The sequence below is a fragment of the Pelophylax lessonae genome, assembly GCF_965119305.1.
Source record: "Pelophylax lessonae genome assembly, chromosome: 5".
NCBI classification, from domain to species: Eukaryota; Metazoa; Chordata; class Amphibia; order Anura; family Ranidae; genus Pelophylax; species Pelophylax lessonae.
The window spans coordinates 54,505,256-54,577,344 of NC_138772.1; the positions used below are offsets into that span (position 1 = coordinate 54,505,256).

Consider the following 72,089-nt stretch of genomic DNA (forward strand, 5'->3'; position numbering starts at 1 on the left):
AGTCTTTGCCATATGCCTGTATGAGCAGGTTCTCCAGATATGAAGAAGGGTCTGCACCTTCTGAGCAGTGGCGGTGCTCAAAATTTTTGGGGGGGGCGCAAAAAAGAAAAATGTAATAGGTATTGCTTCGCGCAAAAAAACGCAGTAAAAAATTGCGTGACTTTGAAGTCATGGTACAGGAGATGGTATAGGCATGGCACAGATATGGTATAGGCATGGCACAGATATGGTATAGGCATGGCACAGGTCATGGTACAGGAGATGGTATATGCCCCCTTTCAATGCAGAGACCAGCGTACATGCCCCCTTTCGATGCAGAGACCAGCGTACATGCCCCCTTTCAATGCAGAGACCAGCGTGCGTGCCCCCTTTAATGCAGAGATCAGCGTGCGTGCCCCCTTCAATGCAATGAACACTGTGCTGTGCCCCCTTCAATGCAATGAACACTGTGCTGTGCCCCCTTCAATGCAATGAACACTGTGTTGTGCCCCCTTCAATGCAATAAACACTGTGCTGTGCCCCCTTCAATGCAATAAACACTGTGCTGTGCCCCCTTCAATGCAATGAACAATGTGCTGTGACCCCTTCAATGCAATAAACACTGTGCTGTGACCCCTTCAATGCAATAAACACTGTGCTGTGACCCCTTCAATGCAATAAACACTGTGCTGTGACCCCTTCAATGCAATAAACACTGTGCTGTGCCCCCTTCAATGCAATGAACACTGTGCTGTGCCCCCACAATGCAGAGTTCAGCGTGCGTGCCCCCTTCAATGCAACTGTGCTGTGCCCCCTTCAATGCAATGAACACTGTTCCGTGCCCCCATCAATGCAGAGTTCAGCGTGCGAGCCCCTTTCAATGCAGAGCGCCACAGCATTGTCCCCAATCACTGCAGAGCGCCACAGCATTGTCCCCAATCACTGCAGAGCGCCACAGCATTGTCCCCAATGATTGCAGAGTGCCACAGCATTGTACCCCAATGATTGCAGAGTGCCCACAGCATTGTACCCCAATGATTGCAGAGTGCCACAGAATTGTACCCCAATGATTGCAGAGTGCCACAGCATTGTACCCCAATGATTGCAGAGTGCCCACAGCATTGTACCCCAGTGATTGCAGAGTGCCACAGAATTGTACCCCAATGATTGCAGAGTGCCACAGCATTGTACCCCAATGATTGCAGAGTGCCCACAGCATTGTACCCCAATGATTGCAGAGTGCCACAGCATTGTACCCCAATGATTGCAGAGTGCCCACAAAATTGTACCCCAATGATTGCAGAGTGCCACAGAATTGTACCCCAATGATTGCAGAGTGCCACAGCATTGTACCCCAATGATTGCAGAGTGCCCACAGCATTGTACCCCAATGATTGCAGAGTGCCACAGCATTGTACCCCAATGATTGCAGAGTGCCCACAGCATTGTACCTCAATGATTGCAGAGTGCCCACAGCATTGTACCCCAATGATTGCAGAGTGCCACAGCATCGTACCCCAATGATTGCAGAGTGCCCACAGCATTGTCCCCCAATCAATGCAGAGACCAGCGTGCATGCTCCCTTCAATTTAATGCACTTACCTGGCGGCGGCGGGTTCTCCCCTCCTCGATCCAGTTCGTCCTCTTCTGCGGGGGGCGGCGGCGGGAAGGTGAGCGGCTTCTCCCTCGTCCTCTGAGCGGCGGTGACGGTGAGTGACTGATGCACGCACCAGCACCGCCCCCATTGTGACGTCAGCAATCGGATGTCCTGGATGATGATTGGTCCAGGCTGGAGACTGGACCAATCACAGCCAGGATATCACGAAGGTGGGGGTGGCCAGGCGCTCTTTCCTGCGCCCAGGTTACGCCCCCAGAAGGCAGCCAATCGGCGCCTTTCTGGGTCGTAAACCCCACCCCCCCCTTTAGCCACCACATAGGCCGGTAAACAGATTTTTTTTTTCTAGAACTTTATTGTTCTTTTTTGTCATTTTTTTTTTCTTTTTTTAAGGCATGGGCCGCCACTGCTTCTGAGCCCTCTGGGAGTCCTATGAACCACAAGTTGCAGCGGCGCAGCCTGTTCTCCATATCATCTTGCTTTTGGAGAATAAGATTCACTTGTTGCTGCATGCTGTCTGAGCAGTTTTGCAAGGGGGGGGGGGGAGTCCTCCACATCACTAATCCTACGTTCAGTCTCAGTGACCCTGTCTCTTAGCTTCTGCATATCTTGCCTTAATAAAGAGATATCAACTTTTACCTCTTCAATTTTTGTTGTCAGCGTTGCCTGGCATGTAGATATTGCCTCCAGCACCCTGGCTGTGTCAGGACCCTCGGGCACCCCCGCCTCCTGGATCGGGTCGGCACCATCTTGGGACGAGGCCTCCTTCTCATGCCGGCGGAACAAGGTCAGCTTTGCGGTGGCATCGGAGCCCTTCTTCGGCGGGGACATGACGGGGTGAGTGCCTGGGACCAGCGGGAGGCAGAGAAAGGATTGCGCCCGCAGGGCTGCAGGATCTGTAACTTAGGAGATCTGTCCGGCGGAGATCCGCTTACCCACGCCCCAATAAGCTCAAGTTTTAAGCATTCCACAATCTCAGAGCAAGGGTACACCTTCCACATAGGAAGCCCATCAATTTCTATTAAAGCAGAAGCTACCTAAAACACAGCAAATGCTGAGCACAGGATAAGGAAAAGCTCCATACAAATTTCTTATCAAGAGCACTGGGGGATGGGTGCATCCTATACATAGAAGGAATGATCGCGAAATAAATGTACCGAGACGAATAGGTCCCTGCGAACAGAAAAAGGCCCTCGGTGCTTTCATGTTTACTTCGGTCCCAAATCTTTTCTTTTTGTTAATTTATTTAAGGCCAGACTAGAGCTTAAGCTTCCCTGGGGTAAGTGTAAGCCACAGTGTTCTCAGGAATAATTCTCATATTCATAACTTCATTGGCATTTCTTGAAGCTGCAGCACCAATGCCAGGTGCCTGTTTGCCAAGCCCTAGCCTCCTGGGATATCATCACCCAATACAGACAGTTTCAAAAATATCTAAAATTTATTTATTGGTCAGGATAGATTTTCCAGGCCAATAAAACTGCTGATTCCTTGTGGCAACACTGACTAGGGTAAAGTCTTCTGTCCCTGGCATATGGGTCTTCTGTCCCTAGCATATGGGTCTTTTTATAGAATACCAGTACCCAGGTCTGTCTGCATGCAAAAAGGAGTTGAAGCAAAAGAGAAACAAAAAAAAAAGGGGAGCGGAAGCAAAAAAAAAGAAAAGAGGAGAGAAAACAAAAGAGAAAAAGCAAAAAAGAGAAAATGAAAGAGAAAAGGGAGAGAAGGAAAGAACGCGAAAGCGAAAAAGTAGACAAAACTGGAAAAAGCAGAGAAAAAAACATAAGAGAAAGCGAAAAAGGAGAGAAAGCGAAAAAGAAGAGAAAATGAAAGAGAAAGTGAAAAAGCAAAAAGAAAACAAAGGAAAAAGAGAGATAGAAAGCAAACAACAAAGAGAAAGCAAACAACAAAGAGAAAGCAAACAAAAAGAGAAAGCAATCTTTCGTGTTTGTTGAGCGAATTCTTCCGTAGCTCCGTTGTCTCCTCTCATTTGCTTTGCTTATTTTCTTCACAAACGGTATATCCATCCATCAAACTGCTCTCTGTTCTGGCAGCCAGAAAAACAGCATGTTTCCCTAACACAGGGTTCACCTAACTACAGCCAGCAGAAGCTGCCTATGGTCTATATAAAGGGGGACTGTGAGGGGGAGACTCTGATGGAGATGTAAGGGTGATCGAGGGGGGGGGGGCGATTATATGGGCACCCTGATTTAAAGGGTAGGGCACTCAAGGAGGGTGGTAGGGTAATGATTCTAATGGGGACCCTGATGTGAGGGGATGAAGAGACAGACTCTGATGTGGACTCTGATGTGTGTTTGAGACCACATTCACATCCAAGCGTAATATTTTCAAGTGCTTTTTTCCAAGCATTTTTTTTTAGCAGAATTGCACATTTTTGCAGCTTTTGTGAGGCGTTTTTCAATTATAAGGTGTGGAGTGTTGCTGAAAAATGGGGCGGAGAGCTGCTGGTTGAGCAGAAAATGCACAACAAACACAACAAAACGCTTGAAAAAAAAACGCACAAAAAAAAATAAATAAATAAAAAAAAAAAAAAGAAGAGCTCATGATGCACTTTTCAGGCGTTTCCATTGAAGTCTATGGGGACAAAAATGCTAAATTCTGCCTGAAAAGTAGCTCGTACTTTTTTGAGTGACAGGCGTTTTGCTACAAGCAACAGGACGCTCAGATGTGAACAAGGACTATTGAAAACAATAGATTTTTGCTTGTTAAGCATATTTGAGCTACAAGCTAAAAAACACTCCAGTGTGAAAGGAGCCAGAGGGTGATTCTCAACAAGAACACAGGTACAGAGGCGCAGAAGTAGACTTGGGCACACCTCTCATATGTGCATACCAAGGTGGTGTATGCCAATAACAGATAACTGTCAATGCATACAACTGACATGCTTGCAAAACTAAGCATAGGGGAATCGTTTTATGAAAATAGCTGGTATGAAACAATTTGATAGAATGATCAGTCCTGACTTACCCTATCTATCTCCGAGTGATTGAGGAGGATCTGCACGATTTCAGCATGGCCACCTCCAGCAGCGAAGTGTAGAGGAGAGCTGAGTTGTCCATTCAGCAAGTTGGGATTACATTTCCCTTTATCTAGCAACATGCTGGTGGCCTCCACCTTCCCGTACCTTGCGAAAAACAAAGATATTGAAGGCCCTTTGAACCTCCTTTAGGGAAAGGGAGCCTTGACTGCTGGAAGCATGGCATCACTGTGGGTGTGAACCTAAAAGAGAAGTTAAGTAGCTCCCTTGGGATTGGCTACAAAGACCTGAGGTGACTGGGTAGAGCCTGAACTCTAGGAAAAGGCTACGCTGGGGCACATCCATTTTCTCTGAGGAGATTCAGCTGTTACAAGTGTTACAATGAGGGCACATCTCCCTACTGGCACCTAGGAAAGGAGTAAAAACCCTACAGGGGTTCAAATCCTCCCCCACTTAATCCAAAAGTAATAAAAACAGTTTTGGCTACCATATACCAGGTGATGCTATAAGTTAAAGCTGAACTCCGGGATAAGCGAATATTGTCTGATTACATTCGTTGTGTATTCTTTCTACAATTTTTGAGTTATTTGTGCATTTCTTCCAGATCTGTGCAGTCATCCAGTGTGACACTTTACCACTGTGCAGGAGCTTCCTGTAATAAAGACCGGACACTGCTGCTCTCTCCCCTTGTGTCGGATGACTGGTCTTGTCTCCGCCCCTTCCTGTAGTTTTCTGCAGGCAGCCTGTGGTGGGTGGAGCCTGTGTGGTCCCTTCCACAGCTCTACTGTCTGCAAAATGAGGAGGTCACTGCTACTTCTAAATAGTAAGATCCAGAGGCGTAACTAGAACCTTTCCGGCCCCGGTGCAAGAAACCATGAAGGGCCCTTCCCTTCAAGCATGGGGCTCTTTACTCTTGTTGCGGGGCCCTTTATTATGGTCCCGCAACGGGACCCTTTCACAAGTTCTGCAGTGGGCCCCCCTTCCTGCCATCTTGGGCCACGGTGGTGGAATGCCAGAGGCCAGTCGCAAGTGTGACCTTTGCGATCCTGGAAGTTCACCCACTGGTGTCAGTAGTTTTTATTTTTTGGTATTCTCTATTGTGACACATCCCCTGCAGCAGCCGGCAGGAGAGGGGAGGGGAGGGAGCACAGTAGGGGGGAACCAGAGACAGTAGAACACAAGTGAACTGGATAGGAGGATTGGCGGGGGCAGCATACAGAGTAACCAATCTCCTCCATTTTCCTCCTGCAGCTACAGGAGGAAAAAGGAGGACAGTGGTTTCTCTACCTACTGCCCCCGCCCCCACACCCCTCCTATCCAGGTGTACAGGGGAGCTGCACAGGCCCCCTGGAGCATGGGTCCCGGTTGCAATTGCAACCCCTGTAGTTACACCCCTGATAAGATCTAAGTTTGCAAAGGAATTTAGTGAACACAAAGTTGATTTATATTCTTTGTAGCTATTTGAGAGTATATATAAAAAACAGTTTTTGCCTGGAGTTCAGCTTTAAATTCAGTTGGAGATAGCAGTTTACATATTTCTATAATGACAAGTTCTCTTTACACTTTTGCCACAGGGAATAATGAGCGTTGTTTAAACTACGCTAAATATTGGGCATGGCTTAAAGGGGTGTGGTTAGAATCTGAGATAAAGGAGGGATGGAGGGAGAGAGAAAAAGGGATGGAGGGAGAGAGAAGGAAATAAATAGGGATGGAGGGAGAGAGAAGGAGGGAAAGAGAGAGGGATGGAGGAAGAAAAAAAGAGGATGAAAGGAGAGAAAAAGAGGGATGGATGGATAGAGAAAGAGAGAAAGCAAGAAAGAAAGAAGGGGAGAGGGAGAGAGAGGGCAAGAAAGAGGGATGGAGGGAGGAAGGGAGGGAGGGGGAGAGAAAGAAAGAAAGAAAGAAAGAAAGAAAGAAAGAAAGAAAGAAAGAAAGAAAGAAAGAAAGAAAGAAAGAAAGAAAGAAAGAAAGAAAGAAAGAAAGAAAGAAAAAAAGAAAGAAAGAGGGATGGAGGGAGAGAGAAGGAAAGAAAGAGGGAGGGAGAGAGAAGGAAAGAATGAAAGAAAGAAAGAGGGATGGAGGGAGGGAGAGAGAAGGAAAGAAAGTGCGAGAGAGAGAGAGGCCCTCCTCCTGCTACCTCCTCAGCCAGTGTCAGGATGGGCTTGCCTGCAGACAAGATGGTTCCCTCAGGCAGCTTCCTGTCCCATGGGTTCCACATAGGATGGTTGCACGGGTGTGCACTAATGTGCGTGCGCATCCGCTCACTCACACCGATACGCGCCGGAATGCAAATTGATGTGTGTGTGCGCGTATTGGTGTGAGTGCACATACACACGCATCCCATGACAAATGATGGCCCATTCCATGACAAAGGATGGCCCCAAATGGACTATTTAAACTGGGTCAGTACTCAGGATTAGTGCTGTCTTGTCTACAGCGTTCCTGTGATTGTCCTGTTTCCTGTTACGCTACATTTGTTTTCAGTTACTGACCCAGGTTGTTCTGACTTCTCCTGCTCTCCGCCTGAATCAACCCTGGCTTGTACTTTAACTCCACTCCTGTCTCTGCATCTGTATCTGTTCTAATCGCATGTGCAAGACCCAGCTTGTCTGACCCTGTTTATGTTCTAGTCCTTACGGAACTACCTAGCTGCAAGCATCTGTTCGTTAGCCACTGGGGCCTGCTCTTCTGCTTACTGCATCCAAGTACCAGCCTGTTCCAGTTCACGGAACATCTGCTGTCATCTGGCATACTGTCCTACCAGAAGCCCAGGAGCTAGCAAGACCACTGGCATTCATGCGACTATGCACTCCTGCCAGTGCTGTATCTTGGCCTAGGCAAACAAGGCCCAGGCCTAGGGTGGCACTTTGCAGGGGGGGGGGGGGGGGCAGCAAACTGCACCCCGCACACAAAAAAAAAACAAAAAAAAAACAGCCTCCTCCCTGCTCCCGCATGAAAAGAGTTCCAGCCGGCTTGTGGTACACCTTTAGTATAGTGCCAGTCTTATGGGGCGAATTGGGCCAGAGGGCAGGGTCCAGGAGGCAAATAAGTCTTGCACCCACAAAAAGCACTACCTGCCAGTATGATAGTACCGGCGGGTGAGGACATTCGGACAGACCGCAGGCCGCCAACCACACTTAATACAACTGGCCCGATGACCCCCAATGCTAATAAGTGTGGCACTGCAGCCTAATGCTCCGCCTACCCTCCTCCGCCCCCAGGTATAGCAGGCATCATGTCAATAATAGAACTGAATTTCTTTAAACATCCTTGTCCTTGAGCGAGAATATCGAATTGCATCATATACAAATAAGACTTTTAAATGTATATGATGGCAATAATATTTTGGACCTGCTCCCCTCATATGTGCTATCGCAATATATCACTGGGCTAGTAAGATTACTCCAATCTTATAAGATATTTGGACTTGTGTTTGCTGCCACTGATTATTTCACTTATTTGTACAATGCCTATGAACTTTCTAGTCATACAAATAAGTGATATATTCCTATAATTACAATCAGTGGCAGCAAACACAAGTCCAAATACCTTAGGCTGCACTAATGGGCACTGATAGGCTGCACTGGTAGCCACTGATGGGGCTGTACTGGTGGCCACTGATGAGGCTACACTGATATACTGCACTGATAAGGTTGCACTGATGGGCAGTAATGAGGCGGCACTGATAAGGCTGCAATGATGGGCACTGATGAGGCTGAACTTATGGGAACTGATGAGGCTATGCTGATGGGCACTGATACACTGTGTGTGGTCTGTCATTTACAGATGACAGAACGGGTCAGAAACAGGAAGGGGTGTGGCCTTTACAGGAAGGGGTGGGCCATATTCAAATCAGGGGGTGCACAAGTTTAGTCGGGTCTAGGGCAGCACAAATCCTAAATACACCACTGACTCCTGCACTACCTGTCTACTTTATCAGGGGCCTCGAATCAGAGGTGTAAGAGGGGCCTTCCTCTGCATATCAGGCTCTTTTACCAGGTACATGACAGCCAGTGGCTGCCTAAAGTTTTCTGTGACATCCCTCCTTCTCACTCCATCACCCAGTTCCAACTACCAGCCCACGCAGCTTACTATGTGGGTGGCCCAGGATGACACATTTGCCGATTTTGACGACTATTTTCCGGGATTCGGGCATAATTGGGACTGTTGGCAACTAAAAGAGTGACAGTGTGATGCTTTGAGACTTTGGAAGGAGTGCAGGTCAGAGTCAACCTACAGATCCAGTGGGACATTCCTTTTGCAAGTGCAGTGGAGCCAGGAGTTGTGCAATACAGCCAGGGGTTGTGCAGTGCAATCAGAGGTTGTGCAATGCAGCCAGAAGTTAAGCAGTCCTCAAATCCCACAGTTTTGCAGCGCTGAGTTCTGGGGAATCCCATGGTTCCCATCTTTATCCATGTTCATCATTCCCCAACAAAGACACAAAAAAACCTACACTGAGCTTTTTAGCCATCAGAAGAATGTGGAAAATGCTGTATGCTTGGCTTTATGTACTTGGAGTTGGGGGTTAATATATTTACCAGCAGCTCCTGTGGGAGTAGTGCTACAATAGTCAGATCTTTCCACTTACTTGTAAGAAGTGCACTGGCTAGGGTCACACTATTGGGGGGTGCTGCTCGCGTTTGTGCAGGCACAGGGGCCCGTTCAGTTGAAATGGCTGCTGTACCTGTGGGAAATACAAGGAAAAAGCACCTGATCCTTTGTTAAAAATGCGGTGCATGCAACCGTATGGAAATATTGATGTGGTTTCATGCACCTGAAAACACATTGTGTTTTCCCATGCATGGGGGTGCCATTAAGAATTAAAGGCACCCCAGTGCATCTGCTAAAAAGCAGTGCCTTATGGTTGCAGGTGCGGGAACGTCTGCAATTTACATGTGGTCCTGCACCCACATATGTGTGAACCTAGGCATAATAAATGTATGGAAAGCAAAGGTAGTTACAGTATAAGTCAAAAACTTTTTTTTTGGATAGTAGGGTTGGAACCCCTGTAGCATTTCTGTATTATGCAAGGCCAATAATAAGGCTAATTTATAAACTTTCCTCTGCCTGAGGCTGTCACATGTCTAATGTATTGCATTCATATAGTTGTGTACAGAACAGACTCAACCGGGGCGTTCACATGTAAATCTTTAGATTGTGATTGGCTTTGTACCAGCGTCATGCAAGCAGTCTTTGTGAGTTGGAGGAAGCGTGTGCATAAGAAGAGCAGGAATGTAATGAAACAGGAGGAACAGAAGTGAACAGATGATGGAGACAGGTCAGGTGCCATACCATCCTCCTCTGAGCTTCCACATTCAGCTATTATAATAGTGAAGTCTGCAAAAAATTCAAGACGTTCAGGCACTTCTATTTTTCCACAATATATTTCACATTGTGGAGAACTGTATGATACTGTATGATACTGCAGCGGCGACGAGGAATTTATTAAAACCGCTATCAAACACAAAAAATCATGGCAACAGCAGGGAACCAGAAATGTATGGGCTGTTCTGGTGAGTACTGAATTTGTTCTAATTTGCAGAAATACACGCAACATGAGAACTTCTTTATGGACACACACAGGGCTCTCCACCCATAGATTTTTTTCAAAAAAAGGTAGATTTTTAAAAAAAATATTTTATTATATCTTTTCATGTGACAACACTGAAGAAATTACACTTTGTTACAATGTAAAGTAGTGAGTGTACAGCTTGTATAACAGTGTAAATGTGCTGTCCCCTCAAAACAACTCAACACACAGCCATTAAAGTGGAGTTCCACCCATTTTTTAAATTTACTTTTACTTTTATCCAAAATTTACTTTCATCCAAATGGCCATCCGCAGTGCATTTTTTTTTTATCAAGAAAGACTTTATTGAACATTCACATAAAAAACATAACAGTAAGACCAAGACCGGTTCACCCCCTCATTGCTTACAAATAATACAGATGTCAATTCCCTCCAACACCCAATCAGCAATTATACATAGTACCATTAATTAGTACCTCTCCCTTTTTTTTTTTTATATTTTTTTGCCGCATCAAATAACAACCCGCAGTGTCGAGACCCACCAGTCTTCTTCCACCATACTGGTTATCAACATCCTCTTTCACTTAGGTTTTCTCCTACATTTGCCCACCACCCACCAGCAGCCTATCAACACCAGGTCCATCGGTGCCAACCTCGGCATAGCTAGCCAGGGGGCCCACAGCTTGTCAAATTTGCCCAGATTTCCCCTATGTTGATGAATGTACTTCTCCTGGGTGGGGGACTGCACCCATATATCCACCCCGCCCTGGGCTCTAACTGCATGCTTAAGCTGCAAATAGTAAAACTTCATGTATATTGGTAGGGGATATGATTCCCTCAGGTCATCAAAGGACCTGAGGGTGCCATTGCAAATGATTTGTTTCAACTCATTGCCACCTAGCCCCGTGGGGCACCTTGGCTAATTCAGAATATCTAGAATTGTTCCAAATTGAGCTGAAACTAGTAAACCCTACCACCTGTTGAAGCTGCCGGGCTTTGTTCCATATTTTCTGGATAAGAGCATACGTGGGAAAGAGTTGCACCTCATTTTTCCTAACTACCAAACCCAGCAGTTGCATATCAAAGACAAAATGTTAAATAATAGTCTATATGAAAAAAATGAAAATAATTGAACCAAAGGTCCACAGAATGGTCAAATCCCCTGAGCTCAAAAAATAGAAAAAATGAGTAAAAGTTCCCATAATGGTTCCACAGCGGTACATGTAAAAAAAAAATAAGAATTCACCACTTCAGCCTGCCTTTTAGTCCACAGTTGTAGATTTGCCTACTTCAACCATCACCCTCAGGTGGAGGTGGACGAGGGCGCAGGAGATGGTCATTACGGTCAATCTAGGTGGAGGCCTCTGTAGGGTTTTCAAAAAAGGGACTCTGGCCCCCTGCAGTAATCCTCAGTTTAGCTGGATATAGCATGGCATATATCACCTGCATTTGCCTCAAGCGTTGTTTAACTGCAGAGAACTTCGCTCTACTCCTTTGGACCTCCGCCGAGAAGTCTGGATAAAATGAAACTCTAACTCCCTTATATTGCACATCACGGTGTTCTCTTGCGAGACACAATACAGTCTCTTTATCATTGTAGTTAAGGAGACATGCAAGCATAGTACGCGGGGGGCGGCCCGGTTGCAGGGGGCGAGAGGGGACCCTGTGAGCCCTCTCAACTGCATATAGAGGGGAAAAAACATTTTTACCAAAGATGTCAGTCAACCAAAGTTCAATGAATGCCGTGGGGTCCCTACCCTCCACCTTTTCTGGGAGACCCACAATCCTGACATTATTTCGCAGAAGGCGATTCTCTATGTCTTCAGCCTTTGCTTCCAGAGCCCTGGTGAGCCGAACAGTGTCCTGAAAATCCTTGTTAAAGGATGTAGCTGATCTTCCAAATCACTTATCCTGCTTTCAGCCGCAGTTGTGCGTTTGCTGACCTTCTGCAGATCCTGACGGATCAAGGAGACTGCTTCAGTCAAGTTACCAAATTGGGCCTGTAAATGATCCACAGAAGCATTGCACTTTTGGATTGCCCAAAATATATCCGCTAGGGTAGGCTGCTCAGTGTCCCCAGGGTCCCCATCCTGCACCCCCACTGCTGTAGTATCAATAGTGGTGTCCATGGGCTCGTTCCCTCCCTGTACTGAGGGCTCCACTAGGCGCAATTCATGCACCGCCCCCGCACTCACCTCCTTCCCCCCCTGTAATGGGGGATTTCTGTGTAAAAAAAACGCATGTCACGTTGCACTTCATTGGAGGTGGATTTAGGCGGCTTACTGACTTTGCTGGAACTCGCAGGCTTGTCTCCTTTGATGGACTTCTGTGATAGACTCAGCATGGCGGCTTCTTGGATTCCTGGCATTGCGGCTTCCTCCCGCTATTTGCGGCGCCGCATCACCCGGTAAATAGACAGGTAAAGACTGCCAGACATCCGCGAGGCTATCGGGTATCGGTGGCTGCAGGGTAACCCGGCTGTGGGAACGGGAAGAGGATCAGTTTGGACGGATGCCGGCGGGAGCTCTGTGAGACACGTCTGTTCACATGCCGCTCTTGGCTACGCCCCCGAAGTACCTCCCGCAGTGCATTACTAAATAGATAATATCTTTTTTTTTTTTTTTTTTTAAATGTCTAAATAACTTTTTTTGATCTGTGGACGCGGTAAGTCTGGTCCCAGCCACCTAGCCGATGTCGTCATAAGGCGATTCAAATGGGCTCCAGGGATATCGGCATCATCTATCCCAGGAGTCCATGGAAATCACCTAATGAAGAAACTGAAAAAGAGAGGGGGTTGGGACTTTAAATGAGGAGCATAACTAATATCAGGCCAGATATGACAAGTGGTCATAGCATTGCATAAGCAACAAAAGAAAATTGTAATAAAAACCAACGTTTAATGGCTACCACAGCATGTAAAACCCTTGAAATACCATGGCAATTAATACATAACATGATGAAAACAGTACATCACTATAGTGAGGTCATAACACATAGATATGAAATTGGGTTGTACAGAGCTGGTTACATATAGATTCTAATAAATGTATAAGGTTGGTAAATATTGGATGATAAATACTATACAAGCCAACTGGGTGAATAAAACATGAAAGTTGCATCCTAAATTGCTCGACGTGTTTCGTAGAAAACTTTCTACTTCTTCAAAAGCAGGTGCACAAGAGATGGTCTATGAAAAATGTATGAAACAAAAAAGTCAAATCTGTAAAGAAAAGTGCACGCAACCTCGGGCAATAACGCTTTAATAAAGGACAATAACACAGTACATTGGAATTGCACTCTGGTGGGACCTGAGGAAGGAGGCTCCGACTCCAAAACGCGTTGTCCGTAGTAACAGCAAAGGCAATGCACCCGTGTCTTGAATCCCCCACCTCGCAGCTCCGTACAACTTGTTGCTCCGGCTTTGGCTGAGGCTCTCCTGAGGCGCCGTAGATCACGTCCGTATAGTGCGCAGGCGCACTAGAACCGGCATCCGGTGACCAGGCAACACAGGAAGTGAAGGAGAGCGGGGATACAGCGGCGGCAGCCGCGGATGAGGAGACCGCAGAGTCACCATCTGGAGGGACGGGAGGAGCGAGTAGCTTCTGTTGGAATGCTGTAAAGCGAATGCCTTAAAGGAAAAGTGTGAGTGCAATTCCAATGTACTGTGTTATTGTCCTTTATTAAAGCGTTATTGCCCGAGGTTGCGTGCGCTTTTCTTTACAGATTTGAATTGTTTTGATCCGCGCGCCCCCCCCCCCCCCCCAGTGGAGTGAGAGAGGAGCAGCAGCAACCAGGACATTTCAGCTAAAAAACATACAAACAAAGGAGGTGAACACATGGACAGCGCCATGGGCTGGTGAAGTACTCCTCTTTGTACTTATTGTATATCAGCATGTGCAGCATCTGTCCTTTTTGAATGAAACAAAAAATGATTGAATAGTTGGCAAAGAGTGTATATTCAATATATACCAAAATATGGGGACAGGAGGGGAAAATAATCCCCACCAGACAAGTGTAAACCCCCCAAAAAAATGTACCTTACAGAGCCGGCTTGGGGTGATATGTAGGTGCTGAAGGTCAAGGGCTGTCTGAAACTTCCAAAACGGGAACTGAGGGAGTAATATCAAGGGCACAAGCATGTGCAAGGACCATAAGTAATACAGATCTCCATTGTAGTGAATGAAGTGAAATAAGGTAAGACAATAGGAATTCTGAGGGTAAAAAACAAAAAAGTAAAAAAAGTAGTGGAAGAGTATATAGATGTTAATATTAATCCATATAGATATATTGCCTTAACGGCATATGGTGAATGGCTGCTAGTTGAATCCCAAAACGCCAAAAGAGAATAGAGAGTGTAATGATTCGCCAACCTCAATCAGGCTCAAAATAGATTTCCGCTGCTGGGTCTAATTATTTGGTACTTGTAGTGCATGCACGAGGAGATCACACTGACACACATTGTTCAGGTAAATGATACTTCCTGTTTATTTCTAATGTACAGCGAGTTAAATAGTTAGTAGGCGGTGTCATATGTTAGTACGTCATAAGCATAATATTAGCATAATACTGATTATTTGCAGTTTTCTGGTTAGTCATGTCCATTATAAGGTAGTCCCCTTCGAGTTTATGAATGTTATCTAGGCACTGTGCCAAGGCTCCATCTTCCTCACAAAATTCCATTTCGATGGAGGGGGTATCTAGTAACGGCCATTTTGAGTAAGGAATTCAGAAAGAAAAGATATGTACATGTACAGAGAAACAGACATAGAAAAATAGACATTTTGCTTAATTCATAGTGTTCATCACATTCCTTCACAAGAGAAGGAGTCCCCATGCTAGTAGTGCATGGAGGTGCCGCTCAAATGTGAGACTGTAATAGAACGAATAGTGCTGAAAACACCCAGTGAAACGACTCAAATAAGATATAGGTTAAGATAGAATAAAAGTAAAAAGTGTGGCCAGAGTGAATAGGAAAATACCTTGAAAATGGATGAAAGTAAATGGCAGCAAAAGTGAAGACGAAGGAAACAAAGTTAGATCAATGAAATGAAAACACCATCACTCAAATTACCTATTGTCACCATGTATGTCCATAGTCCAAAATGTCCGTGAGTCAAAAGAGAGATTGTAAAATAACAAGTATGGTCCTGAAAAGAAGGGGGGGTATAAATATACCCCCACATGATTGGCCCTGATGCCTCCCAGCATCACGCAGGGCGCTCTTCACAGGGGGGAACGTCATCAAAAGAGCGGCTATTGCCGCTCGAGTGTATGGCGCCAAATCCCTCGTGAGTTGGAACGCCGATGGAAACCTTCACGCCGGCATAGGCGCCATAAAGATGATGTCACATCTACGGCGTGGAAGGCGTGGCGCCCATTCGTTGCAGGCAATCCCACCTCCTCCCCCTGGGGGGGGGAGGGCACCCGACCCGGAGCACATCTCAGTTCCCGAAAGTGAATGGCGAACGTGGCAACTCTGGGCATGCACATCCACCCAGAAAAACAACCAAGGGACGTGGGGCTAGCAAAAGTGTCAGTGTTGCTTCGTTCTATTACAGTCTCACATTTGAGCGGCACCTCCGTGCACTACTAGCATGGACTCCTTCTCTCTATTCTCTTTTGGCGTTTTGGGATTCAACTAGCAGCCATTCACCATATGCCGTTAAGTCAATATATATATATGGATTAATATTAACGTGTATATACTCTTCCACTACTTTTTTTTACTTTCTTTGTTTTTTACCCTCAGAATTCCTATTGTCTTACCTTATTCCACTACTTCATTCATTACAATGGAGATCTGTATTACTTATGGTCCTTGCACATGCTTGTGCCCTCGATATTACTCCCTCAGTTCCCGTTTTGAACGTTTTAGACAGCCCTTGACCTTCAGCACCTACATATCACCCCAAGCCGGCTCTGTAAGGTAAATTATTGGAGGGGTTTACACTTGTCTGGTGGGGATTATTTTCCCCTCCTGTCCCTATTCTTTGGTATATATATATTGAATTACATACACTCTTTGCCAACAATTTAATTATTTTGGTTTCATACATTTTTCATAGACCTTCTCTTGTGCACCTGCTTTTGAAGAAGTAGAAAGTGTTCTACGAAATACGCTGAGCAATTTAGAATGCAAGTTTCACGTTTAATTCACCCAGTTGGCTTGTATAGTGTTTATCATCCAATATTTACCAACCTTATACATTTATTAGAATCTATATGTAACCAGCTCTGTACAACCCAGTTTCATATCTATGTGTTATGACCTCACCATTGTGATGTACTGTTTTCATCATATTATGTATTTATTGCCATGGTATTCCAAGGTTTTTACATGCTGTAGTAGCCATTAAATGTTGGTTTTTATTACAATTTTCTTTTGTTGCTTATGCAATGCTATGACCACTTGTCATATCTGGGCTGATATTAGTTATGCTCCTCATTAAAGTCCCATCCCCCTCTCTTTTTCATATAGCCAGGGATGGAGACACATTTTATGTGCCTCATATAAAGTCCCAAAACCCCCCTTTTTTTTATAATGAAGAAACTGTGCCATGTGTCATTACAGCGCAGGTGCGAGATCGGGAGGTGCATGCTGGGTAGCCAGCTGCACCGAATCCCGGAAATAAACACAAGCGGGCTTCAGATGACCACAACCTCAATGGCCCCTGCCTGCTTCCAAGATCAGGTAAGATCTAATTGATTTAAAACAAAGAAGAAGGAACAAATTATTAACATTTTTAAAATCAAAAAGTAGAAGCTATAACGAACCCAGCAAACCATTTAAAAAAAAATTGGGGACTAGAACTCTGCTTTAATGTCTAAACCACTGGCAACAAAAGTGAGTACACCCCTAAGTGGCAATGTCCAAATTGGGCCCAATCATCCCTTTTCCCTCCCCGGTGTCATGTGACTTGTTAGTGTTACAAGGTGTGAATGGGAAGCAGGTATGTTGAATTATATGTTATCGCTCTCACTCTCTCATACTGGTCACTGGAAGTTCAAAATGGCACCTCATGGCAAAGAACTCCCTGAGGATTTGAAAAAAAGAGTTGTTGCTCTACATAAAGATGGCCTAAGCTATAAGAAGATTGCCAAGACCCTGAAACTGAGCTGCAACACCGTGGCCAAGACCACAGTGGTTTACCAGGACAGGATCCACTCAGAACAGGCCTCGCCATTGTCAACCAAAGAAGCTGAGTGCACGAGCTCAGCGTCATATCCAGAGATTGTCTTTGGGAAATAGACATATGAGTGTTGCCAGCATTTCTGCAGAGGTTGAAGGGGTGGGGGGTGACAGTCTGTCAGTGCTCAGACCATACACTGCACACTGCATCAAATTGGTCTGAATGGCTGTCGTCCCAGAAGGAAGCCTCTTCTAAAGATGATGCACAAGAATGCCCGCAAATAGTTTGCTGAAGACAAGCAGACCAAGGACATGGATTACTGGAACTATATATACAAACCCAAATCCAAAAAAGTTGGGACACTGTACAAATTGTGAGTAAAAAAGGAATGGACTAATTTACAAATCTCATAATCTTATATTTTATTCTCAATATAATATAGATAACATATCAAATGTTGAAAGTGAAACATTTTGAAATGACATGCCAAATATTGGCTCATTTTGGATTTCATGAGAGCTACACATTCCAAAAAAGTTGGGACAGGTAACAATAAGAGGCCAGAAAAGTTAAATGTACATATAAGCTGGAAGCTGAGTAAAGGTAGGCTGTCGGGGGCGTGGCAGGAAGATGGTGCCGTGAGGAGGCTCGCTGAGGAGCTCCGTGCTCTCCGCAATGGCGTCCGCCCGTAATCAGCGGTAGCCCGGCATATCCCTCCCCGGAAACCTCGCGAGACTTGCGGCTCACCTCGGAGCTCACACACCGCCTCTGAGCGTGGGGACAGCCGAAGCCGGACGGCGTGCAGCTCCGCAAGCAGGGGTACGAGTGGCGGCGGAGGTACGCTATTGAAGTCACGAGGGCAACCCCGCGCTAGTTCGGATCCTGACTCTGTGTCTGGAGTGGCGAGCGGAGGCGGTGGGGGCCTTACAGAGGATTGAGAGTCGCTTAACCTCCAGCATGCCGAAGGAGTATATAGCTGTGGAGGAGTGAATGGTGGTGGATTTCCCTCAGAGGCGCAAGCAGAGGAGGACAATTGAATAGTGCTCGTGATCAGCTCATGCAAGCTGGAGAAGTGCCCGGTGTGAGGAGCCAAGGCCTGTCGGTCCGGAGCGTGGATATTTCCACATATTTTCTCCGGGGGTCTCGGAGTGGAGGGGTGGAAGAACGCGCTAGTATGGCGCCAAAGCGGCCGGCTGCAAACACCGAGATGGCGGCAAAAAAAGACGCTAAATGCTCAGGTAACAGTAAGGAAATCCAAGAACAACTTATAGGCGGAAAAAGGGATGAGATATCCACAGTTCGTGATGAATGGCCAACAGCACAGTCTCCATCACCTCAAGCCCTGCAAACGCAGCCAGAGAGCTGGAAGGAGATCCTAGCCATGATGCCTACTAAGAAGGACTTGATGGAAATAGCTGCAAACATAGTAAGTTCTTTAACTACTGAAATAACCTCCTTAAAGGGACAGATTAATAATTTGGATGGCAGGATTGTGGTGGTAGAGAATGGTCAAAGTCAGTTAATGCAGAGAGTGGAACATATTGAGGCTGTGCAGAAATCAATGGCTAATAAATTTATCACGCTACAATTACAACAGGATGACGGGGAGAACAGACAACGTCGGAACAATATACGTCTCAGGGGTCTCTCTGAAGATATCTCAAGTACGGAATTAAGGGGTAAGCTCGGTGAAATATTCAATGGCCTACTGGAACGACCCCTTACAGAGGCCATTGAAATAGACAGAGTCCATAGAGTGAGAGCTCCACGTAGTGTGGGGGCGGATTTCCCCCGGGACGTATTAGCAAGGATTCATTTTTTTGCTCAAAAAGAACAAATTATGTTGAAAGCCTGGGATAGGGGCCCCTTTGATTACGAAGGGTCAAAGATCAGGATCCTGCCAGACCTTTCTAAAAAGACACTAAGAATGCGTGCAGCGGTCAAGCCTTTGCTTGAAGAAATTCGGAAAGCAGGGGCAACGTACCATTGGGGACACCCATTCCACATAAGGATAAAGAAGGAGGACTCTATGTTTATTTTGAGATGGCCTGACCAGTTGCAAGGACTTTTTTTCTTTCTTAAAAATACAGCCAATTGAGGTAGCAGACTGGTTAGATGTATTAATACCGTAGAACTAGCTCTCGAGGAATTAAGTAGCAGGAGGGAGAGGGTGGATAGACAGATGGGCCGAAGTCGGGATGTGTTGAATAATTAGCGGGCCAAGTTAATTTAAGTAGATGGGTAGACAGGTATCAGCTATTTGTTAAAGGTAATGGCCGTAATTACGGGGAGGGGGGCTTGCTGGACCATACATACAAGGGGTTGGGGTTAAGGGGTGGAGGGGGGTTGCCATAAGACGGGTCTGGAATTGATAAATCAAGGGGTGTTGTGATATATGATAATGTGGTGAGTTGTGATATAATGTACTATTAATGTGCTGCATGATACCCATTTAGAACCCCCCAAATCCAAACCCACCCGATACAGTTGTGTGAGAAGGGCGGACGCCCGGGGACGCACGGACCCTCGAAGGTCTGTTGTCTTGATTTTTGTCCCTTGTTTTTTTTTTTTTTTTTTTTGTGGATGTCGTGTTATTCGTAAAGGTAGTAAGAAGTCCTCCTCACGGCGCGCATCTTGATTGCCCGCCCAAATAGGACGCGTTGTGGTACGCAAGGTCAAGAGTAGACCAAAGTTAGTCAAACACACTGACACACCGGTAGTGGGGGGAGCGGAAGGCGGAGGGGAACGGGGAAGAGGTTAGGGGGGGGGGGTCACTCCCCCCTATTTTTTTTTTTTCTCTTTCTCTTCCTTTTGCTTTCTCCTGATTTTTTCTTCTCCTGTCCCTTCCCTCTCTCTCTCCTTCCCCCCTCTCCCGCCCTAGTCCCCGCTGTACTATATAAGTGAAGTTTTAGTGGGAAGGGAGTCGTGAGATTCCTGTCGGTTTAAGTAAGATAGGAATAAAAATAAGACAGGGAAGGATCAGGTAAGAAGGTGGTAGAATGCAAGGTACTAAAATTACGTCCTTAAATGTCAGGGGGCTTTCAACCCCCGAAAAAAGATCACGTTTGCTGCTGGACATGAGACGCAGCCGAACACAGATTGCATTTATTCAAGAAACATACTTTAAACATGAAAAAATTCCGAGGCTACATAATAAGAACTTCCCGTGGGCATACCATGCCCCATCTCCAATAGCAAAGTCAAAGGGAGTTAGCATTATTATAGCAAAAGAGGTTGCTTGGACCCATATCGACACGCGCTCAGATCCACAGGGAAGATATTTAATGTTAAAAGGCAAGATTGGGAATAAAATGATCACTCTGGTAAATACATACTTCCCCAACAGTAGCCAGCTGGCTTTTCTATTACTTTTGACACCAATAATCCTTGAATTCCAAGAGGGTTCACTAATTATGGGTGGGGATTTCAATTACGCGGCCGAGCCTATGTTGGATACGTCAGTGGGAACGTCACATTTACCATACGCTCGGTTGAAAAAACTCAGCAGGGAGTTGTCCCTGCTTAGTTTAATTGACCCCTGGAGAATTATGCATCCAGAGGAGAAAGACTATACGTATTTCTCCCCAATACATAATAGATATTCCAGGATTGATCGGATTCTGATTTCACAGACAGAGCTATCCAGAGTAGTGTCGTCCCAGATTGGATCTTTTTCCATGTCGGATCACTCACCTATCCATATCACAATAAATTTTAAAGCAGGCCCAAAAAGGCCACCGACATGGAGATTGAACGAAATCCTAGTACAATCAATAGAAACAAAAACAGAGATTCAGACAGAATTAGAAAGGTATTTCCAGGAAAACACGAGCGAGCAAGCGACGCCATCGAGCATTTGGGAGGCACACAAGTGTGTCATCAGAGGAGTGATGATACGGTTGGGTGCCAAACGCAAACGTGAAAAAGAGAGAGAGATTGCTGAGTTGTTGGCTCAGATAGAGACTTTGAGTTTAGTGCATAAAAAAACAGTAGCGAAGATACAACTGTCGCCCTTAACGAAGGCCAGGGAAAAACTCAATGAATTGCTATATGAGAGAGTTATGAGATCCTTAGTGGCACAAAAAAGACATTTCTATGAATACTCAGACAAACCGGGGGCGATGCTGGCCCGAGCCTTAAGGGGACCGCAGAAACGAACGGTAATAAACCATATACGTGCAAAAGGGGGACAAAAAATATCTGGAATAGAAGAAATTGCAGAGGAATTTAGTAGATTTTATCAAGGATTATATGACATCGCCTCCTCGGAGCCAGCCAGAGTGGGGGGGGGGCTGGCTTCGACGAGGCGATCAAATATATCAAAAATTCGGACATGCGGACATTGGAACCGGACCAGGCGAGCGTGATGGAGGAGAGGATTTCAGAGGAAGAGCTTAAGTTGGCCTTGGCGCAGACAAAACCACACAAAGCCCCCGGTCCAGACGGTTTCTCCTTTGTATATTATAAGCAATTTTTTGAGATCCTGAAAGCTCCTCTACTAGCGCATTTGAATTATATTGGGGAGGGAGGAAGTATGCCAATAGATTCTTTACGGGCGTACATCACCCTTATCCACAAAGATGGGAAGGATGCAACGATATGTGGAAGTTACCGTCCAATCTCCTTGCTGAATTTGGATACCAAGTTATTCGCAAGGATGATTGCGAACCGGATTCTGCCATACATACCGAGCCTAATCCATTATGATCAGGTGGGGTTTGTCCCTACAAGAGAGGCGAGGGACAACACCACCCGAGCAGTGGACCTAGTGTACAATGCGCAACGACGGAAAGTGCCAATGATGCTGTTGGCCGTAGACGCCGAGAAGGCTTTTGACAGGGTGGCCTGGAACTTTATCAGGGCCACCCTGACGCACATTGGCCTAGGAGAAAGAATGTTGACTTACATTATGGCATTGTATTCTAGGGCCTCGGCGGCGGTCAGGGTAAATGGGTGGAATTCTGACTTCTTTCAGATTAAAAACGGCACTCGCCAGGGATGTCCTCTGTCCCCACTGATTTTTATTCTTGCGCTAGAGCCCCTTTTGTGGAATATACGTCAAAATGCGGAAATAGCGGGACTTAATGTGGCAAAGGGACAACACAAGGTGGCAGCGTATGCAGATGATCTACTATTTTTTGTGACAGAACCCGAAAAAACACTCCCACAAATACTAGACGCTATTAGTAAATATGGAGAGGTATCCTTTTTCAAAATAAACATATCTAAATCATCGGCATTAAACGTCTCTATGCCTGCAGGAAAATATAAGAACTTGCGGCAATGTTTTCCTTTTCAGTGGAACAATCAATCAATAGAATACCTAGGAATACATATCACTTCAAAACCTTCGGATTTGTTTGAGGTAAATTTCTCCCCACTTCTGAAGATATTGAGGACTGATGTACAGAAATGGCAGACATTGGTATTGTCATGGTTTGGCCGATGTAGTGCTTTAAAAATGAATGTGCTGCCCCGACTTCTGTACGTTATACAAGCTGTGCCAATTACAATACCAATGGCTTTCTTTGTTCAGGTTAAAAGTTTATTTCGAAATTTTATCTGGGCGAAAAAATCTCCCCGTATAGGGATGCAGATCTTAACCCTCCCGAAGGCAAAGGGAGGGGTGGGATTGCCTGACCTGTTACGGTACTATAGGGCGGCCCAGCTTATGAGGGTGTATGACTGGCACTGCAACCAATCACACAAACAGTGGGCACATATGGAAAGAGAGATTATGAATTCTCCTACACCAGTTGCCCCATGGACTCCCATTCTGAAAACAGACAAAATACTCTCCCATCCGACAATAGGGGCAACGCTACATATAGCAACAAAACTACAAAACCATCAAGCAGTAGCACCCTCGGTCTCACCCTTGACGCCGTTGGTAGGAAACGCCTCTTTTATCCCTGGGAATACCAATGGGAAAATTATAGAGCTAGCCAAGGCGGGTAGAGCACGTCTGAGGGACGTATGGACTCAAGGTGATCCACCAACTACTGAAGAGATAATGACATGGCCCGAAGGGAAGTTGGACATTTTTAGTGCATTCCAAATCAGACACTATTGTAAACAGCTACAAAATAGTGGGTATATCCCAAGGTCATTAACACCATTTGAGTCTTTATGTGAGGGTGGGGAGCGAATTCCGCATGTACTATCTTACATGTACTCGCTCCTAGGGGGTATACAGGACCTACACCGTCCGAGGTTTGTGCAGAAATGGGAGAAAGATCTTGCTGTCTCTTTCAATCAACAACAAGTAAATAAAATCCTGAGACTCGCTCATAAAGCATCAATTGCCAGCAGATATCAGGAGATTAGTTATAAAGTATTAACCAGATGGTATAGGGTGCCGAGGATCCTGCACAAAATGGATCGAAAAAACTCGGACAAATGTTGGCGATGCGGAGAAGAGGGGGGGACTATGATACATATATTTTGGTCATGCCCAGCAATTGGGGAGTTTTGGAACGAGGTGGCCCGAATAATTGAGGAATTAACAACATTTAAGGTAAGAGAAGATCCGGCATTGTGCCTACTACATTGTACGAGTAATTCTATTAAAAGATATAGAAACTCTATTTTGATACATTTATTGAACGCAGCGAAGGCCTGTATACCAGCTATGTGGGGACAGACTCAGAGCCCAACAGTACGTTTGTGGCTCTCCAAAATAAGGGAGATTCAGAGGATGGAATCATTAACTGCAGCACGGTTAAGTATGGAAGAGCGGCATAGGGTACGATGGCAACCCTGGACGTTGTTCACATGCTCAGAGGAATACTTACAGACAGTAGGATAGGGGGGCGGGCGCGGGGGGGAGGGGGGGAGGTGGGTTGGAGAGGGCGGGAGAGAGGCTATTTTTATTCATTATTATTTTTTTTTTTTTTTAATTTTACTGCTTTCAAATTCTTTTTTTTTTTTTCCTTTCTTCTGCGATCTTCTGTCTTGCTCTCTCTATACCGGGTGTGACAGTGGAGGAGATAGATAGGTGAGGTTTGACAATTAGGCGGGTTATCCGGAATATATGTTGTGTATGTCTTGTCTGGGTAGGGGATTTTTCTCCCCCCATCCCCCCTTTTTTTTTTTTCTTCTTCTTCTTCCCTCCCGCTGTCAAGGACAGGGGGAGAGGAAAGGGGAGGACTTTCTTCCTTATGCCGAAGAGAAATGATTTCTGTGTCGGCGCTTGTGGGGTTTTTTTCTTTTTTTTTTTTTTTTTCTTTTTCTCACGGATGAGTTTGGATTTGTGAGGGCTGGCGAAATGGGGGGTTAATTAACGTGTTTTGGTGTGTGGTCTCACGAATTGAGTGAAATGCTCACGGTATATGACATGGGGGGAGTAGGGAAGGGTTCCACCTCCCCTCCTCTTATGTTTTTGTTGTTTATGTTTGTGTGTTATATTATGTTCCTATTCACGGGTGGGAGAGTACAAACTTCCTTCTCCCTGTCGGGTCGAAGGTCAAAGTGCACTAATGGATATTAAAGAAGGTATAAAGAAGTGTTTTTTTTTTTTTTTTGTTTGTTGTGCAGAAGGCATAAGGGAATCACATGGTGTGTATCCTCCAAGGAAGGAGGTTTTTTTTTTTTTTTTTTTTCTTTTTTTGTTTGTTGTGCAGAAGGCATAAGGGAATCACATGGTGTGTATCCTCCAAGGAAGGAGGTTTTTTTTTTTTTTTTTTTTTTTTTTTTTTTCTTTTTTTTTTTGTGTTTTATCGTGTGTTTTGATTATTTATTGCCGGGATGGGGGGAGGCTGGGTGAAGTGGCGATGTAAATGTTATCGATATATTGTAGATAAGTATGTAATGTATTTGAAAACAATAAAATGCTGAGTTAAAAAAAATGTACATATAAGGAAAAGCTGGAGGACCAATTTGCAACATATTAGGTCAATTGGCAACATGATTGGGTATAAAAAGAGTCTCTCAGAGTAGCAGTGTCTCTCAGAAGTCAAGATGGGCAGAGGATCACCAATTCCCCCAATGCTGCGGCGAAAAATAGTGGAGCAATATCAGAAAGGAGTTTCTCAGAGAAAAATTTAAAAGAGTTTTAAATTATCATCATCTACAGTACATAATATCATCCAAAGATTCAGAGAATCTGGAACAATCTCTGTGCGTAAGGGTCAAGGTCGGAAAACCATACTGGATGCCCGTGATCTTCGGGCCCTTAGACGGCACTGCATCACATACAGGAATGCTACTGTAATGGAAATCACAACATGGGCTCAGGAATACTTCCAGAAAACATTGTCGGTGAACACAATCCACCATGCCATTCGCCGTTGCCGTCTAAAACTCGATAGGCCAAAAAAGAAGCCATATCTAAACATGATCCAGAAGCGCAGGCGTTTTCTCTGGGCCAAGGCTCATTTAAAATGGACTGTGGCAAAGTGGAAAACTGTTGTGTGGTCAGACTAATCAAAATTTGAAGTTCTTTTTGGAAAACTGGGATGCCATGTCATCCGGACTAAAGAGGACAAGGACAACCCAAGTTGTTATCAGCGCTCAGTTCAGAAGCCTGCATCTCTGATGGTATGGGGTTGCATGAGTGCGTGTGGTATGGGCAGCTTACACATCTGGAAAGGCACCATCAACGCTGAAAGATATATCCAAGTTCTAGAACAACATATGCTCCCATCCAGATGTCGTCTCTTTCAGGGAAGACCTTGCATTTTCCAACATGACAATGCCAGACCGCATACTGCATCAATTACAACATCATGGCTGCGTAGAAGAAGGATCCGGGTACTTAAATGGCCAGCCTGCAGTCCAGATCTTTCACCCATAGAAAACATTTGGCGCATCATAAAGAAGAAGATGCGACAAAGAAGACCTAAGACAGTTGAGCAACTAGAAGGTTTTATTAGACAAGAATGGGACAAAATTCCTATTCCTAAACTTGAGCAACTTGTCTCCTCAGTCCCCAGATGTTTGCAGACTGTTATAAAAAGAAGAGGGGAGGCCACACAGTGGTAAACATGGCCTTGTCCCAACTTTTTTTGAGATGTGTTGATGCCATGAAATTTAAAATCAACTTATTTTTCCCTTAAAATGATACATTTTCTCAGTTTAAACATTTTATATGTCATCTATGTGTTGTATTCTGAATAAAATATTGAAATTTGAAATTTCCACATCATTGCATTCTGTTTTTATTCACAATTTGTACAGTGTCCCAACTTTTTTGGAATCGGGTTTGTATATATATATATATATATATATATATATTTACACAGTATATACGAGATCCCTAAAGTTTTGTGCATATTCTTCAAAGTGACTAACATGCTTTTTTGTTGCAGGATCCTGTGTCAACTACCTGACGTCCCCAAAGTTTCTAATTTACCTTGGACACTCTCTGTCGACCTGGGTAAGAATATTTGAAAACCGAAGTTCTTCCTTGTCATTTTGGTCTGCAGAGCTATAAATTGTATATGTCCTATGAACCTGACAAGGGTTACCCATTCTGGACCTGCAATATGAAAACAGCTCCTGACTGTCCCTCATTAGAAAGGACAGCCATGGTTTTGTGGCTAAACCCCTCTGTCCCTCTAAAATATTCTTCATTTAGGTCTAATGCACACTATATGGACAAAAGTTTGCGGAGGTCAGGAGTAAGCATTACACAGAGTAGTGAGGTCACATGGAGATCAGGGATTAGGAGTAAGCAACACCGGCAAGTAATGGCATTTTATCAACCAGATGCATCATCAGAGGAGTAGGGATCGCTCTTCTACCCCATGGCATGTCCACAGCCATGGGGTGGTGCTATGTAAACATTAAACTGTGCAGGTGCCTTGACAATCCCCCAAAATTGTGCTTTTGGACTCTGTAACTAAAAGTTGATCTCCCTCATAAGTATTGCCACACATTCCTTTAGCCACACAATCCTTTACCCCCACCCCCCCCCCACCCCAAACCCCTTCCACCTCTTCTGAACTAATCCTTATAACGGCTTCTTAGTTACCTCTGTAGCAGAGCCGTTTCCTTTTGCAGTGTTTACATCACCTCATTGAGAAGTGCTCTTCAGAACCGACTGTGCCTGAGACCTCATAGACTTTCATGTGGCCATGTGAGCAAATCTGTGATGGGGACTATATACAGTAAAACAGAAGAGTGGGGTTAGAGGGTTTTAGGTTAACTGTACAATTGTTCCTTAAACACACAAATCCCATGTATGTGGTACCAATCCTCTACTGGATAGGCTCAGGTTTTATCCATTATTTTTTCTTTACAGGGGGATCGTATGTGGCATTTTGCTGTGTCTCTCTTCCTAGTAGAGCTGTATGGAAACAGTTTACTTCTGACTGCCATCTATGGGCTCGTGGTAGCCGCCTCTGTTCTCCTGCTTGGAGCCATCATTGGAGCGTGGGTGGACAAAAATCCCAGGCTGAGAGGTAGAAAAAATATGAGTCCAGTGTTTTCATATACCATAACAACACTACAGAGGAAGAATGATCCCCTCTAAGGACAAGAAATTAAATGATGTTAAAGAGAGCCCTGTCATCTGTTAATAAAATGTAAAGTTAACCTGTCCTGAAAGAAATATGGTCTTGATCTTAAGGATCCTGATTCAAATCCTGCTGTAACATCATCTGGAATTCATTGGCTTCAATCTTTAGTGTTCCACAAAAGTGCTCCATTTTGTGGTTTGAATTTATACTTGCCATTGAATGTTCAACAGCCTTGCATTCACATGATATAGTAGATTTGGGTATTTCTGGGAAGTAGTAATACCCAGGGCCAGGAGAAGGGAGGGGCGGCTGCCCTGGGCGCAATGATTTACTGTAGGAATCGGGGTGCCTTCCTTCTGTTACAAGGCTAGGCAGTTTGGCATCTTTGCCCTGGGCACTGGGTGACCTTGGGCCAGCACTGGTAATACCCAACTGTCCTTGCCAGTGCAGTTGCATCCAAGGGCCGCAACCTGGGAGCAGTTCCACAGCAATGTTAATCACCCCTTGTGGGTGCACTGACCATGGCCCTATTTAGGACCCACATTCATCTGGCAATGAGGAAGATCCACTACCATTATGAAATTGTTGGCTTCCTTAAATTGCTAGTTGTCTAGCAGTCAGACAGATCAGGGAAATCGGAAAATAAACAGACACCCTTATCTACATGCTCATTCCAGGACAGTGACTGAAACGTTTAAGGCTAGAGGGTTGGCATGCCTTCCATTATCATAAAATTAATTATCATAAAGAGAGGTCAGTAGTGGTTGCAGGGCTGGATTAAGAATTAGGAAAAATAAGCACATACTTAGGGCACCAAAGGAAAGGGGGACCACAGTTTTTTGCCCCTAGCTAGCATGCCCTTAAAAGATAAGTACACTTTATAATGAAATGCACGTATCCCTATTGCCCCTTTAAAAGGTTTATAAACAATAAATTATACTTTAAGCACCAATTGAGTTGTAATGACTTTTTGGTTAAGCAATACAATGGGCTGATGGTAGCACCATTGTTTGGCTGTGTTTGGGATATCAGTTAACCCAGCCCACGGTAGCAGCTTTAACATTTTGGTAATGATCGATTTACTGTTAAAGCACATTATCTAGTATGCTACATGTAGGGCCTGGCTCAAGGCTGAAAGCTATGAGTAAGACAAATAGGAAGACAATAATCAATATATATAAGGGATGAAGTATGATTTTATATGTACAAGAAGATATCTTACATCTAATACATGAAGTTAAATACAGTGCATTGCGAAAGTATTCGGCCCCCTTGAACTTTTCGACCTTTTGCCACATTTCAGGTTTCAAACATAAAGATATAAAACTGTACTTTTTTTTGAAGAATCAACAACAAGTGGGACACAATCATGAAGTGGAACAAAATTTATTGGATATTTCAAACTTTTTTAACAAATAAAAAACTGAAAAATTGGGCGTGCAAAATTATTCAGCCCCTTTACTTTCAGTGCAGCAAACTCTCTCCAGAAGTTCAGTGAGGATCTCTGAATGATCCAATGTTGACCTAAATGACTAATGATGATAAATAGAATCCACCTGTGTGTAATCAAGTCTCCGTATAAATGCACCTGCACTGTAATAGTCTCAGAGGTCCGTTTAAAGCACAGAGAGCATCATGAAGAACAAGGAACACACCAGGCAGGTCCGAGATACTGTTGTGGAGAAGTTTATAGCCGGATTTGGATACAAAAAGATTTCCCAAGCTTTAAACATCCCAAGGAGCACTGTGCAAGCGATAATATTGAAATGGAAGGAGTATCAGACCACTGCAAATCTACGAAGACCTGGCCGTCCCTCTAAACTTTCAGCTCATACAAGGAGAAGACTGATCAGAGATGCAGCCAAGAGGCCCATGATCACTCTGGATGAACTGCAGAGATCTACAGCTGAGGTGGGAGACTCTGTCCATAGGACAACAATCAGTCATATACTGCACAAATCTGGCCTTTATGGAAGAGTGGCAAGAAGAAAGCCATTTCTTAAAAAAAACCATAAAAAGTGTCGTTTAACCACTTAAGCCCCGGAGGATTTGGCTGCTAAAGGACCAGACCCCTTTTTTCAACTTGGCACTTTGTGACTTTAACTGATAATTGCTCGGTCATGCAATGCTGTACCTAAACGAAATTTACGTCCTTTTTTTCCCACAAACAGAGCTTTCTTTTGGTGGCATTTGATCACCTCTGCGCTTTTTATTTTTAGCGATATTAATAAAAAAAGAGCGAAAATTTTGCAAAAAAATGACATTTTCAACTTTGTCTTTTAAAAAATATCCAATATACTCAATTTATGTCATTTTTTTTGGCCAAAATATATTTAGCTACATGTCTTTGACAAAAAAAAAATCAATGAGCGTATTTTTATTGGTTTGCGCAAAAGTTATAGCGTCTACAAACTATGGTGTAAATACTGAAATTTACGAAGCTTTAATTTCTGACTGCCTATCTCATTTCATGAAGTGCTAAAATGGCGGGGCAGTACAAAACCCCCCCAAACTACCACTTTTTGGAAAGTAGACATCCTAAGGAATGTTCTGAGAGGCATGTTGAGCTCATTGAATATTTTATTTTTTTGTCACAGGTGTTTGAAAAATGACTAAAAAAATTTTTTTTTTTTTTTTTACACAAAGTTGTCATTGAAATGATATATTGCTCACACATGCCATGGGTATATGTGTAATTACACCCCAAAATATATTCTGCTGCTTCTCCTGAGTACAGGGATACCACATATGTGAGACTTTTTGGGAGCGTAGCTGTGTACGGGAGCCGGAAAACAAATCACCACCATCAGAATTTCAAAGGGCGTACATTTTTCATTGCATTTTCTCACTACCTATAACGGTTTAGGAGGCCCTGAAATGTCAAGATACCACAAAACCCCCCCAAATGACCCCATTTTGGAAAGTAGACACCCCAAGCTGTTTGCTGAGAGGCATGGTGAGTCCATGGAATATTTTATATTTTGCCACAAGTTTCGGGAATATTACAATTTTTTTTTTTAATTTTTTTTTTTTACACAACGTTGTCACTAAAAGATAAATTTCTCACACATGACATGGGTATATGTGGAATGACACCCCAAAATACATTCTGCCGCTTCTCCTGAGTATGGGGATGCCCCATGTGTGAGACTTTTTGGGAGCCTAGCTGTGTACAGGACCGCGAAAACCAATCAACACTCTCAGGTTTTCTAATGGCGTAAATTGTTCATGTCACCTCTGCACTACCTGTCGCAGTTTCGGAGGCCCTAAAATTCCAAGATAGCACAAAACCCCCCCAAATGACCCCATTTTGGAAAGTAGACACCCCAAGCTATTTGCTGAGAGGCATGGTGAGTCCATGGAATATTTTATATTTTGCCACAAGTTCCGGGAAATATATATATATATATATTTTTTTTTTTTTTTTTTACACAAAGCTGTCAGTAAATGATATATTGCTCACACATGCCATGGGTATATGTGAAATGACACCCCAAAATACATTCTGCTGCTTCTCCTGAGTACAGGGATACCCCATGTGTGAGACTTTTTTGCAGTCTAGCCGAGTACAGGACCCCGAAAACCAACCTCCACTTTCAGGCTTTCCAAAGGCGTAAATTGTTGATTTCACTCCTGACTACCTATCACAGTTTCGGAGGCCCTAAAATTCCAAGATAGCACAAAACCCCCCCAAATGACCCCATTTTGGAAAGTAGACACCCCAAGCTGTTTGCTGAGAGGCATGGTGAGTCCATGGAATATTTTATATTTTGCCACAAGTTCCGGGAAATATATATATATATATATATATATTTTTTTTTTTTACACAAAGCTGTCAGTAAATGATATATTGCTCACACATGCCATGTGTATATGTGAAATGACACCCCAAAATACATTCTGCTGCTTCTCCTGAGTACAGGGATACCCCATGTGTGAGACTTTTTTGCAGTCTAGCCGAGTACAGGACCCCGAAAACCAACCTCCACTTTCAGGCTTTCCAAAGGCGTAAATTGTTGATTTCACTCCTGACTACCTATCACAGTTTCGGAGGCCCTAAAATTCCAAGATAGCACAAAACCCCCCCAAATGACCCCATTTTGGAAAGTAGACACCCCAAGCTGTTTGCTGAGAGGCATGGTGAGTCCATGGAATATTTTATATTTTGCCACAAGTTCCGGGAAATATATATATATATATATATATTTATTTTTTTTTTACACAAAGCTGTCAGTAAATGATATATTGCTCACACATGCCATGGGTATATGTGAAATGACACCCCAAAATACATTCTGCTGCTTCTCCTGAGTACAGGGATACCCCATGTGTGAGACTTTTTTGCAGTCTAGCCGAGTACAGGACCCCGAAAACCAACCTCCACTTTCAGGCTTTCCAAGGGCGTAAATTGTTGATTTCACTCCTGACTACCTATCACAGTTTCGGAGGCCCTAAAATTCCAAGATAGCACAAAACCCCCCCAAATGACCCCATTTTGGAAAGTAGACACCCTGAGCTATTTGCAGAGAGGCATGTTGAGTGTTTTGCAGATCTCACTTTTTGTCACAAAGTTTTGGAAATTGAAAAAAGAGGAAAAAAAATGCATTTTCCTGTTTTTTCTTCATTTTCCAAAAAAAATGAGAGCTGCAAAATACTCACCATGCCTCTCAGCAAATAGATTGGAGTGTCTACTTTGCAAAATTGGGTCATTTGGGGGGGTTTTGTGCTATCTTGGAATTTTAGGGCCTCCGAAACTGTGATAGGTAGTCAGGAGTGAAATCAACAATTTACGCCCTTGGAAAGCATGAAAGTGGAGGTTGGTTTTCGGGGTCCTGTACTCGGCTAGACTGCAAAAAAGTCTCACACATGGGGTATCCCTGTACTCAGGAGAAGCAGCAGAATGTATTTTGGGGTGTCATTTCACATATACCCATGGCATGCGTGAGCATTATATCATTTACTGACAACTTTGTGTTAAAAAAAAAAAAAAAATTATTTTCCCGAAACTTGTGGCAAAATATAAACTATTCCATGGACTCACCATGCTTCTCAGCCAATAGCTTGGAGTGTCTACTTTGCAAAATGGGGTCATTTGGGGGGGTTTTGTGCTATCTTGAAATTTCAGGGCCTCTGAAACTGTGACAGGTAGTCAGGGGTAAAATCAGCAATTTACGCCATTAGAAAACCTGAAGATGTGGATTGGTTTTCGGGGGCGCGTACACAGCTACGCTGCCAAAAAGTCTCACACATGGGGTATCCCTGTACTCAGGAGAAGCAGCAGAATGTATTTTGGGGTGTCATTTCACATATACACATGGCATGTGTGAGCAATATATCATTTAGTGACAACTTTCTGTAAAAAAACAACAAAAAAAAAAGAAATAATAATTTTCCCGACACTTGTAGCAAAATATAAAATATTCCATGGACTCACCATGCCTCTCAGCAAATAGCTTTGGGTGTCTACTTTTCAAAAAGGGGTCATTTGGGGGGTGTTTGAACTGTCCCGGCATTTTATGCTCAATCTTATCCACACATCACCCACTCTTCTAACCACTTGAAAACCAAGCCTTTTCTGTGCCTTTTTGTTTACATGAAAAAATATTTTTTTTTTACTAGAAAATTACTTTGAACCCCCAAACATTATATATTTCTTTAAAGCAGAGGCCCTATAGAATAAAATGGGGGATGTTGCAAATTTTTTTGTCACACGGTATTTGCGCACAGATTTTCCAAACGCAATTTTTGCGAAAAAAATACATTTTTTTTAAATTTATTGCACAAATACACTATATAATTCCAATTTTTTTGGTAAAATTTAAAAGATGATCTTATGCCGAGTTCATAGACACCTGACATGACATGCTTTAAAAATTGCGCACGCCTGCGCAGCCGCAACAACGTACGTACATTTTTAAAAACTTTAAAAGTCTCTACAGGTTACCACTTTAGACTTACAGAGGAGGTCTACTGCAAAAATTACTGCACTCGATCTGGCGATCGCGGCGATACCTCACATGCATGCTGAAATTGCGGTTTACATATGACACTAGACCAACGCTTGCGTGTGCCATTGCGTGCAAGCACGGGGGGAAAGGGGGGGGCTCAATTTTTTTTTTTTTTTTTGCTTTTTTATGTTATTTTGACACCTTTCCTTTAATTTTTTTTTTTTAAATCATTTTTATTGTTATCACAGTGAATTTAGATATCCCCTATGATAGCAATCGGTAGTGACAGGTACTCTTTTTTAAAAAAATTGGGGTCTTTTATACTCTAGATCTCTCCTCTGACCTTAATGTATCTGACCACGCCAAAATTGGTGTGATAAAATACTTTCCCAATTTCCCAATGGCCCTGTTTATTTCTGGCGAAAAAGAAGTCATGAAATGCTCGTAGCCTCCGGCATCTTAGGCCATAGAGATGATTGGAGCCATTCTAATCTTCAATTAGCTCTATGGTTAGATAACTGAACCACCGGCTGCACTCTCGGGTTAACCGGTGGGACAGGAGAGCCCGAGAAAAACCACGGAAGGCTGCGGAAGGTGGCGGTGGGGGGGGGGGAGACCCCTCCCACTGCATGTAAAAGCAGTCTAGCGGCCAATTACCTGCTAGGATTGCTTTTACATGTTAGCCGACCGCTGGCTGTAAAAAACGATACCAAGATGATGCCTAAATCTGCAGGCATCATCCTGGTACAACCACTCAAAGTCCAGCAACGTACCAGTACATTGCTGGTCCTTGTTTGGCATATAGGTTTTTTTTTTTCATGCAGCCTGTGGGCTGAACGGAAAAAAAGAGAACCTATCAGAAATCAGCACAGGAATAATGCGTAGTATTACTCATCATTAACCGCCCAAACAACCACCCACTGAATTTAATGATGGGTATACACGACACTATCCACGTATACCAAAATAGGATTTTAACTGCAGTGCTGAAATCAGAAAATCACCACAGCTGCTATCAGCAAAGGTATCCATATATGCTGAGCGCAAACACTGTTTGTGTCAGAATATATAAAATCAATGCGTGGTAGCCGACGAGTACCTGCAAGAGAAACAGGTCACAAAAGAATGAAAAAACAAACAAAGTACATTAAAAAAAAGTACATTAGGAAGAGTAGGACATATAAAATGACTGACACAACAAAAGTTTTTGGATTCTCATCATTAACCGCCCAAACAACCACCCACTGAATTTAATGATGGGTATACACGGCGCTATCCACGTATACCAAAATAAGATTTTAACTGCAGTGCTGAAATCAGAAAATCACCACAGCTGCTATCAGCAAAGGTATCCATATATGCTGAGCGCAAACGCTGTTTGTGTCAGAATATATAAAATCAATGCGTGGTAGCCGACAATTACCTGCAAGAGAAACAGGTCACAAAAGAATGAAAAAACAAACAAAGGACATTGAAAAAAGTACAGTAGGAAGGAGTAGAAGGACATATAAAATTACTGACACCACAACAGTTTTTGGATCCTTTTATTTTACTTTCTAACTGTTCCTTTATTTCTTGATTTGGGAGGGAGTGCGATCTTCTGCGATCTTCTCTTCCAGCTTGGGTCTCTCAAAATGTCGATGGACATCCAACATCCTTCGAGACCCTGTGTTTGTGTGCCCTACACTGTGTCGTGCTGTACCCTACACTAATACTCCACTAGTGTATGGTAGCGCTCAAAACATTCCCCGATGCAGAGACCAGGTTGGTCAGGACATTTGGGACAATAATAACGGGTGTCACGCCTAAATCCGCGCCTGCTACAGACACGACATCGTCTTTGGGGTCGTATTTGGGTAGGGGTACTCGGGAGGGCATAAGGAAAATGCCTCTCATGCAGCCGGCTCACTGCATCTGGAAGGGGAAGTTGGGCAGGCATGCCTCCTGGGTACAGGTAGGCAAGGATGACCGCTTCCTGGAATTCCCGGAAGGGTCCAGTTCGTCCTGACGCCCTGTATAGGACAAAGGCGTTCAGCATAGCCAATTGGAAAAGGTAAACAGACACTTTTTTGTACCAGCGTCAGGATTTACGGGCAACTAAATACGGCGCCAAAAGCTGGTCGTTAAGGTCCACCCCTCCCATGTTAAGGTTATATTCGTGGACACAGAGGGGTTTCTCCATAACGCCAGTTGCCGTAGGGATTTGGACTGTCGTGTCTGCGTGAAGGGAGGACAGAACATAAACATCCCGTGTATCCTTCCACTTCACCGCAAGCAATTTGTCCGTTTTCAAGCAGGCTCTCGCCCCCCGACTAAGACGGGAATTTACAAGCCGTTGGGGGAAGCCCCGGCGATTAGGTCGCACGGTGCCACATGCGCCAATTTGTAAATCAAGCAGGTGACTAAATAGTGGCACGCTTGTGTAAAAATTGTCCACGTACAAATGGTACCCCTTTCCGGATAAGGGTGACACCAAGTCCCAAACAATCTTACCGCTGCTCCCTATGTAGTCTGGGCAGTTCGGGGGCTCCACAGTGCTATCTTTTCCCTCATAGACACGGAAATTAACTGTATAGCCTGTGGCCCTGTCACAGAGCTTATACAACTTGACCCCGTATCTGGCACGCTTGCTGGGGAGGTACTGTTTGATAGCAAGACGGCCAGTAAATTTAATCAGGGACTCGTCAATGCAGACAACTTGTTCGGGGGTAAACAAGGCTGCAAACCGCTGATTGAAGTGGTCTATGAGGGGCCGAATTTTGTGGAGCCGATCGTATGCAGGGTCTCCCCGAGGACGACAGATTTCATTGTCGCTGAAATGCATAAATCGCAGAATTTGCTCGTATCTCCCCCTGGACATGGAGGCAGAGTACATGCGCATATGGTGAGCTGGGCTAGTGGACCAATATAGCCGCAATTCACTTTGTTTAGTTATGCCCATGTGGAGGGAAAGGCCCAGAAAGATCTTAAATTCGGAAACCGTTATAGGATTCCAGCCGAATCGTCTGGCAAGGTGCGAATTTGGGTTGGCGGCGATAAATTGTTGAGCATATAAATTTGATTGATCCACAATAGATCTGAAAAGATCTTCCGTGAAGAACAGCTCAAAAAAGTTCAGGGGCGTAAAACCAGCTGTCTCCACGTGGATTCCAGGTTGGGCGGTGAATGGGGGAAGTACTGGCGCTGTAGAATCAGTGGGTTGCCAATTGGGATATGCCAGCGCATCAGGGAGGGCACTATGGGCTCTACGGGCCTGTCTTCGAATACGCGGTGGCTGCGGGCCACTACTTGTGCTAGCCACCGCACCAGCTTCAACTGCACTTAGGGGACTCGCCACGTCACCAGGTCTTACTGCAGTGCTGGTTGTACTAGGTCCAGGTTGTACTAGGCCGCTGGCGCTTGCCAGGTCGCCAGAAGGATGAGCGGCACTAGTACCCACACTCTGCTCCATACGAGCACCCTGCGATTCCTGCATTTCAACAACACCAGAATGGGGTCGGGTACGCCTGGGTCTAACAGGGACCCATCTGTCGTCGGAGCTGTCTGTCAGGGAGCCGCTGCTGTCATCTGGTTCGTATACTGACCCTGATTCTGCCGGTGAGGCTTCCCCATCGCTCTCACCTGACATGGTCATTATACTGTAAATAGCTTCATCACTGTACGAACGTTTAGACATTTTGGTAACTAAATTTACCCGTACAGTGATGCGACTCACAGGTAATAAAAGCACCTGGTTGTCGAAGACTATTTCAAGCGCTACCAAAAAAACTGCTAATGCTAGCAGGGATCAGGCCTGACTCTGCTAACACAGCGGTTTTGTGTCTTGTGTTTTTTGTAAGTGACAGTAATCTATTGATTACTACACTTACCTGGGTGAAAGGGTTAAACGCAGGTGCTGGCCAGAATCAGTGCTGATCGTGCAAACACCGCGTTTTGGGAACCCTAAACTATGGGGGCGCTAGTATAGCTCTGATCAGATCAGATATTGATCTGTTCAAACACTATACTAGAAATGGAAGTGTAGGTGCGTGCGTGCGTGTGTGGTAATCAAGGGGTTACTTCTAAACTATGCGCCGGGGATCTGGGGGGGGGGTGGCGGGGACCCTAAACCTCCTTTGGGAAAGAAACTAGCTAGCTAGCGCAACCTCAAGTCACAATGACACCAATACAAAATACAGTAAAAACAGTATATTATGTGTGTATTAGTGCTAATGTGACAGAGGGTGTAGGGGTTAACGGGATGTGATCAGGGGGGGATCAGGGGTTTAAATCTTTATTGGAAGGGACTGGCGGGTATCCTAAGGATAAAAGGAACGGTGGCAAGCGCTAAACCTGGTCACAAGTCACACTTATACGGGTATATAGAAAATGCTATATACTGTATACAGTGTGCGTTGTTGCAGGGGGTGTAGGGGTGATCAGGGGGGGATCAGGGGATTAAATCTTTATTGGGCGGGTGGCGGGGACCCTAAACCTCCTTGGGACACAAACTTAGTCGCCTGCGCTAATTCTGATCACAATGACACTAATACAAAAATACAAAAACACAGTATATTACGTTTGTATTAGTGCTGATGTGACAGAGGGTGTAGGGGTTAACTAGCGGTGATCAGGGGGGGGTCAGGGGAGATCAGGGGCTCAAATCTTTATTAGGGGGGGGTGGCGGGTAATTCAAGTGGAAAAAAGGGGGTCGCAAGCGCTAGACCTGACCACAAATCACACTTATACGGGTATATAGCAAAATGCTATATACTGTATACGGTGTGTGTTATGGCAGGGGGTGTAGGGGTGATCAGGGGGGGGGTCAGGGGCTTAAATCTTTATTGGGCGGGTGGCGGGGACCCTAAACCTTCTTGGGACAGAAACTTAGTCGCCTGCGCTAATTCTGATCACAATCACACTAATACAAAAATACAATAACACCGTATATTGCGTTTGTATTAGTGCTGATGTGACAGAGGGTGTAGGGGTTAACGGCGGTGATCAGGGGGGGGTCAGGGGAGATCAGTGGGTTAAATCTTTATTAGGGGGGGGTGGGGGGTAATTTGAGTGGAAAAGGGGGGGTCGCAAGGGCTACACCTGTTCACAAATCACACTTATACAGGTATATAGGTATATGCTATATGCTGTATATAGTGTGTGTTGTGTCAGGTGCTGTAGGGGTTAATTGGGGGGGCGATCGGGGGTGAAATGTGCCTATCTAACTGTGTATGTACGTGCTTGGTGCTGTACTTACAATTAGATGTGCTCTCCTCTCACGCTGGATCCAAAAAGACCGTTGGGAGGGGAGGGCACATCTCCTCTAAGCCTGTGTTTACATTTCACAGGCTTAGAGGGAGATCTGATTGGGCAGGACCGATCAACAGGTCCAGACCAAAAATGATTGGCCTGGACCTGATGACTGATCGGTTCTGAACCCAATCGAGTCATCGGCGGGACCGCGGGTGCGCGCGCGCGCACCAGAGCGGCGAAGGCTAGTGACGTACCGCTACGTCACTCTGCCTGGCCGGGGCTGACCGCCGCAGTATATAGTCGTGCGGCGGTCGGCAACCGGTTAAAGTTTGCCACAAGCCACCTGGGAGACACATCAAACATGTGGAAGAAGGTGCTCTGGTCAGATGAAACCAAAATCAAACTTTTTGGCAACAATGCAAAACGTTATGTTTGGCGTAAAAGCAACACAGCTCATCACCCTGAACACGCCATCCCCACTGTCAAACATGGTGGTGGCAGCATCGTGGTTTGGGCTGGTTTGGTTAAAATTGATGGGAAGATGGATGGAGCCAAATACAGGACCATTCTGGAAGAAAACCTGATGGAGTCTGCAAAAGACCTGAGACTGGGACGGAGATTTGTCTTCCAACAAGACAATGATCCAAAACATAAAGCAAAATCTGCAATGGAATGGTTCACAAATAAACATATCCAGGTGTTAGAATGGCCAAGTCAAAGTCCAGACCTGAATCCAATCGAGAATCTGTGGAAAGAACTGAAAACTGTTGTTCACAAACGCTCTCTATCCAACCTCACTGAGCTCGAGCTGTTTTGCAAGGAGGAATGGGCATAAATTTCAGTCTCTCGATGTGCAAAACTGATAGAGACATACCCCAAGTGACTTACAGCTGTAATCGCAGCAAAAGGTGGCACTACAAAGTATTAACTTAAGGGGGCTGAATAATTTTGCACGCCCAATTTTTCAGTTTTTTATTTGTTAAAAAAGTTTGAAATATCCAATAAACTTTGTTCCACTTCATGATTGTGTCCCACTTGTTGATGATTCTTCACAAAAAATTACAGTTTTATATCTTTATGTTTGAAGCCTGAAATGTGGCAAAAGGTTGAAAAGTTCAAGGGGGCTGAATACTTTCACAATGCACTGTATTTATACCAGTTCTAGGGACAACTACCCACATCCACATCCACATCCATAAATTCAATTTTGGACAGTAAGAGCAAAGAAAAGATAGGGGGGAAGTAACCTCTCCCAACAAAATTGGACTTTAAAGGATGTGGGGCGTCACATTGATGGTCCCTGAAGAAGCAATCTATGAACAATATATTCAGTGAAACGCCTTGGACCGCTTAAATAGATTTCATAACAAATGTGCAATCATAGATTATATTGGAGTTGATGTACCTTTTGCTTTTTCTGTTTATGTACATCTTTATGAGAAGTTTTAACTTTGAATATTGAATACATTTGATTCTATATCAAAATTAACACTCGTTGAAGTGCTCATCTATATGTGGTGACCCCACATCCTTTAAAGTCCAATTTTGTTGGGAGGGATATGGGAAGGTTACTTCCTCCCTATCTTTTTTTTGCTCTTACTGTCTAATCTTACATCTCAATATTGTGTTGTATATACTGTAGTTTTACCAATTTGTCTGTTTTTTCTTAACCTTTCACAGTAGCCCAGACTTCACTGGTTGTGCAGAACGTCTCTGTAATCATCTGTGGCATTATTTTGATGGTGGTCTTCCTGTACAAGGCTGAACTGTTATCAATGTATCAAGGATGGCTATTGGTCAGTCTATTTGTTTACATGGCTATATGTATAAAGGAAAAGCCCAGTAAGAGCAATGATGCTATTGGGCTATGTGGAGTTAAAAATGTTTGTTTTTTTTTTGTTTGTTTTTTAATTTATCTTTTTTTAAATTCAGATTTTACTTTTTTTTTTATATAAACACACACACAAAAAACATAAAAAAAATATCACAAGTAATCATATCAAGCCAAAAACATCAAAAGAGAAAAAAAATAAAAAAAAAATATATATATATATATATATATAGATATATATCCACTATTATAACAGTCAACAGTCCTCCCACATTGTAGATGGGACCTATTTTTAACCATACGCCTATATATAAACAGTCCTGAATCCTAGCTCGATACTGAGCTCATGTGTTTTAGCCACGGTGTCCAAATAGAATTGAACCTCTTAGATAAATTCCTCAAAGGAAATGCACCTATTAGGCTTGAATATCCAGTCAGATATAGTCGGAGGATGTGGGGAGGTCCACTCAAGAGCAATTTGTCTCCGAGCCACAAACAGAGCTTGTATGACAGCGATCCGCTTTGGTGGCTTGAGTACTTACCTTTAAAGTGGATGTAAACCCATTCTGTAGCCTTGTACCTATAGGTAAGCCTGTAGGTACTTTTTAATATCTCCTAAACGTTCACGGTTTAGGAGATATTCACACTTCATGCAGTCAGTGTTGTCACCGACGCATGCACTCTGAAGGAACAGTATACCTGTTCTGTCCCTTCAGAGCTCCGTGCCACGGTTCGGGACTTCTGTGTGCATGCGCGGGAGTGACGTCGTCATGCCGTGGCCAATCAGACAGCCAGGGGACGCGAACCTGGAAGGAAGACCGGGTTAAGATGGAAGCATCTGTCAGAGCTCACATCGCAGTGGTGCAGGGCTTTGTTCTAAGGTAAGTATTTCATAATGTGCCAGTATGCCATGCAGACTAGTACAATGTGCCTTTACTTTGAAGGTTTTAAAAAAAAAAAAAAAAAAGAAAGAAAAATTGGCTCGGTTTACTTTTGCTTTAATATCACTTTAATTCCTGCTAAATCACTTCAGACTGGCCCCTTTTGCAGGTATAGCTATGTAAATAAGTGTCTATACAATTTAAAATCCAGTAATCCAATATTTTACCCTGCTCTGCACATGCTCAGTTGCTCTACTTTATTGGCATTTTTTTGGCATTATGCTAAAAATCTGAGCAATGAGAAGCTGATCAGTCGCCTACAGCTTTACTGCTGCTCGGGGGCTTCAGCAAAATGGCAGCCTCAGCAGAAAAAACAGTAACAATTCTGGAGACGATTTAGAACACACACTAATCTTGGAAGCATAATTATTAATGTGGAATGTAAATTCCTTGCTGATGTAGCACCCTACAAGATAGGTGCTAGGCAAAAGTATAGTGGGCCTTGGCTGCCTAACAGCAGGGCCATGATTTTCAGCTAGGCTGTCATGTCTCCCAGGTGTGTCTGCTGAGAGGGGAGTCTCCCCACTGGCTCCATGAGAGGATTCTCATAGGGCAATGGAGGAAACCCAATCAGAGGCACATTCAGGCCTGTATCTACCCCAGAAGGCAGATTCTGCCGCAGAGGATTCTGGGAGTGGGTATAAGTTTGAGGGGAACGCATGACGCAGCATCTGTGGAGGGAAGCAGAGTCCCAGGAGGGAGAGTACGGCTGTCTCTCCTCCTGTCAGAAGGATCGGGTGTCTTGAGTGGCTGCCTGAGAGTACAGAGAGAGCTGAGCTGCAGAGAGGATCCGGTGTGCTGAGGACCAGAGGAGGAAGAGGGGTTCAGTTCCAGGAAAGCATTCCTTTGTGAGTACTGTGAACTGCCCCTGGGGGTCTGCCTAGCTTAGAGGGGACCACTCCAGTGAAGGTCCTGGGGATCCAGGAGCCAGCTAGTGTTAGAGGGGGGCCTAGTCAGAGGACCCTGAAGTGTTAGAGGGGGTGCCTAGTCAGAGGACTCTGAAGTGTAAAGGGGGCGCCAGCAGTTGGGCCCTGAAGAGTTAATGTGTACAGTGTGCAGTGTACAGTGTTGAGAGTTGCAGCAGCACAAGCAGTTACAAGGAGCTACCTCAGTCAGTGAAGGGCTGGATGGAGTTGTTCACTGGACTTTTAAGCTAAACAGAGTGTCAGAAGTCAAATGTATTACAGTCCTGGATCTTCTGAGTTAACCAGAGTGTTAAGGTCGAAGTTCTAGCACAGTTCAGCAAAACAGTATCTTTAAGCACCAAGAAGCGTTGGTCGGCATTCAGCTGGCGTCAAGACAGCGCTAACAGGCATTTTTCTGCAAAGTATCCCAGTTGAACCTAGTTGAGCCAGGGGAGTATCCCACTCATTCCCTTCTCCCATCCTCATTACAAAATAAACAAAACAAACCAAAGATGCCGGAATGGTCATTGTCTCAGCTCTCACACTTGGGTTTTCAACTTAAATGTGTTGGAAGTGTTACCGGTAACAATGGCAGACCCATATAAGGCCCAATGCCTGGAAATATTGCTACACTAAAAAAAACATTATTTTTTATCAGGTTGTAATGGGTAAATTTCTGCTTTAGGTTCCACTTTAAAGCAGTAGAAAGCATTAGATCAGAATATCTCTGCAACCAATAACCAAGTGTTATTTTTCTCTACCTAATGCTTTCACTGCAGGTAGACTTTATTTTAGTATCAGCCAAAGATTGTGGTGACTTTTCAGGTGGATGGTCAGATCTTTCCCTATCTGTAATTTTCGCAGAGAGATCTGCCCCTCTATGGCCACTCAAAGGGCTCCTCACATCAGAATGCATTTTTCTGAGTTTTCACTGTATAGACCTAGTTCTAAAAAGGTAACCATTAAAACCAAGACTGAAGGAGACATTGGCGATAACAACTAAATACTTTTTTTCATCATTCTCTCTTTTATAGATATTGTGCTACGTCCTCGTCATCTCAATAGCAGATGTTGCCAATCTGGCCAGTACAGCCATGTCTATCACCATTCAGAGGGACTGGGTTGTTGTGGTTGCCGGAGTTGACAAAAACCAACTAGCAGGTAAAATCTTTTCTTTTTTCCTTGACACTGTCTGGCACTTTGAAACAGTCAGAGCCCCATTGTTCTACAACATGAACTTGTTTACAGAAGCCAAGAGCACAGGGAAGTGCATTGTGTAGCAGATTTTTTATTGGTCCAATCAGATCCTCTATGGTAGGTTCCTGACCCTGTGGCTCTCCTTAACTGCAGTGGAGGTCAGGGTTGTGTCTTTGCAGTCTGCCCTGGATATCTGAATCTATACATACATGGATGCATTTTAACAGTGTATTTAGATGTTTGCCTGGAACTATGCTTTAATTCCTTTTTCAAAAACTATCATAAGCAAGTGAAAAAGTGGCCTTGCATGACTGGGGTTGATTCAGATTGCCCTTTAGATGAAGTTTGAAGGAGATTCTTCTGATTCTCTGATTTTCTTCTACAATCCAAAAACATATAAGTACTGTATGTGGGGAGGTGCAGCATGGTGCAGTGGCAGTCCACTTAGAGTCCAGTTGCAGAGAACAGAACTTGTATTAACGTTACAGTTCGGAAATTCATAACAAGCCTGGCAGGAAGGCACCCGACCAGGAACATTTAGGCTCCATGTACACGGGACGTTGTTAAAAGTCCCTTTGAATGCTGGAATTTTTAGGACGTTTGAAACGTCCTTTCAGTCGCGTTTGTACCCGCGTTTAGCGGGCGTTTAGCAGCGTTTGCGGGCGTTTGCGTTTAGAAGCGCTCCTAGAGGTCAAAAAAATTATTCCCCTTTAAAATGGAAAAACGCGAACGCTAAACGCGGGTCATCGCGTTTGGACGCGTTCAGACGCGTTTAGACGCGTTCGGACGCGTTTGTGCGTTTGAAACGCCGGGAAACACACGTTCGAACGCAAATAATTGCGTTCTAAAAACAGTCCCTGAACGCAACTGCCTGCAAATGACTGTAAACGACCTGGTGTACATGGACAGATAAGATAAAATGTAGATGGGTTCAGGGGCTTCTGAAAAAAACGCCCAACTGCTCCTAAACGGCCATTTCCAGCGTCCCGTGTACATGGAGCCTTAAAAAGCAAGGCTCAGATATGCTGACAGTGTCTGTCTTGATGGGTGGAATGCAGCCTGGCCGGTCCGTGCCCAAATGGAGAGATCCCCAGAAAGAATGGAATGTCCCTACCCTTTCCCTACTCGTCTTGAGACTCTCCCTGCTGCTAATCACTATCCCTGTCAGATGGGTAACCTGTTCCTACACTATCCACACACAAAATGTGTGCCAAGCCTGGGAGCCAGGGCCTTAAATAGACTCTGCCTGATCCAAGATGTCACATGGGGCGGCAGCATCTAATCAGATAGCTTCCCTAGGAAACCATAGACAAACCATATTCCTCTTGACTTCCCCTCAAACTGCAATGCCGCTGTGGTCAAGCTCCACCTACAGTGGAGAAAATAGAATGCACCTGCCTACAAGAAAGTTGAAAAATGTCCTGCAAACTGACCCCTAATATTGGTGTGTTCATTTGACTGTGGGAGGAAGATTACATTGTCAGCATCCCATACAATAATCTGCATTTATAACTAGGAGTAAGCCATCTTTCAGGCTTTGTGGTTTTGGTTGCAGCTAAAAATACCTGACTTTATTCACATCAGATATGAATGCTAAAATGACACAGATTGACCAGCTGACAAACATCCTGGCTCCCATGGCTGTTGGACAGATTGTAACCTTTGGCTCTTCGGTGATTGGCTGTGCCTTCATTGTTGCGTGGAACTTTGCGTCTATGTGCGTAGAGTACCTGGTGCTATGGAAGGTCTACATGAAGACACCAGCTTTGGCTCATAAGGCGGGAAAGAAGAAGGAACAAGAACTGAAAGAGCTGAATGTCAGTGGCATTGGTAAGGTCTCTTTTAGCTTCATGACTAGAAAACCAGAACATCCTTTAGCTTTGTTCTTTTCTGATTGCTGTGTCATTCCAAACGTCACGTGTCCTATGTGTTAATCATTTCCCCTTCTCATAATGCAATGTAAGGAATATTTGGAGAATGCCCTGTCTGCCACTGCACAACAGGGTGGGAAGATTTCTCTGCTGGGGTCATAGACAGCTTTAAAGAAGTGATGGGGCGGTCATATTCTTTCCTGCTCCATGTAAAGAAAAATCATAAGAAAAAACATTTTGATTGCTCAAACATGGCCTGTACCAAGTTGTTTACATACAGTTGATGATAATGTTAGTTCTCAGTTTCCTACAGGACAAGTCAAATTTAAGAAACCGTTTGTATAAACCATATTGGCACAGGCCATTTTGTTGTATTAAAGGCAGAAATTCCCAACTGGCAATCACCTTTAGAATTTATCCCAAACTTAACAAGAAAATCCACGCTTGGGCAATACTGCAATAACCAGGTAAAGCAGCCAATACCAGATTTGTAATACCAAATACAAAAAAATATATTAATAGTGTCGTGCTAAACCCATAGTTAGAATAAAAAGTATTTAATAAAAAAAATATTACTACAATCAAATTGAATCCTATATACAATATAAATGTTTTATATATATCATGTTTGTGTGTGTGTGTGTGTGTATATATATATATATACACATACAAAGTATATATATATATATATATATTTATTTTAATTTTATTTTTTTAAGCGTTATATACACTATAGTACCAAAAGTATTGGGACTCCTGCCTTTACACGCACACAAACTTTAATGGCATCCCAGTCTTAGTCCATAGGGTTCAATATTGAGTTGGCCCACCCTTTGCAGCTATAACAGCTTCAACTCTCCTGGGAAGGCTGTCCACAAGGTTTAGGAGAGTGTCTATGGGAATTTTTGACCATTCTTTCAGAAGCACATTTGTGAGGTCAGGCACTGATGTTGGATGAGAAGGCCTGGATCACAGTCTCCACTCAAATTCATCCAAAAGGTGTTCTATCGAATTAAGCTCAGGACTCTGTGCAGGCCAGTCAAGTTCCTTCACTGCAAACTCGCTCATCCATGTCTTTATGGACCTTGCTTTGTGCACTGGTCCAAATCATTTGGTAGAGGGGGAATTATGGTGTGGGGTTGTTTTTCAGGGGTTGGGATTGGCCCCTTAGATCCAGTGAAGGGAACTCTTAAGGCGTCAGCATACCAAGACATTTTGGACAATTTCATGCTCAGATCTTTGTGGAAACAGTTTGGGGATGGCCCCTTCCTGTTCCAACATGACTGCTGTAGCAGAGCGTCCCAGAGAGAGCCGGGAAAAGTCCTGTTTGGGGTTTATACATCCCCCAGGCATCTCTCATACACCTTTCGGAATCTCTGATCCATGATCCAGTTTGGATCTTGGTCCTCTTCCCCAGGCCAATTTAAACTCACCTGAAACAGACAGCAGTGCTCTCTCAGCCTGGGAAAACAGACAATGTTTGTCTATGAGCGCAGAAGGTCAGTAAAACTATCAGTTTGTGTCTTTGGAAGCTGACAAGCTGTAGGCTTGCTCAGCCTGTGTTAGTGAGGGCCTGTTTTGTGTGTAGTAAGCGCCGGGACACGGCTAGGCTTTTGTTTTATTATTATTATTCCTGCTTGTTTTCCTCAAAGCACTGTACAGCACCTGTATATAGACTTGTATATAGCACCAATAAACACCGCACTGTTTGTCACTACCTCACTGGATTTGGTATCTGTGCCTGAAGGACTGCTTATCCCAGGGAGCTTTATACCTGCTGCCTGTTCCCCAGCTTACACTGCACACCAGTGCACAAAGCAAGGTCCATAAAGACATGGCTGAGGGAGTTTTGGTTGGAGGAACATGACTGGCATGCACAGAGTCCTGACCTCAACCAGATAGAATGCCTTTGGGATTAATTAAATCGGAGACTGCGAGCCAGGCCTTCTCGTCCAACATCAGTGCCTGACCTCACAAATGCGCTTCTGGAAGAAAGGTCAAACATTCCCATAGACACACTCCTAAACCTTGTGGACAGCCTTCCCAGAAGAGTTGAAGCTGTTATAGCTGAAAAGGGTGGGCCAACTCAATATTGAACCCAAGGGACTAAGACTGGAATGCCATTAAAGTTTGTGTGCGTGTAAAGGCAGGCGTCCCAATACTTTTATTAATAGAGTGTATATATTTTTCGCATTTATCCTCTTTCCCGTTTTTCCCTTTTGAATATAAAAATACAATTTAAATAATAGTTTGCTTTCTTTGGTATTTTTTGCTAAATTACAGATTCAACCTTAAACAAACATGAGAACCCTGCACAAGTTGATCTCCTTATGGCAGAAAAAGCTGGGTCATCAATTGAAATGACTGTAGAACCGGGCTGCTTTGAAAGGATGACAGAACCATTCCGCATAATAAAAGATGGCTGGGTGGCCTACTACAGGCAGCCAGTGTTCTGGGCTGGAATGGGTCTCTCCTTCCTCTACATGACTGTCCTCGGATTTGACAGCATTACGACTGGCTATGCCTACACACAAGGGCTGAGCGCCTTTGTTCTCAGCCTTCTTATGGGAGCATCTGCTGTTTTTGGCATCCTGGGAACTGTGGCCTTCACCTGGTTGAGGCGGATATGTGGCCTGGTTCCTACCGGCATTATATCTGGAATAGCTCATCTTTGCTGCCTTTTTCTTTGTGCAGTATCAGTCTTTATGCCTGGAAGTCCATTTGATCTTAATGTTTCTCCATTTGAAAATCTTGGAACTCATTTATTCGGAGGACAACCAGTTTCCACAGTGTCTTCAGCTGCTGTGCATCAAGAGAACTTCACAAGCACTATACAGAGTCTACTGAGTGACTTCAACACAACTACCTCCCAACCTCATGATGTCTCCATCCCGTTGACCTCTGTTGGTCTGCTCTTTGCTGGGATTATTGCAGGCAGAGTTGGTATGTGCAAGTAAAGATTCCTTTCTCCTTCCTTTTCTTCCTTCCTTCCTGCCTCCCTTCTCTTCTTTCCTTCCTGCCTCCATTTTCTTCCTTCCTTTCTCCCTCCCTCCCCTCCTTCCTTTCTTCCCTCCTTCATTCCTCTCTTCTATTTTCCTTCCATTTCTGTCTTTCTTTCTTCTTTCCCTTTCATTGTTTCCTTGATACCTTCTTTTTCTCCCCTGCTTCCTTCTGTTAGTATTTAGGACCCCTGGTCCCAAATGGTAGTCCCGGACCACCTATGGCTCCTTTGCTCGTATTGTGTCTGGCAGGCCTGGGAGGCTGGTTTCTGGAAATAACACAGACGGAGACAGATGTATAGTGAAACCAAGCTCTCAGTTTATTATAGGCTCGTTGCGGCTTATATAGTAAAGAAAAAGGCATATAATCATAGGTATAGGGCACTTGTTACGTTCTTATTGGTTAAACAGCTTCAGGAGACAAAAGGTCACCTTGGGGAGTAATACCATATAAGACATATCTCGCGTGTGACTAGAATCACCTGACACAGCCTTATCGCGAACTGCAGAAACTTTCCATGGTACGTAGGCACTTTTCATATCTTGTGTAACTAAGGTCACATACACACACAAACACACAGCTTATAAGACATTAATGCATACAAAATGGGGTAGAGACATACAAAATGGAGGACACATAGAATTTGATATCTCCCCATCTCCCACAATCCCCTCTTAAAATCATTAACCCCTTAATTGATTTTCCCTTGTCACCCTGTATATCATTGGAATATATAATTCTTAGGGATATTATCAGGAGTCCTAAACCTCCTAGGAATATAGTACCACGATTGGCAGATTAATTTTCTATATCCCTGCTGCTTGAAAGACCAGATCATATATCATCCTTTAAACAATAAGGTTCTTTTTTTCTTTCTGTTTATACCTCTTAATGTACTCAGTATATTCTTTAGGGTTATTAGTCGAGGGGGTCTGGTAGCCTGGGACTTGGTGGGATAGCATAGAGACATTTTTCACCTTTGGTCGGGAAACTCTAGCAATAATACACATTACGAGTTTGAAGCATGCATATAGGAATAATAAAAAAAGCAAAACCATTACAACAGTCATAGCGATATTTTTCAACCATGAGGATATTCCTCCAAATTCAAAATTCCCACTACCAAAAGGACTCCATGTCTTAGCAATATTCCTAGCTTCCTGTTGCAACTTGTCTACTTCTTTCCGGTGCTGTGCAATAATATCATAATAATCGGGTATCTCAACAGATGTATTGTGTATCCATGTGCAACATTCATAATCCTCCGTAACTTCACATAACCCAGTAAGAGCAGCACTCATGCTTTCTATGGCTAGGTCATGGAGCTCAAGTTGTTTCTTAATTGCCCTCACTTCTATATTTAATTTGGTAATGTCCCCTGAGTTCTTATCTAGGATGTCATCGAGAATTTTAGAGTAATTATTCAACCTTTTCATCATGTCTATTCCCCATCCGGTCCATGAGGGGAACCAGGCCCATACCATATCCTTCTCAAGGAATAATTCCCTTTTATTGCGGTGTTTGAGGGGGTACCTAGGATACATACTAGCTTCGAGGAGATGTCCTCCTTCGTTGTCTCCCACTACACCCATGATGGGAACTAGGGATGCGAGGTAACACCACCCTTGGGGTTCAATGGGGATCCAAGGGTGACAAATCTTTCCACAACAAATATAAGTACTGTTTCCCAAAGCCAGGGGACGTTTGTGAAGTAGTGCCATTAATTGATCATCATAACTGGACCAAGCTAAATTTGACAACAACTGTCCTACTGGGGAAGAGGAAGTAGAACTGGAGTTAAGAAAGTTCATTAGAGTGGCGTTTAGGGCTGGTTCTGAGGTGTGCCAGAAGGAGCTGTCCATCGAGGTCATTGAGAAATTAATCTTAGTTTGCTGGCACACTTCAGCTCCCTTGGTGGAGTTTCCCAACCTAAAACACCAGTCTGGGGAATGACTCCTACCAATAATTTGGAAAGTGAGGGTATCATTTGAGAGTGTTCTCGTGACATTGGTGAGGACAACAGGAGGTGTACCATTTAGGAAAGGGGTGAAGTTTAAAGGTATCGCTATTAGGGGGATTCTAGCGGTGCTAGGATGGAGTTTACTACATATCCAACATTTTTCATATCCGGACTTCTGGGCATATGCATATTTAAATTGCAACAATGACATTTTATCTGTAAGACTTTTTGAGCTTTCATCTCTCTTTTGTCTGTTATGTGCATTACTCTGTGTTGGGGTGTTGGAAGCTCTGCAAATGGCCTGTAGCCCTACCAGGTCTTCTGAATGATAAATACAGCTAGTGGTAACCCATACTACAGAGAAGACTGAAAATGATACGAGTCCTATAAGTAGCCAAAGTTTTCCAGAATCTGGTGCTATCAGGAATGTCATTTTTCTACAGGGTCAGGGCCGCCTGCCTCTGAAAAACCCCCTTTTCTTGACTATCCTGTTCGAGGTCAGAGTCGTCCACTCCCGTTAGTACCTCTCTTGCTTCTGGACCTTCCTGTTCAAGGTCAGGGCCGTCCGCCCCCGTTAGTACCTCTCTTGGGTCTGGATCTGGACTTGCTTCTGGGGGTGGAGCCTCCTTCACCAATTTCACTCGAGTAGCATGGATCCAGGCTTGTTGGTTCTCCACAAGGACAGCGATTCTGGTCACTGCGACTACCTTTGTCTTTTGGTCCAAAACGAAATCCGGCCTTGGTCTTGTGATGCTACTTCATCTCCTTCCTTCAAGTGATGGGTTGATACCTGTGAAAAGAAAAGAAAGGTGCGAGCAACTTTTCCGTTCCACTTGATTCAAAATTCCAATTTACTTTTTCTCAACTCGTCTTTGATTGTCCTATTTATCCTTTCCACTGTACCTGAATTCTGGGCAATGCAAATAGGAGCACTATTACGGGGTATACACGGTTTCCCCTCTTTGCAAATCAATCCTGTTTCAGGATTCCTTTGCAAAACAGGATAACACCAGTCCTCCAATTCCTCAGCAGTGGCTGAGGCCTGTAGATCTGTGATCAACTGGGCATCATCGGGGAGGATGTGGGTTAGGACAGGCATTTGTTTTAGGGCTCCTAAAGGTAACTGTTGTGCGGCTGCTTTTGCTATTTTGTCTGCTAGTGCGTTGCCCTTGGAGATGTCATCAGTACCTCTGGTATGTGCCCTACAGTGAATGATAGCTAACTCTGAGGGTAACAACATAGCCTGAAGAAGGTTGGTGATGAGCTCTTTCATCATGTCTGCACGGGGTGAAGTGACACTTTCAATAGTTTCTAGGCAGTCATGTGGTTCTTGGCCCATATCATCTGCTGAATCCATCTACTATTGACTAAAAGGAACTCTTATTTCTTCCCTGCTTTGGGCCTATATGTAAAAACCTATTTCTAGATGTTCATGTTTGGCCTTATGTGTTTGTTTGTGTTGTTCCTAATACAGGTGATGCACCTAGCAACATATGCTTTCACTAATTTAGGCCTGTAAATGCAAAAAAAAACTTCAGTAATACTTCATATGTTCTTTCCCACCCCCTGTGTCCTATTCCATCATACTAGGCAATAGACAGTGGGGCGCTAGCTGCGGGGATACAAGATCTCCCCTTCTTTTAGAAAAAGGCCACTCTCAACTTTTTCTAAACCATCACCTAATTCCTTAAACCTGTTCTGTAGCATGCGTTTGTAGCTCTAATAATGTGTGATCTTTTGGCCTGACTTTCAGCTCTACAACCAGGAACCATCTACAAAAACATCCTCTTCTCCCTCTATGGCTGTCTAGATATATTATGTCTATACAATCATGTTGTTGTGTAACACACCCTTTAATCCCAGTAACCCATTTAAAACTGGGGCCTACCTAGGGCAAAAGATGTGGCCATCCCTATTACCATCTCACAAGATGCTATGTTTGGAGTCACCTCAGGCATGCCTTAGACCTGGACTGCGACCATCTTTGGACAAAAACTATAGGGCAAAATCCATCACCATACTCCTGGGCAAGTACACCTGTCATGGTCTTACAATTGTCCCTTGCATAAACACAAAACATTTTTCCATAATTTGGGAGGCCCAGTGCAGGCGCTACAACCATAGCATTTTTCAGATACATAAACGCATTCAACATTACTTGTGACATTTCTGGACCTGTGGCTTGTCTCAAAATGTTGTCATAAAATAGGAGCAGTCGGATCCATTGCAATCAATGATCCTGGTTTTGTGGGCGGGCAAGACCCACTGTGGGCTGGCAAGACCCACGTGACTGACTCTCCTTTTCCCCCTCTGTGAGAACAAAACCAAGGTAAACAACACTTTCCTGACACCATTGTCATTATTCCTGTGACACTTTGTGTCCACATACATGTACATTTCTCAATGAACTCACTCGCTCTGACTGGCCTCCACAGAGTGACTACATATGTTATCCACATATTGTAGCGGGACTGACTCATGAGCAGGTGTCCATCCCCTCTTGCGTGGTCTGGAGAACTATAGAGCAGACAACTAAAACTGTCTATTTAGCCCTGAGGCATTTCTACACCAGGTCAGTTACCTGGACTGATTATCAAAACAAGAAACAAAGATGGCTGTGTCTCCTCGTCCACTAGGACGGTAAAAAAAACATTACTTCAACCAATCACTGTAAAGTGGGTAGCATCGGATGGTATGGCTATCAGTAGAGATGGCACATCAGATACCACTTGCATATTACATACTTCAGTCAGATAAAACTAAAACTTTTTGGCTCTGTGCCAATCTTACTAAAAAAAAAAACTTTTTTATTTTTTTTTTTTTTCTTCTGCCAATCTAACAAAAACCTGTCCAGAGGTTCCCCTCCCTCAATAGAGGACTCCCCTAAAATATCACCCAAAAACTGAAATTAGATAAAAAGTTAATCTGATTTGAAACTTTTGGCTCGGTGCCAATAGGGTCCAATGGTCACACTAATTGCGGTAACCCTTTCTGTCCCAAAATAAATTTCATAACTTATAACAGGAATGAAAATATTTAAGTTTGAACCCTTTCTTGGCAAGTAGCCAATTTTCAAAATTTTGCACCAGAGCTCCCTTTTACATTTAGGGACACAAGGGACCCATTTGTAAAATGTAATTTCTCATTATCTATAATTCTATAAAAAATAACCTCAAAATATCTTGCCGACTACGGCGAACTATGTTTTGCCTGATAAAAACTGTATTTGTTCACTATTATTACTCTTCCCAGAGGTTCCTATGCTTTATGCACAAATGTATAAATGGCAAAACTCCAAAAATTCCATAAAAAGATAATTGCATATGTTTGGCAATGCTGGTGGCCGTGAGAAAACCAGGTGCTGCTGTACTGTCTAATGTTTGCCTGACTCCATACATTTTTAAACCTTGATTAAATCTCCAGGACAGTTTCACCTTCTGCTTACAAGCAATTGGACTTTACTCTTAAAAGCCCTAGTTAACTCTTTATTATTCTTATTACTTTTCAGCCTTCTAGTCTTTTCAACTGTTTTATTATTCTACAAGGGGGCATAGGTTAACCATTTTTCATCTCCCCTTATCCCATTGTGGATTACCCGGGAAATATGGGAAAGCTTGTCTATCTTCTAAGCATAATCCTTTAATCATAATACACTTAAAATCTTCAGTATAACTCACATATACAATATACATTAATTCTTAACACTTTAACTTTAGGTAGACAGTTCTTCTACCTTAATTTACTTCCAGGAATATTACTCACCAAATATTCCCGGCCATTTACATAACAAGACAATAAACAAATACCAATATTCTCTCACTCAATAGGACATGTCTCTATGATTTACACATTCACATAATCACTTGTTACCATGGTAACCTTTTATGGTTTCAAAACCCTCCTTCAAGCCACTGATGTATATAAATTAAACCCATATACTTTTGGACTCGGGTGTCCCTTTTAGGACAAAGAGAAAAAAAAAAACCCTTTCCGAGTCTTGACCAATACCTCCCGGGTACAGTGGCTATCAAGAAAGTTTTCCTACCATTATAGACAAACAATACAAATTATCTTATACTTCTATGCGACAGAGAAGGAAAGCTTAAAGATTTTTCAGACACAATACGAGCAAATTGCTAACACTTCTTAAGTCTCCCTGAGACTAGCAAATTTCTAACACTTCTTAAGTCTCCCTGAGACTAAATATTTCCCTGAAATATTTCAATTATAGGTATGTTGCGTGTGTTCCCGGAACACACCAACCCCTGTGGTTCAATTGGATATGAGTCTAGCCAGTGTCCCCCCCGGAGCCGCACTACAATCGGTTACATAGAAAGGAGTTTTCTACTTACCGGGTGAGTGTGGGTGTCCGCGGAGAGTGACTCTCATATCCCGGCATACGAGCCCCCAGCTGTTAGTATTTAGGACCCCTGGTCCCAAATGGTAGTCCCGGACCACCTATGGCTCCTTTGCTCGTATTGTGTCTGGCAGGCCTGGGAGGCTGGTTTCTGGAAATAACACAGACGGAGACAGATGTATAGTGAAACCAAGCTCTCAGTTTATTATAGGCTCGTTGCGGCTTATATAGTAAAGAAAAAGGCATATAATCATAGGTATAGGGCACTTGTTACGTTCTTATTGGTTAAACAGCTTCAGGAGACAAAAGGTCACCTTGGGGAGTAATACCATATAAGACATATCTCGCGTGTGACTAGAATCACCTGACACAGCCTTATCGCGAACTGCAGAAACTTTCCATGGTACGTAGGCACTTTTCATATCTTGTGTAACTAAGGTCACATACACACACAAACACACAGCTTATAAGACATTAATGCATACAAAATGGGGTAGAGACATACAAAATGGAGGACACATAGAATTTGATATCTCCCCATCTCCCACACCTTCCCTCTCTTCCTTCATTTCATCCTTTCTTCTTTTTTTCTAAATTATAGATATGGGTTACTGTACTTTACACACTATTCCATGATTATATCAGTGGGACTCATTATCTTGGTAAAGTATTTTAAATAAATAAAAGAACATTGGCTAGCACTGTGACCTTACAGCATTTGGATACAGTGGATTTCATTTCCAGGGTCACCATCTGCATAGACTTTGCATGGTCTTGCAAAGTTTGTGTGGGTTTGATGGGCTCTCTGATTTTCTTACAGGTATGTAAACCGATTCATGTTAACCCAGTCATAGTGGTAGGTGTCTGAATGACTGTGGTAGAGGTAATACACTTCTTCAGAGGCAGGAATGTGTGTGAACGGGTCTGTCTACAAAAGATTATTATTCAAGATGATGATTGTATATAGAACAAGGACGAATAATAATGCTTTTCCTTTCAGGGCTCTGGTCATTTGACCTCACAGTCACACAACTACTTCAGGAAAATGTGATGGAATCTGAAAGAGGCATCATAAATGGCGTCCAGAACTCCATGAATTACCTGCTGGACCTGCTGCATTTCATTATGGTGATCCTAGGACCCAACCCAGAGGCTTTTGGCCTGCTTGTTCTAATTTCAGTATCCTTCATAGCCATGGGTCATATGATGTATTTTCGATTTGCTTACAAAAACATAGGAAAACAACTGTTCTCTTGCTCTTCCTCTGACCCTAGACCAGTTCCATGCAATCAACAACATACGGATACCTCTGCTGTTTAACCGGCTCTCAACTTTTGGTATTGTACTCTGATGTGTTCTGGAAATTTTTCTATTCACCTCACTTATCCACTCAATGATAAATCTAATAGGTGATTATAACCTTTTTTGTCTATAAAAGAATCTAGCCAATGCTGTTGAGGCTATTACTATTAGAACCAATAATGAATGATAACTGCTAAAAAATAAAGATCTAATTTATTTTACAGAAAATAAACTTTAGATTAATCAATTATTAATATTCAAATATAACGTAAATGATAAACTTTTAAACACAGTGATGTTACAAATACAGTGTTGCCAATGGACAAAGGGATACACACAGCAATACGCAAGACAAAGGATACATTACCCCACACACAGAGAATTTCTACGTTGCCATCATGTGTCTAGTCAGCAATCAATGCAAGAGAGCATGTGGTCCTCGCAAGCCTTTTTATTGGTGAAGACCCCTCCCTTTCAGCATAAAAAGTTAATTTACTATTTATGGTCACATACTTCCTGTTCTCAACCCCCACCTTCCCAATACAGTCCATATACCAAATGGTCAGCATACCTTTAGCTTAAAGAATGTTAATTTGTTTTTTTTTTCTTTGGTTCACCCAGCCCCCAGCCCCCAACTAGGTTTCTTTTAACACTCCTAGTGAAACTGATCCCCCCCTCCCCCTTAGCAACCATATGTTCTCAGTAGAAGAGGAATTTGCACAGCTGTGTATGGCATCCATTTTGTATATGGCAGCCATGGGAAGTACTGGCAAAGTTGCCAGTTGCAGCACAGCCATTTCACTGTTAATGAGTCTATGGCCTGAATCTGTTGCGGCCATTGGAAGTTCTGGCGGAGTTGCCAGTTGCAGCATGGCCGTTTCTCTGACAGTGCCCCCCCCCCCCAAGGGGCAGCCTCCGGATGCCCAACCGGGCCAATCTTTCTGGGAATCTCCTGTGGAATTCCTGTACCAGCCTGGGGGCATGCAGGTTACTAGCGGGTTCCCAGGAATTGTCTTCAGGGGGGTAACCTTTCCATTTAACAAGATACTGTATGAGCTCACCCCTTCTTCGACAATCCAGAATGGTTTCCACTTCATATTCAGGTTCACCCTCTACTGAAACTGGAGGTGGAGGCAATTCTTCCCTCCCTGGGAAGGGGCTAGAAATTGCAGGCTTAAGCAGGGAAACATGGAATACAGGATGGATTTTGTATGAATTAGGTAAAGTTAGTTCGAAAGCCACAGGGTTTATCATCCTTTTGATTCTAAAAGGCCCAATAAACCTTGGTCCCAATTTTTTAGAAGGGCAAGATAGTCGTAGGTTGTTTGAGGAGAGCCACACCTTATCCCCGACCTTATACATAGGATTTTCCTTTTTCTTGCGGTCATAGAATCTCTTGTACTCCTGTTGGGCTTTGGATATGGAGTCCTGTAGCACCCGGTAGTTATCCCTAATAGCCATTATCCGGTCTTGCACTGCAGGAACCGAAGTTTCTGAGAAAGCACTGGGCAAAAAAGAAGGGTGGAACCCGTAATTCACCCAGAACGGGGTCTGGTTGGTTGCAGAATGCAGGGCGTTATTATACGCGAATTCCGCGCACGGAAGTAAAGAGACCCAGTTATCCTGGGAGCAAGTGCAAAAGCAACGTAGGTATTGTTCAAGGGTCTGGTTGGTCCTTTCCGTTTGACCATTACTCTGCGGGTGGTAGGCTGATGATAGGCATATCTTAATGGACAAGGATTTGCAAAGCTCTTTCCAGAATTTGGAAGTGAACTAAACGCCTCTGTCCGATACTATACTGTCCGGGAGACCGTGTAGCCTGACCACCTCTTTAATAAACATGTTAGCTGTTTCCACAGCAGAAGGTGTGCCAATCATAGGCAAAAAGTGCGCCATCTTCGAGAGACGGTCAACCACCACCAGGACAGTAGTGAAACCTTCTGAAGGTGGTAATTCCACTATAAAATCCATGGATAGTTGCTTCCAGGGCTGTACTGGGATGGGCAATGGCCTTAACAGGCCCCAGGACTTGGTCTTAGCCCCCTTGTTACGCTGACATGTAATACAAGAACCCACATAGGATTTACAGTCCCAAACTAAATTGGGCCACCAAAAGTTGCGCTGAATGAGTTCACATGTCTTCCTGACCCCAAAGTGCCCAGCAAGCTTGTGATCATGCAAAGTCTTTAGGACCTGTAGTCTGATTTGTGAAGGAACAAAAATCCTTTTTTGGAACCACAAGAATCCCCCGCGTTTTTCCAAGGAAGAGGTCCCAGCCTCGAGACATTGAACTGAGGCTTGCTTAATTGCTGATTGCAGATCTGTTTGAAAAAGTAAAAAATTTTGAGCCGAGAGGATGGTGTTAGGTTCGGCTGTGTTTGGGGTATCTGGAAACATTCTGGACAAGGCGTCTGCTTTCCCGTTCTTGGACCCTGGCCTGTAAGTCAGATGAAAGTTAAACCGGGAAAAGAACAAGGCCCATCGAGCTTGACGGGGTCTCAGGCGTCTTGCTGTCCTGAGGTATTCCAGGTTTTTGTGGTCTGTAAATATCAAAATGGGATGAGTAGCCCCTTCAAGCAAGTATCTCTCCACTCTTCCAAGGCACATTTGATGGCCAAGAGTTCCCAATCCCCTACGTCATAGTTTCTCTCCGGAGGTGTCATCTTCCGGGAAAAGAAAGCCACAGGGTGCAGAAGAGTCTTCGGGCCTTGTCTTTGAGATAAGATTGCTCCAGTGGCTATTTCTGAAGCATTGTCACGGAACCATGAACCAGACGTACAACAACAGATAAGTGAAAATAAGAAGGCTTTATTGAAAATCAAGCTGTAAAGCAAAAGTCCAAACGGATGGCGAAAACGAAGCAGAGTCCTTGCGAAGCCAGAGGTCAGGAACCAGGAGGGTAGTCAGATGAAGCCGGGATCAGGAACCAGCAGGGTAGTCAGACGAAGCCAGGATCAGGAACCAGCAGGGTAGTCAGACGAAGCCAGGATCAGGAACCAGCAGGGTAGTCAGACGAAGCCAGGATCAGGAACCAGAAGCAGCAGCAGTCTTAGAAGCATGTGAACACAGGGGGACCAAGCAAGGAACTGAAGCCACAGACCTCCTATATATATGAGCTAGGCATCCAGCTCCTCCCAGTGGGAAGGAGGAGCCGCAGGGTGGGAGACTACAAGAAACCCAGAAACCAAGATGGCCGCCAGCACATGTCAAACGAAGGAGAACAGCAAGAAGGTAAGACCATGACAGTACCTCCCCCTCAAGGGCCCCTCCTCCGCGGAGTAAAGAACGGTTTCTGAGGGAAGCGTGCGTGGAAGGCTCGGAGCAAGGCAGGAGCATGGACACCTGCGGAGGGAACCCAGGCACGCTCCTCTGGACCATAACCACGCCAATGAACCAAAAACTGCAACCGACCGCGGACCAGGCGTAAGTCCAGGATATTGCTCACCTCATACTCCTCACGATTGCCCACTTGGACCGGACGAGGCCGAGGAACCGAGGAAGTGAAACGATTACACACCAGTGGCTTCAACAGGGAGACATGAAACACGTTGGAGATCCGCATGCCAGGAGGAAGCGCAAGGGCATAGGCTACCGGGTTTACCCTGCGAAGCACTCGGAAGGGACCAACAAAGCGAGGCGCCAGCTTGGGAGTGGGCACTCGAATGTTGAGGTTGCGGGTGGACAACCATACACGGTCTCCGGCCTGGTAGGAAGGAGCAGGCGCTCGTCTGCGATCAGCCTGGAGTCTCTGGCGCTGCGCAGAGACCTCAAGGGACTTCTGGATCTGTACCCAAGAAGCACGTAGGACGGAAAGGTGATCCTCCACAGCCGGAATATCCTGGGGAGAGAATACCTCCGGTAACACGGCAGGTTGGAACCCATAATTGGCCATGAAGGGAGACGTCCCAGAGGAAGAGTGCACCGCAGTGTTCCTGGCAAACTCAGCCCAAGGCAGGAGGTCAACCCAATTGTCTTGGTGATCGGAGACATAGCAACGAAGGAATTGCTCCAAGGCCTGATTGGATCGTTCTGCGGCCCCATTGGACTGAGGGTGGTAGGCCGAGGAGAAGGAGAGATGGATCCCCAACTGGGAGCAAAAGGCGCGCCAGAACCTGGACACAAACTGACTCCCCCGATCCGACACAATCTCCTTGGGCAAACCGTGCAACCGGAAGGCAAAAATCGTGGCCAACTCCTGTGCAGAGGGTAACTTCTTGAGAGGAACACAGTGGCACATTTTGGAAAACCGATCCACAATCATGAGAATGACCGTATGGCCTCGGGATGCAGGGAGGTCCACAATGAAATCCATCCCTAGGTGTGACCATGGGCGCTCCCCGGTGGCTATGGGTTGCAGAAGGCCCAACGGAAGGTGCCGAGGGGACTTACTCTGGGCACAAACGGAGCATGCCGCTACATATGCGGCGATGTCGGAACGTAGGGAAGGCCACCAGAACAGACGTGAAACAGCCCAGGACAGCTGATTCTTTCCAGGATGCCCCGCGGTCTTGGAGTTATGGTAGGTTCGCAACAACCGAGTGCGCAACTCCTCAGGCACAAAACATCTGCCGTTGGGTCTCCCAGAGGGAGCACCAGATTGAACCGCCAAAATCTGCTCACCCAGGGGAGAGGTCAGGCTGGTGCGAATGGCGGCCAGGATCTGATTCGGAGGTATGACCGAAGTCGGAATTGACTCCTCCCTGGACAGGTCGGAGTACTGCCGTGATAAGGCATCCGCCCTGATGTTCTTGGAACCGGGTAGGTAGGAGACCACGTAATTAAAACGTGACAAGAACAGAGCCCATCTGGCCTGACGTGGTGTCAATCTCTTGGCCTCAGAAAGGTAGGTCAGATTCTTGTGGTCCGTCAGGATGAGGACCGGAACCACCGAACCCTCGAGCAAGTGCCTCCATTCTTTAAGGGCCTGCACGATGGCCAATAACTCCCTGTCACCAATCTGATAGTTGCACTCCGCGGAAGACAGTTTCCGGGAGTAAAACCCACAAGGAAGCAGAGGACCCTCTGGTGTTCTACGCTGAGACAGAAGGGCACCTACTCCCGTCTCAGACACGTCCACCTCGAGGACAAAGGGCAACCCAGGGTTGGGATGCGACAGAATCGGAGCCGACACAAAGGCGGAGTTTAGAGCCTCAAAAGCTCGGATGGCCTCGAGCGGCCAGACCTGGGAATTACTGCCCTTCCTGAACAGATCCGTGAGAGGCTTGGCTAGCATGGAAAAGTCCCTGATGAACTTCCGATAATAATTGGCGAAGCCCAAAAAGCGCGGCAGGGAGCGAAGACCACTGGGCTGGGGCCACTGTAAGACAGCCGAAACCTTCACAGGATCCATGGAGAACCCCTCAGCGGAAATGATGTAACCTAAGAAGGTTACCTGGGATCGGTGAAATTCGCATTTCTCAAGCTTACCGAACAGCTTGTTCTCTCGTAACCGTTGCAACACTCGTCTGACATCCAGAATGTGGGTCTCCATGGATTCAGAATATACCAAGATGTCATCCAAATAGACCACCACACACTGCTGCAACAGGTCACGGAAAACATCGTTGATGAATTCCTGAAAGAATGCGGGCGCATTGCACAACCCAAAGGGCATAACCAAGGATTCATAATGACCGGTCCTGGTGTTAAACGCGGTCTTCCACTCATCGCCCGCCTTGATCCTTACGAGGTTATATGCCGCCCTCAGGTCGAGTTTGGTAAAGACCGTGGCCCCTTTAAGGCGATCGAACAGCTCGGAAATCAAGGGTATCGGGTAAGCGTTCTTGATCGTGATGCGATTGAGACCCCTGTAATCGATGCAAGGCCTCAACTCACCGCCCTTCTTTTTCACAAAGAAAAATCCAGCCCCTGCCGGGGACGAGGATTTGCGAATGTGTCCGCGTGAAAGCGCCTCCTTCACGTACTTCTCCATGGCCTCATTCTCCGCTACCGACAGTGGATAGACTTTGCCACGAGGAGGAACGGCACCAGGTTGTAACTCGATGGCACAATCGTATGGGCGGTGCGGAGGTAGGGCAACCGCGCGCACCTTATCGAATACATCTCGGTACTCCTCGTATTCAGGAGGCAACAGAGAGTCCGAGGAAGTACACAGCAACTTGACAGGCCCATTGATGCAGCTAGCCCCACACTGCGGTGACCACGAGAGGATCTCGGCCGATCTCCAATCGAAAGTCGGATTATGCTTCTGGAGCCAGGGGTACCCCAAGACCACCGAGTAGTGTGGAGACGAAATAACCTGGAAGCAGACCGACTCTCTGTGAACGGCGTCAATGGCTATCCCCACTGGAAAGGTCTCATGAGTCACGTGTGGCGGCAGAAGGGGTCTGCCGTCTATCGCCTCAAGAGCCAGTGGAGAACCTCGAGCCTGCAGAGGAATGGAATTGGCGGCAGCGAACACACTATCAATGAACAAACCACCAGCACCAGAGTCCACCAACGCCTGGGTCATCACCGAGCCCCCGACCCAGGAGAGGACAACAGTGATCAGTGGTTTGTCAACACGGGAAACCGGGGACGAGGAGACTCCACCCAAGATCTGCCCCCGACAGGATCTCAGGTGCGAGCGTTTCCCGGACGGTTCGGACATGCCAACCGAAAATGCCCACCGAGACCACAGTACATGCATCGGCCCTTGCGTCTCCGGAGTCCCCTCTCCCCCTCGGACAGGCGAGCAAACCCCAGCTGCATGGGTTCACCCCCAGCCAAGTCATCCCCAGGAGGCGTGGGAGGAGAGGGAGGCACGGGTGGGACAGCAAAGGTAGGCGCCAATCTGTTAGGAGGCCTCCGCAGACTCTCCTTAAAGGAAGGTCTCTCCCTGAGTCTGGTGTCAATCAAAATCAGGAAAGAAATAAGAGACTCGAGCTCCACTGGTAGGTCCTTAGCTGCAACCTCATCCTTCAAGGCATCCGAGAGACCATGAGAGAAAGCAGCGACCAGAGCCTCATTATTCCAGCCCACCTCTGCTGCCAGGGTACGAAACTCAATGGCGTATTCAGCTACGGATCGTGAACCCTGTCTGATGGACATAAGGAGCTTCGCAGACGAGGCAGCACGAGCCGGCACATCGAATACCCTCCGAAGAGAAGCAACAAAACCGGAAAACTCGGCAACCACCGGATTGTTGTTCTCCCATAAAGGGCTGGCGAAATTAAGAAGCCCACCTTTGATCTCTCAGTAGGAAAGGCATGTGGCAGCAACTCGAAATAAATGCCCACCTGGTTAAGGAAACCTCGGCACTGAGTTGGCTCTCCCCCAAAGCGCTGTGGAAGGGGGGCAGAACCGGTCATACCCCGAAACACCGCAGGCGCAACAACCGGTGTCGGGGTAGACTCTGGCGCAACAACCGGAGCGGCAGTAGGAGCGGGCCCAGGAGCGACAACCGACCCATCGGCAACGGGAGCGAAATGAGCCATGCGTTCAAGCAGGGTTTGCAACGCCACGGCGAACCGACCCAACAGGTAATCCTGCTGATCAAGTCTGGCAACCAGCGTGGGTAGCGAGGATGGCCCTGTACCGTCAGAATTCATGGCTTGGTCCTAATGTCACGGAACCATGAACCAGACGTACAACAACAGATAAGTGAAAATAAGAAGGCTTTATTGAAAATCAAGCTGTAAAGCAAAAGTCCAAACGGATGGCGAAAACGAAGCAGAGTCCTTGCGAAGCCAGAGGTCAGGAACCAGGAGGGTAGTCAGACGAAGCCGGGATCAGGAACCAGCAGGGTAGTCAGACGAAGCCAGGATCAGGAACCAGCAGGGTAGTCAGACGAAGCCAGGATCAGGAACCAGCAGGGTAGTCAGACGAAGCCAGGATCAGGAACCAGAAGCAGCAGCAGTCTTAGAAGCATGTGAACACAGGGGGACCAAGCAAGGAACTGAAGCCACAGACCTCCTATATATATGAGCTAGGCATCCAGCTCCTCCCAGTGGGAAGGAGGAGCCGCAGGGTGGGAGGCTACAAGAAACCCAGAAACCAAGATGGCCGCCAGCACATGTCAAACGAAGGAGAACAGCAAGAAGGTAAGACCATGACAAGCATCCACTTCAAGCACATAAGGTAGGGTTGGATCAGGATGCTGGAGAATAGGTGCTGAGGTGAACAACGTCTTCAGTTTGTCAAAGGCCGTTTGAGCTTCCTGTGACCAATGGAAACGGACCTGTTGGCGGGTCAATTGGGTAATGGGGGAGATAATCATAGAGAACCCCTTCACGAACCTCCGATAGAAGTTAGCAAACCCCACGAAGCGTTGAACTCCCTTCTTATCACAGGGGGCTGGCCAATCGAGAATTGACTGCACTTTCTGTGGATCCATGGAAATGCCGTTTGTTGAGATAGTGAGACCCAGGAATTGAATGGAGTCTTTCTCGAATTCGCATTTCTCTGGTTTCACATAAAGTCCGTGTTTCCTTAAAGTAAATAGTACCTTTTTAACATGGGTCCGGTGGAGTTCCAGAGTGGAGGAAAAAATGAGTATGTCATCTAGATAGACAATCAGAAAGAGATCCAGGAAGTCCCGAAAAATGTCATTAACTAGATGTTGGAAGGTAGCAGGGGCGTTACACAGCCCGAAAGGCATGACCAAGTATTCAAAATGGCCAAACCTCGTTCTGAACGCCGTCTTCCACTCATCTCCTTTCCTAATGCGAACAAGGTTGTAAGCTCCACGGAGATCCAATTTGGTAAAGATCTGAGCTGCCCGGAAACGTTGAAATAGTTCTGGGATAAGAGGTAGAGGATACCGGTTTTTAATAGTAATTTTATTAAGCTCCCGGTAATCTACACAAGGTCTTAGTGTGCCATCCTTTTTTTCGACAAAGAATATCCCGGCCCCTGCTGGTGAGGAGGAGGGGCGGATAAAACCCTTTTCCAAATTTTCGTTAATATAAATCCGTAGGGTTTCCAGCTCCTTCTCAGATAACGGGAATATCCTTCCGAAAGAAATCTCGGCTCCGGGCAGAAGTTCTACAGGGCAATCATAAGGCCTGTGAGGAGGCAAAGCTTCGGCCTTTTTTTTATCAAAGACGTCCATGAATTCCTCATAAACTGCGGGGACATTTTCCGGGGAAATCATGTACTGGTTGGACGGCCAGGCAAGCAGCAGAAGTATCCGATCCGGGTAGGAAACAATGGTTCAGGCAGTAATTAGACGTGAAGGAGATCCTTCTCTTAACCCAGTCAATCTGTGGGTTGTGGGCCTGTAGCCAGGGAAGTCCTAAAATAATGGGAAACATTGGTGAGGAAAGGACATCGAATCGGAGGAATTCCTGGTGAAGAGAATCTGTCATGGTGAAGATGGGGCACCTCTCTTCAGTAACAGGCCCGGAACTGGGCAAAGAACCATCAGCCAGAAGAATATGGAGTCGCTGTTCCTTAGCTTGCATGGGGACACACAGTCTTTGAGCTAAAGAACGGTCCAGAAAGCAACTACATGCCCCGGAATCAACGATCGCCAGAAGCCGAATCTTCTTTTCTGCTACCTGTAGGGAGACAGGGAGAATAAGATGAGTAGGGGATGACCCGGCAACTTGACAGTTCAGCAGAGGCCGTGAATAGGACTTACTGGGTCTCACAGGACAATTGCGTAGGAAGTGGCCAGATTCCCCACAATAAAGGCAGAGGTTAGCTTGCCGGCGACGTTGTCTTTCCTCGGGGGTCAAGGCAGAACGGATTAGACCAATCTGCATGGGTTCTCCTTCTGATCCCCCGGAGACAGAAGGCCCAGGATGGGGTGAAGCAGCAAGTGGGACTTTCGGGAGTACCCAGGTAGGTCGGGCCCCTTGAAGGCGCTCTGAGCGTCTCTCCCGCAGGCGCCTGTCCAGTTGGATTGCCAGTGAGATTAGACCTTCCAAAGACGTAGGGGTTTCTACCCGAGCTAACTCGTCCTTAAGGGCTTCAGACAATCCGTGACGGTACTGGTACTTGAGTGCTGCCTCATTCCAGTCTGTATCCGCGGCCCATCTGCAGGAGTCAATGGTATAGTCCTCTACAGGACGTTTATTTTGTTGTAAAGCATGTAGGGCTGATTCAGCCGTAACAGTCCGTTGGGGGTCCTCATATAACTGGGCCATGGCCTGGAAGAAGGAGTCTACAGAGTTCAATGAGGGGCTCTTTTGCTCAAGGAGGTTATGGGCCCAGGTCTGGGGTTCTTCTGACAACAGAGAAATTATGAATCCTACTTTGACAGTCTCTGAAGAGAAGGTTCTGGGCTGAAGGGCTAAATACAAGAGACATGCATTCTTAAAGGATCTGAACCTTCTCCGTTCCCCACGGAAGCGTTCGGGTGTAGGTACCCTGGGTTCAGGTGGGAAAACCATGGCTGCCTGAGCAGGGCTGGCTGGTCCTTGCTGAGTGGAGGTGCCCCCGGAGCTGGCGGGCGGTTGATTGGGGTCGGAAGGAGAGGGTGCGCCAGCTAGGTTCAACACTCGACCCTCTAATTGAAAATAACCGTCCTGCAGTCTCTGGACTGCCTGTGTTAAGGAGGAGACTTGCTGACAAAGAGCCTCGAGCTGGGAAGCACCTCTGTCGGCCTCTGACATGGCTGGATTGTACTGTTAGATAACTTCTTGGTAGAGGCCGAAATGCTGAGAGGGCTTCCCTTGCAGCTCGGTGCGAATCACCCCTGGAAGTGGGACAGGAGGTGACGCATCCCAAGGAGCACTGGATGCTTGTGGAGTGCAGGTAAAGGTTCACAAGGGTATCCGGACCAACTTGCAGGGCCTCCAGGGAATAAAGCAATGTGCAGGTAAAAGCCAGGCCGAGGGTCATACACAGGTATCAGTCTAAACAGGTCGCCAAGACAAGGGGATTGAGCAGAAGCAAGTCCGTTGAGCAAGCCGGGATCGGTACACTAGAAGTCAGGCAGAGGACAAAAGAGCAAGGATGGTCACACAAGCCGAGGGTCAAACACTGGAGCAGGATCGAAGGGTCAGACGAAGCCGTGGGTCAAAGCCAGGAGAGAGAGCAGACAGGTCAGGAACGAGCCGGGTCAAACTGGAATCCAGGAAGTAACAATGCACAGGAAACAGGAAGAGCTGAAGACAATCCAGCAATCTGATGGGCTGAGCAGAGTCCTTTTATAGGCCAGTGAATTAGTCTATGGCCTGAGTCCATTGCAGCCATGGGAAGTACTGGCAAAGTTGCCAGTTGCAGCACAGCCATTTCACGGATAATGAGTCTATGGCCTGAGTCTGTTGCGGCCATTGGAAGTTCTGGCGGAGTTGCCAGTTGCAGCATGGCCGTTTCTCTGACAGTGAGATTTTCTAACCCCTTCACGAACATGTACTGTAGCTCCAGACTCCCCAATGTGTTCCTGAGTAGGGTTGAGCGAACACGGACTGTATTATTCGTGTTCGTACCGAATAATTGGATTTTTGTTACCCGAACATTTTATTTCCGGGTTTTGTATGCATTGGCGCGCTTTTCATGGCGGGCTTTCAACAGCCAATCAACAAGCGTTTAACTGGTGTGCCTTAAGCCATCCCAGCCATGCCTACAAATGTATTAGTGGCTGTGATTGGCCATCTGAAGCATGTGACCAAGTCTTTATAAGTCCGAGGCAGCGCCGCTGCGTCATTCTGCTGTGTTAGTTCAGGGACAGAGCACACATCATACGTGCTGGCTGCTGATTAGGGACAGACAGGCAAAAACAACCATTTGTGTCCGGATAGAATTGAGGGACAGGTTGGAGTGTGTTAGGCAGGGCGAGTTGTAGGACATTTTAGGGAGAGGCTGCTGATTTTTAGGGTCAGTTTTCTACAATCGATTTTGCAGTGACCGATCTTATCAATCCTTTTAGGGAGAGGCTGCTGATTTTTAGGGTCAGACAGTGTGTTCTACAATCGATATTGCTGGGTGGGGTTTGCAGTGACCGATCTTATCAATCCTTTTAGGGAGAGAGGCTGCTGATTTTTAGGGTCAGACAGTGTGTTCTACAATCGATATTGCTGTGTGGGGGGGTTTGCAGTGACCGATCTTATCAATCCTTTTAGGGAGAGGCTGGAGATAGGCAGGTGTCAGTGGTCCACATCGATTTTGCTGTGTGTGGGGTGCAGTGAACACAATCTTTTTTGCCCACTGAGGAGGAGGGAGAAAAGTCTTTTTCTATCAGTCACTGTGTGCAGCGTTTGTCCTTCAGCTGTGCTGTGCTGACTCTGATCATACACTGCTGTGTTCAGTGTTCAGTTCACATGTGCTTTTATTGAGTGGTTTCAAAAATCATACACTTTTTTCTATTCCACTATTCAATATACCGCCTTGGGTTAAAAAAAATTAAATTGTGGCCTGCAGCAGAGCTGAATGATATAAGACACTGCTGTTCACATCATGTGCTATTGATAAATCACACCAATCTTATATCATATTTTCTATTCCGCTATTCAATAAAAACCTTTGGGTATAAATTAAATTGCGGGATAGTCTGTGTTGGTAGGTGTGAGATAAACCTTTCCAAGTTTTTGGGGTTCATCTCATACTCCTGAAGATTTGAGGGTGCTGCCTGTTCCAAACTCCTCCTACTCCTCATCCTGCCTTTTAGGGGTACAAACAATAGTAATTGGGGCCTAGTGTGGTTCTGTACGTGTGTGATACATACAATTTTTTTGATCATATTTTCTATTCCGCTATTCAATAAAAACCTTTGGGTATCAATTAAATTGCGGGATAGTCTGTGTTGGTAGGTGTGAGATACACCTTTCCAAGTTTTTGGTGTTCATCTCATACTTCTGAAGATTTGAGGGTGCTGCCTGTTCCAAACTCCTCCTACTCCTCATCCTGCCTTTTAGGGGTACAAACAATAGTAATTGGGGCCTAGTGTGGTTGTGTACGTGTGAGATACATACACTTTTTTTGATCATATTTTCTATTCCGCTATTCAATAAAAACCTTTGGGTATCAATTAAATTGCGGGATAGTCTGTGTTGGTAGGTGTGAGATACACCTTTCCAAGTTTTTGGGGTTCATCTCATACTTCTGAAGATTTGAGGGTGCTGCCTGTTCCAAACTCCTCCTACTCCTCATCCTGCCTTTTAGGGGTACAAACAATAGTAATTGGGGCCTAGTGTGGTTGTGTACGTGTGAGATACATGCACTTTTTTTGATCATATTTTCTATTCCGCTATTCAATAAAAACCTTTGGGTATCAATTAAATTGCGGGATAGTCTGTGTTGGTACGTGTGAGATACTCCTTTCCAAGTTTTTGGGGTTCATCTCATACTTCTGAAGATTTGAGGGTGCTGCCTGTTCCAAACTCCTCCTACTCCTCATCCTGCCTTTTAGGGGTACAAACAATAGTAATTGGGGCCTAGTCTGGTTGTGTACGTGTGAGATACATACACTTTTTTTGATCATATTTTCTATTCCGCTATTCAATAAAAACCTTTGGGTATCAATTAAATTGCGGGATAGTCTGTGTTGGTAGGTGTGAGATACACCTTTCCAAGTTTTTGGGGTTCATCTCATACTTCTGAAGATTTGAGGGTGCTGCCTGTTCCAAACTCCTCCTACTCCTCATCCTGCCTTTAGGGGTACAAACAATAGTAATTGGGGCCTAGTCTGGTTGTGTACGTGTGAGATACATACATTTTTTTGATCATATTTTCTATTCCGCTATTCAATAAAAACCTTTGGGTATAAACAATTAAATTGCGGGATAGTCTGTGTTGGTACGTGTGAGATACACCTTTCCAAGTTTTTGGGGTTCATCTCATACTTCTGAAGATTTGAGGGTGCTGCCTGTTCCAAACTCCTCCTACTCCTCATCCTGCCTTTAGGGGTACAAACAATAGTAATTGGGGCCTAGTGTGGTTGTGTACGTGTGAGATACATACACTTTTTTTGATCATATTTTCTATTCCGCTATTCAATAAAAACCTTTGGGTATCAATTAAATTGCGGGATAGTCTGTGTTGGTAGGTGTGAGATACACCTTTCCAAGTTTTTGGGGTTCATCTCATACTTCTGAAGATTTGAGGGTGCTGCCTGTTCCAAACTCCTCCTACTCCTCATCCTGCCTTTAGGGGTACAAACAGTAGTAATTGGGGCCTAGTGTGGTTGTGTACGTGTGAGATACATACACTTTTTTTGATCATATTTTCTATTCCGCTATTCAATAAAAACCTTTGGGTATCAATTAAATTGCGGGATAGTCTGTGTTGGTAGGTGTGAGATACACCTTTCCAAGTTTTTGGGGTTCATCTCATACTTCTGAAGATTTGAGGGTGCTGCCTGTTCCAAACTCCTCCTACTCCTCATCCTGCCTTTAGGGGTACAAACAGTAGTAATTGGGGCCTAGTGTGGTTGTGTACGTGTGAGATACATACACTTTTTTTGATCATATTTTCTATTCCGCTATTCAATAAAAACCTTTGGGTATAAACAATTAAATTGCGGGATAGTCTGTGTTGGTACGTGTGAGATACACCTTTCCAAGTTTTTGGGGTTCATCTCATACTTCTGAAGATTTGAGGGTGCTGCCTGTTCCAAACTCCTCCTACTCCTCATCCTGCCTTTAGGGGTACAAACAATAGTAATTGGGGCCTAGTGTGGTTGTGTACGTGTGAGATACATACACTTTTTTTGATCATATTTTCTATTCCGCTATTCAATAAAAACCTTTGGGTATCAATTAAATTGCGGGATAGTCTGTGTTGGTAGGTGTGAGATACACCTTTCCAAGTTTTTGGGGTTCATCTCATACTTCTGAAGATTTGAGGGTGCTGCCTGTTCCAAACTCCTCCTACTCCTCATCCTGCCTTTAGGGGTACAAACAGTAGTAATTGGGGCCTAGTGTGGTTGTGTACGTGTGAGATACATACACTTTTTTTGATCATATTTTCTATTCCGCTATTCAATAAAAACCTTTGGGTATAAACAATTAAATTGCGGGATAGTCTGTGTTGGTACGTGTGAGATACACCTTTCCAAGTTTTTTGGGTTCATCTCATACTTCTGAAGATTTGAGGGTGCTGCCTGTTCCAAACTCCTCCTACTCCTCATCCTGCCTTTTAGGGGTACAAACAATAGTAATTGGGGCCTAGTGTGGTTGTGTACGTGTGAGATACATACACTTTTTTTGATCATATTTTCTATTCCGCTATTCAATAAAAACCTTTGGGTATCAATTAAATTGCGGGATAGTCTGTGTTGGTAGGTGTGAGATACACCTTTCCAAGTTTTTGGGGTTCATCTCATACTTCTGAAGATTTGAGGGTGCTGCCTGTTCCAAACTCCTCCTACTCCTCATCCTGCCTTTAGGGGTACAAACAATAGTAATTGGGGCCTAGTCTGGTTGTGTACATGTGAGATATATACACTTTTTTTGATCATATTTTATATTCCGCTATCTAATAAAAACCTTTGGGTATAAACAATTAAATTGCGGGATAGTCTGTGTGGGTACGTGTGAGATACACCTTTCCAATTTTTGGGGCGCATCTCATACTGCCGAGGATTTGAGGGTGCTTCAGTCTGCCTCCTGCCTGTTCCGAACTCCTCCTACTCCTCATCCTGTCTTTAGGGTACAAAAAATTGTAATCGGGGCCTAGATTGTGTTTGTACGTGTGAGATACACCGTTTTGTAAAATTTGTCCTATTCCGCTATTCAATATACACCCTGTTTGAGTGTAAAAAATTAAATTGCGGGATAGTCTGTATCGGTACATGTGAGATACACCTTTTTAAATTTGTTTGGCGCATCTCCTTCTACCGCCGAGGATTGCAGGGCACTTCAGTTTGCCTCCTGTTCCCAACTCCTCCTACTCCTCTTCCTCATCCTGCCTTTAGGGTACAAAAAATTGTAATCGGGGCCTAGTTTGTG

At 44.9% G+C, this 72,089-nt stretch overlaps 1 protein-coding gene across 1 annotated transcript; it reads left to right on the top strand.

Annotated features, from left to right (window-relative positions):
• Positions 1-9,920: 9,920 nt before the first annotated feature.
• On the top strand, positions 9,921-56,271 carry LOC309556349 (ferroportin-like; the record flags this gene model as incomplete). The annotated part of the gene is made up of 8 exons (XM_082258804.1): positions 9,921-10,102; positions 26,558-26,625; positions 27,493-27,652; positions 40,570-40,685; positions 43,601-43,727; positions 45,348-45,593; positions 47,918-48,577; positions 55,952-56,271. The coding sequence occupies exons 1-8, from the start codon at positions 10,063-10,065 to the stop codon at positions 56,269-56,271; spliced, it is 1,737 nt and encodes a 578-aa protein (XP_082114930.1). The 5' UTR covers positions 9,921-10,062.
• Between the last annotated feature and the right edge of the window lie 15,818 nt (positions 56,272-72,089).